Source organism: Rattus norvegicus, chromosome 1 (genome assembly GCF_021556685.1).
Source record: "Rattus norvegicus strain SHRSP/BbbUtx chromosome 1, alternate assembly SHRSP_T2T, whole genome shotgun sequence".
NCBI classification, from domain to species: domain Eukaryota; kingdom Metazoa; phylum Chordata; class Mammalia; order Rodentia; family Muridae; genus Rattus; species Rattus norvegicus.
The window spans coordinates 34108566-34180654 of NC_141534.1; the positions used below are offsets into that span (position 1 = coordinate 34108566).

At 43.7% G+C, this 72089-nt stretch overlaps 1 long non-coding RNA gene across 1 annotated transcript; it reads left to right on the top strand.

Moving 5' to 3' along the window:
• Positions 1-22872: 22872 nt before the first annotated feature.
• LOC147996676 (uncharacterized) lies at positions 22873-45783 on the top strand. The gene is made up of 2 exons (XR_015654408.1): positions 22873-23185; positions 45415-45783. It is a non-coding gene; the product is annotated as an uncharacterized LOC147996676 (long non-coding RNA).
• Positions 45784-72089: the final 26306 nt, after the last annotated feature.

Consider the following 72089-nt stretch of genomic DNA (forward strand, 5'->3'; position numbering starts at 1 on the left):
GAAATCTCTTTTACTTTGTCTAATGATTTTCAGTGTTAATCTCTTCCCCCAAACACTTTTACATTAACAATTACAAGAGCGTTTGACTAAATATTTAGGCACCATGGCCCAGCCCCACTGACACACCCAGATCACACCCGTGGATCTTGCTCAGTGACAGCTCTATCCATCCTCATCCATATTTTCCACCTGACAGAGTGCCTGCATACGTGTGGCTTCCGTAGCTTCTCAGCTCTCTCGGACTCCTCATCCTCAGACATGGAACCTGACTCACCCACCATGCCACCCTAGAGTCTGTGTCACTCTTTAGTTTGTCCAAAGTTTCTAAGGACTCCATAAACATGGAGCCATCATTGCCTTCTTCCTGTCTCCAGCTTACATAATGGTCTGACCACCTTCTCTGCACACACAATGGTTCCCTTTGCTCTATGCTTTTATGTGAAGGTCTTGCTTGCTTGATATGGTCCCTTCTTTTCCTCTGGCTATTTCTTTAAGGATCTCTATGGTGGAGCTGAGGATTTTTGCTTTTTTTTTTTTTTTTTTTTAAGTTTTTCTTGCTCCATGGTGACCGTGGTATCCTGTATGTACTCAGCAGCCACCTCCAAGGACTCTGGCTTACCCATAACAACATCAGTCTGGTCTCTGTCCTACTTCAGCCTCCATACTGCTCAAGGCAAGGGTTGTGTGTGGTGGACTGAATAAAAACGGGCTCCCCCAAGACTCATAGAGGATAGCACTATTGGGGGTGTGGCCTTTTGGGAAGAAATGTGTCACAGTGAGTGAACTTTGAGGTTTCAGAAGCTCAAGCCAGGTCCAGGAACGGAGTGACTCTTCCTGCTGTCTGATGATCCAGATATAGAGCTCTCATTTCCCTAACCAGCCCCATGTCTGCTTGTATGCCACCATGCTACCTACCATGACAATGATGGACTAACCCTCTGAACCATAAGCCAGACCCAATTAAATGTTTTCCTTTATAAGAGCTGCCATGGTTTTCTCTTTACAGTAATGAAACCCTAAGACATTGTGTAAATGTTACAGTCCTACTGCAGACTCTGCCATAGTTCTTGTTCAGGTGTGCCATGTACAGTGTGTGAAACTAAAAACCCAAAATTATTGCAGGGTTTGGGGCAAGACTCCGTATTCTCAGTTTACAAACCTGGGCCATTGTTTCTCCTTCTCTTCTGTGAAAAGGAGTGTGTTCTAAAGATCCTCACATATAGGCAGACAGCCCTGGGGCATTAAATTCCTATATAGACACCACATCAAAAGATTTTGAATACATGGCCAACGTCCCTTATCCATTGGTAAAGAGCAGTTGACATAGTGGTCAAGTCTTGGCTACTATTGCTCTGCTCCTCAGACAGGGTGACTCTTTTGTGGTCCATTCCCTGCATCTGCGAATCTACTGTGATTGCTATTGAGAGGACTTACCTCTCAAGTCTGAGATGCGTGCAGCCAAAGGAGGAAGTGCTCAGAACAATGTGTGGAGTAGAGAAAGGTCTAAGAAAGTTTCTGCTGGTACTGTTTGCATTACTGTCACTACCTCCCCTTGATTGCTATGGGGACATACAGTGAACCCCCAAAACTGCTATTCTCTTTCTTCATGCCCTTCTTTGGACAAGGTTACCTCGGTCCCTCCTCCTCTGAGAGATGTGACTGACACCTCTATCTGGGTGACATTGTGCCTTCCTTATAGTGCCTGAAACGATGCCTGGGGATAGAATTCAGGTTGGACAGCCTCTCTCTGGGGCTGTTGGTCTTTCAAAGCTCCCAGAGTCTGAGTAGTCACTCCTCAGAGAAGATTCAGGAGGCAGAGTGGAAGCCGAGCATCAGCATAGACTTCAAGCAGTGCCGAGCAGACTCTTATGTCATCACTCACTATCCCAGTACAAATGGCCACACCCCCAAGCCCCCACCGTTCTCCTGACCTTCTGCAGGCAGGGCCATTGATATCATTGTCTTCTCATTACTGCTTCATTCTGTTATAAGCATCTGATATCTTATTACAGTCATTCTGCTGTAAGTCCAGTCAATGGGGCTTTGGGGCGCGGAAAGCGCAGAGGTCAGCAGTGTCTCGGACTTTTATGTGCACTTAATTACATCTCCATCCTTCATGGCTGTGGCTAATCTCATTTACAGATGAATGTTTCCCCCACTATTCTGTTTCTCTTCTCAGGATGTAGCTGACCAAAGCAGTTTGTTTTGACTTTGTTAGCTTTTATTTCTCCTCCCTGACCTTGACACTGTGTCTTTTTTCCTTGGCGATTAGTTCACACTAATCTTCATGCTTCTACCCATCAATCACAGATTAGGTATGTAGGTTTGGGTCAGCAAGTGGTGGTTTACATAATTGTTTCAACAGGAAGCAACGAAGCCTAAGAATTACAAAGATTCAGTAAACTGAAATGCATAGCAGAGCATCTTTCATTTCACTTGATTAGAACGAGAACCTGAGAACTAAAGGTCTCAAGAGTGGGATTCTGGTTCTGTAGACTGTGACTGCTTATTGGATAAATGGTTTGGACTAGTCATGTGACCTTTCCTGGGCTCTGACGCATCTGTAAATGACAAATGCTGTACTCTTATGCACCATAAGGGTGTGTGTGGTGTTTGCTCTTTGTGGCATAAGAATACTGCCACTAGCTAGCACTCCGCGTAGAGCTTATTGTTGGATAGACAAGAAATGCTTTATCTCGGTCTGACCCTTGGTTTGGAGAAACTGAATTAAGTGTGACACCTTTGCTAATGCCTAGGAAGGCCACATTGGTGGTTGCATCATGAAGAGACATTGGCAAATGGAGCCAGTCACATAGGGCTCCCTTCAGAGGACAGGACGGTCCCAGCCTTGAGTTCTTGAGTTGTGGGGAGCTTCCCTGGCTCCTGCCAGCCAGCTGACTTGTTGCTCTGTCTCAAGCCACATACCCACAGCTGTTTGTTTACATCCCACTTCAAGGATGCATCCCACTTCAAGGATGAAATGCCTCTTCTGAAGAGTCTGGGTGTCAACTCCAGGCTCCCCTAATCATGGTTTCAAGTGGCTCTCCTGTAGGAACAAGTCTTGCTGCATAAGGGGCGGGTAAGGCCTGGATTGCTGAATATGAATAGAAGAGCAGCCAGGTCCTTAGAAAGTAGCATTTCATAACATGCATATCTACTTTGTTTAGAATAAATTTTGATGTGGATATGTCATTTTACAAAAATGTAACGAAGCAGATTGCCACCTTGTCATCTCTAGTGCTGCTTCGGGGTTCCTCGAATGTTTCTCAATCATGTATTCAGCCACTCACACCATGTCCTGTACACTACCACATGTGTGATATGTACAAATCATTGTACAAATCCCAAAACATAAAAGTGAATAAGGAGGGAACATGCCCGTCATGTTCTGAAAGTCTGGGCAGAGAGTAATATACAACCCTAGAGCCTCAAGGTCTGTGTGAAGAGAGGCTATGCTAGGATTGGACTCGGGTCTATTTGCTGTGACAGCTAAAGAGGAGTAAGAATTAGACTCGTTCATCATTGTAAATAATATTCTAACACAATTGCATACATGCACAAACAGATGTAGACACAGAGTCAAACATGCACATCACTATATACGTACAGAAACATATGCATTTACATGTCCCCACACAATGTGTATGCTATGATTCAGATACGGCTTGTCCCCTTTGAATTCAGTGTGATCAGCATTTCGAAAGTGCTTCTCTCTGAGTTGAGTAAATCATTAAGGTGGGTTTACTGTCTTTACCCTGGGTTAAGTCAGCATGTTATCTGGATGGAGTGAGTTCATCCTGGTTGCATAATGTCATCATGAAGCAAGGTCCCTTCCCTGGCCTCTCCTTTCACACCACTTTCTTGAGCCTTTCCATTTTGTGCCATGAAATGAGGTGCCATAGTCTTTTATAGACAGATAATATTGCATACATATGTATATAATGATAATATAATATAAATATGGGAGCTAGTAAAATTTCCAATTTCTAGTCCCATGAGCTACAATATTTTTCAATGGATTTTATTTATTTTTAAGATGTCTAGATTTTATTTAATTTTTCTCATATAATATAGTTCTCCCCTCCCACAACTCCTTTCAGATTCTTAACTCCATATTCACCCCAAAACAAAAACAAACAAAACAACAAAATATGAAAATTAAAATAAACTGAAATGAGACAAATAACAAGCACAAAGTAAACTATCACACAGACACACACACACACAGGCACCTGCGTGCACATTTGTACAGGCAAGCATACACCCAGGAGCACACACACATACGCACACATACAGGAACGCATACACACATATACAAACACACATACACATATGGATATATACATTCAAATGCATGTAAATGCACACAAACACACTTGCATGCACACACGTACATGCACATACACACCCACACACTCATGGAGTTCATTTTGTGTTTGCCAACCACTCTTGGGCATGGTGTCTGTTCTGTGGTCATATAGTAGGTCAACACCTACTGACAATCTGTTAGAGAAAAGGAATGTTCCATTTCTCCATAGCAATCAATTGCAAATAGTATTGTACTGGCTGGTTTTGTGTGTCAACTTGACACCAGCTGGAGTTACCATAGAAAAAGGAGCCTCAGTTGTGGAAATGCCTTCATGAGATTCAGCTGTAAGACATTTTCTCAACTAGTGATCAAGAGGGGAGGACCCAGCCCATTGTGGGTGGTGCTGTTCCTGGGCTGGTAGTATTGAGTTCTATAAGAGAGCAAATTGAGCAAGTCAGGGAAAGCAAGTCAGTAAGTCACATCTCTCCATGGCATCAGCTCCTGCTTCCTGACCTGCTTGAGTTCCAGTTCTGACTTCCTTTGGTGATGAACAGCAATGTATAAGCTGAATAAACCCTTTCCTCCCCAACTTGCTTCTTGGTCATGACATTTGTGTAGGAATAAACCCTGACTAAGACAAGTATCTTTGTTAGGGGTGAGATTTTTATATCCACTTCCCCTGCTTTATGCTGCAATTTTGTCTGGTTTGAATATGGCAGGTCTTGCGCCTGCTGTTACCAGCTCTGTGAGTTCGTGTGTGCATCAGTCCTATTGTGTCTGGAAGACACCGTTTCTTTGGAGTTATCAACCACCTCTGGCTCCTATAGTCTCTCTACTTCATCATACACACATATCCCTGGGCTTCAAGTTTAATAAATACATGCCACTTCATGCTGCATGCTCCAAAGTCTTTCTGTCTGCACAATGTCCAGTTACACACATGTAAAAAGAATTTTATCTTCTAGCTAGTCTGTACAAAAGACAAGCAATCCTGGTGTTTTATTTACAAGCCGTAACCCTAGATTGGGCAGGTTTTGAGCTATTCTAACTTACATCCCAGCCATATGTCCCTTGTTACTTGCCGTTCCTCCTGGCCATGTGCTCACGGTCTATCTCCTCTCCTGGCAGCCTCCTCTTCCTCTCTGGTCTCTTCTCAGACCCCTCACTCAATCTTCAAGTCCTGCCTTTCTCTTCCTACTGCCCAACCACAGGCTCTACCTTTTATTAACCAATTAACTTTAAATTAGGGAGCAGAGTTTACACAGCATCATTTGGTGTATATGAGGATCTCCTCATTGGGGCGGCAGGGGGGTAGCATGAAATATTAAAAAACAAACCCACACACTGGCTGGCAGTCTCTGTCTGTTCTCAGCCCGGCACATAGGTCGAGACCGAGACTGCATTTTTTCCCTTTTGCCAAGGCTGGCTCTGCCTCTCTAGAGCTCTGAAATCGCTCTCTCCACCCTGCTGCTACCAAATCTGCTCAGCACTCCCAAATTCCCTAGACTACCTGGGGTGCACTTCTTGCAAATCCACACCCTGCCTCAGTTACCTTTCTCTTGGTGCTGGAACAGATCTGCTCTGGATCTCAGTTGAACTGCTGCTAGAAAGAAAACATACAATCTTAGTTTAACATCAGCAGATAACACAGTCGCTGGGCACAGAATCTGGCATCCCAATTTCCCCAACTATTCTAAGTTACAAATCTTCCAGTGGCAGATCCTAGTGGAATCCACTTGAACTAACAGCCTCCGGCTTCCTACATTGTGTCTGTCTTGCTCCAGCAGTCCAAAAGGCAAGTTCATTTCTTGTGTTCCCTCTTCCTCTTCGGCCCAGAAGTCCCGCCTCCTCTCGCCAGTGGTTGGTTTCTTGTTGTTTATTACCCAATCAATTAAGGAAAAATTCCACTACAGGGGGCAACCAGATCTTGGGGGCTAACATTTAGCATTTGAATACATATCTGCACCAGACCAAACCCCAACATAGATCTCTTTGTTAATTCCCCATCTCTGGGGAGGGTTGAGCAATGTTCTGGTCTGTGAACATAGAAATGTGTCATTAAGAGTCATTTTATTACCATGTTCCCTTTTTTTTTTATACATTAACTGACCTAAGGCAGTTTACTGTACCCCTTAGACTGAATCTGTAAAACGATGCCCCAAAGGCCAATATGTTGAAGGCTTGTTCCCCAGGTCTTGGTGATATTGATCGATGCAGGAGAATGGATGTAGAGGGAGTCTTAAGCCATTGGAAATGTGCTTTACAGGGAATAGTGGTGTTCCAGCCACTTCCTCTCTCTCTTTGTCAGCCCGACCATGAGAGATACTTCTGGTATATGCTGCACACCAGTGAGGTCATCGTAGACCCAACTGACCAAGGCCTAAGGCCTCCAAATTGTGAAGTAATGTTGCGGACCGGGACGTCTAAACTAAGCAAAGCTAGAGCCCTGCCCTGAGCAGATTCCTGAGAAGAGCTTGACCTTTTCAAAGAACTTGTCCCAGAAGACTGTTGCCTCATTGTCTAAGGAGAAGATCTTGCAGTTTAATGATTCACCTTATGTCCTTGGGCACTTCCCAGTACTCCCCCCGCCCTAAGCTTCAGTTCCTGCTTCAATTCCTGCTTCAGAGCTTTAAATGCTGTACATTCCTCTCAATAAACAGACATTGACAAGGACACTGCTTGGTCTTGCTCCTCTTTCTTGCCCATTCCTCCTCAGGTTTGGATTCCCCTTGGTTCGGGGCTCGAGGTACGGACCCTCACCGGACAGAAAAAGAAGTTGAAGAGGTTTCTGTCTAATTGAGAATGGGCAAAAAATGTCTCTTTCAGGGAAAGGGGAGTAAGAGTTAAGAAAAAGGATCTCATTAATTGTAAGAAAAAGGATCCGAGGTGGTTCTGATTCAGGAAATAATGTCTGTGTCTTTGTGTCTTTGTGTTTTGTGCCGGCTAACTGCTTGGTCTCGCTCCTCTTTCTCGCCCGTTCTCTCACAGGTATGGGTCCCCCTCGACCCCCACAAATAACTGGGTCCCCACTGGTGGGGGCAAAGTAAGATAAACCATCTTTTTCCTATAAGTTGATAATTTCATATTGTTGTTTCCAGCAACAGAAAACTGACTGACACATCATAGCCAGGTGGAGCAGACCAGCACAGGGAATGTAGACTATAGGGAAGAGCAGGTCTGCTGCTCAGTAAGTACTGAATGGGTTGTCTGACTGTGGAATGCAGAAAGGGAAGGTGGGTAGCTGGAGCTATGCTGTAGGGAATGCTGGGAAACTGAATCAGGAAGGATGGAGCATTGAGCCTGATGCCGGTGAGAGGGCTCAGGAGAGGATCTGGGACTCTCAGAGATGACCTTCAAGGTTGTGAGTAGGCTGTTGACAGAACTGTGGACAGGGACGGCCATTGAGACGAGGTGTTGGGTGAGAAGCAGAAAGTGTTTGCAGGAACTAAGGGCTATGCAATAGCAAGGCTACATTGTGCCTGTTCCCTGAGACTTCAGGAATGCAAAGTTCAACATCAATGTTGTAGGACGAAAGTTTCCAAAGCAGCGGTTCCCAACCTTCCTAATGCTACACCCCTTTAATACAGTTCCATAAAATCATTATCACTGCTACTTCATATTTGTAATTGGTAATAGTCTTAAGACCATCAAAAATGTTTGGTTTCCGAAGGCTGAAGCCCACAGGTTGAGAATCCTTCTTCTAGATAATCAAACCATCAAGCTGCTGTATGACTACTTTCAGCTGCTTATAGTCAAGTAAGAGGGTGAAGAAATTGAAGTCCTACGTTATAACTGAGGGGGAGGCATAATGCTTGCTTAAGGATTACATTTGTAAGCAAATGTCCAGATACTTGTAAATACACACACACACACACACACACACACACACACACACACACACACACACACACACAGAGTACAGGGGCATGTGATTTACATGCTGGAATCACTCATGCCATCACTGAACATTTTACTTAAACACAGGCCATTTTCTTCTCAGCATTCACACTCATTTACCCTCTATTTCTTTTTTAATTGACTTCTGCTCACTGCAACTGAGAAGCCCCAGTGTGCCCCCACCCCCTTTTTAAGTAGAATTTACTTACACATACCAGTTCTAAGCTAAGAGTCAGTGACAGTTGGGACAATTACAGTGTTGGAAGCTACATTTCTCTCTGATTCCAAAGCAGTGTTTCCAATAGGCAAGCCTCCAGCTTTTTAATTAATTCATCTCTGCCCTCTTGACCACACAGCTTGTAGCCATCCTGTCTGCGGCAGGCTCTGCTGCTGGCTTACCTGGGCTCAGTATTTCATGTAAGTGGAATCCCACCAACCACTGTTTTGTGTCTAACTTGCTTCCTTTAGCTCAGTCACCCACTGCAGAATGTTTCAGCACTTCCTGACTTTCTGAGGTGAAGTCATCCTATTCTGTGAGCATTAGTTTCTTAAAGCTCGAGTAACAAAGAACCATCATGGACCATTTTACCTGACAGAATTATGTTGTCACTTGCTCCTGGGTTCCCAGATTTCAGCATTGACATGCTGTGGGGTTAGCTTTTGAGAGCTGCAATGCAAGTTTATTTTCTGGCTTCTGAGGGGCTGGAGAGAGCTCTGGAATGACTTGACTTGCTGTGGCATAACTGCTGTGTTCACACAGTGTTTTCCCTGTGTGGGGCTCCATGTTTCCTTGCTTGTAGGACACCAGCCATACTGTATTGGCCATTCACCCTGCTCCAGCATGGCTTCTTCTGGGCTCATGGTAGGGAGCAGGGAAAATGGAGGAAATGGAAGAGAAAAGCAAGGTCTCATTGGTGGCCAATCCACTTTACAGAGAAATGTAATGTTTTGGGGACCCCCAAGAAATGAAAGAACAGAAACAGAGCCTGGAGAAGGCCACACACATCCTCTCTGTTTCAGCCAGCTTTTTTTGTCTGCATTTTAATTGATTGCTCCAGGATGGACAGTGGTTTCTTCGGTTCAGCTTTTAACTTGCTCCTCTCACTGATGGCCTGAGGTACGCACCTCACCTGAGAGGCTGACTGTACACTCCCTTCCTGTGAAGTAAACAATACTAAGACTGCTTTTTTTTTTAAACAGTCAATCCTCTTCCTTCCTTCCTTCCTTTCTTCCTTTCTTCCTTCCTTCCTTTCTTTCTTTCTTTCTTTCTTTCTTTCTTTCTTTCTTTCTAAGATTTATTTATTTATTTTATGTATATAAGTACACTGTAGCTGTCTTCAGACACACCAGAAGAAAGCATCAGATTCCATTACGGATGGTTGTGAGCCACCATGTGGTTGCTGGGAATTGAACTCAGGACCTCTGGAAGAGCAGTCAGTGCTCTTAACTGCCGAGCCATCTCTCCAGCCCGTAAGACTGCTTTAACCTTAGGCAGTGGTTGGGCTCTGCGAGTGCTGGTGTAAATCCTGTTTCACAAGGCCTACCATTCTTTTGTCCCACCGGTGGGATGGGCAGTACTACAAAAAGATCCTTACTCCACTCTGCAGTGTGCTTACCCTGCATACTAACTAGGGTGGCCCTAAACGGGAGACAGGCATCACTGTTGCTTCCTCAGATACCCTGTGGCTTTTATTCGGAAGTTTCCAAAATATGAGAGAAGAAGCTAGCCAGGCGCAGGAGATTCCCATACTCGTGGCCAGATAACAGAGAAGGCAGTGGATACCAAAGTGTGTCCAAGGACAAGTCAATCCCTTTGACAAGACTCCAGTGAGCTTCAGAAACACCAAGGGAGCTGAGGCTCTGGGCCTCCTTCTGCAGCAAAGTGGCTAATCTTACAGAGGGTAGTCCAGCTAGTAAGGGCTACATTCTGTCCTAATCATCCTAGAGTGTTACTCACTGTGAATTCAATTTCGCTATTACATTTTGTAATTGACTACTAGTAGCAAAAAAAAAAAAAAAAAAAAAAAAAAGGAAATGCAATTGATTTTTGTATGTTTTGTATGTTTGTGGCATCTTCCTGCCATGCTCGGAAGGGAAAAGAACCTTTGGGCCTTAAGGATTTATATCTTCCTGATCTCATAATGCTGTAAATAGGACACTGATCAGCTGGCACTGACGTTTTAAGTCACAGATCTTTCTAACAAGAAACAGTTGTTCTTAATTGCCCCTTGGGTTTTGTCTTACCCAACAAACCACACAGTCAGACATGTGGGGTAATGTTTCCAGGTTACTGTTCAGTTTTGGTACCCAGGGAGCCAAGGGTCTTTTTCGAGTATCGTCCTCGAGCAAGGAAGTCCCTTCTAGGCCTAGAGACAAACATGCCTGTAGAGGCTTCTGTAATTCCACTGGAAACCACCTCATGTGGAGGGAGTGAGGCAGAAGCAGCCTAGGAGGGTCTCATGCATGGCAGCTGCTCCTAGGAACCAGGGTCAGGCATGACTGGAATGGACACAGGCTGGGTTGGGAGAGTATGCACAGGTCGAAGGGGACACATGTTCTGGGGACTCCATCCCTGGGCAGGTGTATCAGAGCTTGGGTACAGGGGTACAAGACTGCAGAGACCAGTCCACACTTGGTGTTGACTCTCTAGCACCCATTCACAGAGCTCTTGTATCTCAAAAACAGAGGACTAATGACACTAACTTTTCTTAGCAGGCACCGTGTTATGAGAGCCTTTCAAATCAGTAACATGCAAACATATCGGTTGTACTAATCATCCTTACCATAGTTCCTATAATACTTGTTTATTTTCTAGGTCTACTGAAATCTTACAAACAGGTCATTAAAAAGGTGGACTGCTGTGCATCATTATTTGATGAGTTGACTTTTAGGATAGCATACAGAGTAGTCGGTCTTTGCATAGCCATCCCATTAGACTTTGTTCTTGTTTGTGCTGTGAATTATCTGTACGGGAAAGGCAGCTGGGTTTCTCATTGTGTTGAGAAAATCAGTTTGGATTTATGCTTTAACTGGTAAAGGTTAAGAAAAACATTTGTGATTTCTTTTTTAAACATTGAAACTTCCCTCAATCCCTACAATAAATAAAATGAAGACACACTAATTACATGTCTAAACTTTAGGCTCTGTTTTCTATTTTATATATATATATATATATTTATTTATTTATTTAATCTAATGACCTAGTTATTTCAATTGTTTATCTTAATACTTCTAAGACTCTCTAAATTTTTTTTAATTTAATCTTTGAAAACTTCATGCGTATATGTTAACGAGTCTTGGCCATATCCATCCCTGTGTGATTCAGGCTGCTCTCGAGCAACACTGTAAACACATAGAGAACCTATCTGGTGTATCTCTGCATGTCTATGTTGATGTCCATCTACGACTGGGCATTTTCATCACTATGAACAGCATTACTGTTCACTACCATCACTGCATTAAGAAGGCTCTCTGACACAGGTTGGGAGTCGCACACATCAGCATTCCACTTAAAGCACTTTGCCCTGAGCCTTCACATGTTTGGTATTTCATTTTTCCACACACTGTAGACTCTTTGGCTCTGGGTGTTGACCAGTGGATACCTGAGAAATAACTGGGTCCAGTGACATGACACAGGTTTGTGGTGTTCGTCACTATGTAAACTAAAGCAGGGGATCATAATTTCAGTGTCTGCTTTGACTATAGAGAGAGTTGAGAGTTTAAGGCCCTCATGGGCAATCCAGCTCTCAAAATAAAGAAGACTGGGATGAAGTGTAGTGGGGATTTTGCTTATTGTGTGTGGGACCTTAGGTTCATTCATCTCCAGTGTATGTGTGTGTGTGTGTGTGTGTGTGTGTGTGAGAGAGAGAGAGAGAGAGAGAGAGAGAGAGAGAGAGAGAGCATACAGAAGAAAAGAAAGAGGAGAAAGCTGTGGACTATAGCCCCCCCACATTCCAGTGAATTCAGATGAGGTAAAGAGGGGTCTATAAAATCATGTTTGCCTAGTGTCTCTCTGTGAAGATGTTTGACCATGCCCTCACTCATTTGTTCTACTGTAACTCTGCCCTTTCTCGCCATTCGGTTTTGCTAAGTTATTTTTTCTAGAATTTCTTCATTCTCCTAGGAAATCATTCACAAGGGCTTGCTGCCACTGCTTGGTCTGTATTTTTTTTTTTGTTCCTTCTCAGTGTTGATTATTGTTGGTATGTTCTCCTGACTGGTTTTGTAACCTCTGTCTGTCTTTAAGTACCCACCTCCTGCTCTGTCTCCAGAGTCCCTGTTAAGCTGACTCTGCTCTCATAGCCTAGCCAGAGATTCTTCCTCTACCAGTAAAATTGGAACTACCATTGCCACTCAGAATCAACAAGATCACCTAAGACTTTCTTGACTTGTTACTCTATTTGCAGCTCAGAAATTTAATGACGAATTTTAGTTATCATTTCTAAATTCCCATTAAATCTCTTCGTTGACATTTGAGTGATCTAAAAGTAGGTCTTCTACTGTTCAAGCAAAGTGAAGTCTGTTCTATTTTCCCTCAATCCCTACTAATGTAGGTACTTCACAATCAGGCTAGACTACATGGAGTTATTTGAAGTGTATTCTCAGTCTTCTGTGACTGTCTTCAAAGGACTTAAGATGAGTAATTTTTTAGAGAGGGAAAGTTTATTTTTGTTCCCAGGTTTGGAGGACTCTCTCTGCAGTCATTGGTCAGAGTCATTGTGAGAGCATGTGACTGGGGACTCTCAAGCTGTCAAGTAAAGGTGGGGGTCACTGTCCTTACAAGTCAACCCTCCTAAATTTCTCCCATAGAACACCCCTCCTAAAGGGTATATGACCTCACAACAGCACTAACAGCAGGACCAAGTCTTCAATATTTAGCTCATTGAAGGACATTTTAAAACTTCTAAAAATCAATTACTTTTGGGTGTGTTTGAGTGTGCGTGCATGCATGCATGCATGCATGTATGTGTACCTTCTCCCATATTGGTTCTGAGATCAAATTCAGGTCAACAGTCTTGACAGAAAAATCATTGTTCCCTGCTGAGTTATCTCACCAGCATTGGGGAACATCTTATATCTATTTATTAGCATTCTGTACGGCTGATGTTTGTAGCTGTTTGAGATCAATAATCTTTACACTACTGGACAAGAGTGATTTACCTATCTGTCCTTTGTGCTGGCTGTGTTGTTCAAACCATCTATGTCTTCAATAGTTTTCCCATTTGATTGTGGTGTTGCCAATTTCATCCCCAATAGAGCTACTCTTAGCCAAATATTCAACAGCAGTTTAATCACTTCACAGAGGTTTACAATCATTGAAATCTCATTTAAAACTAATTTTAAGAGCTTGTCTTGGAGGGACGTTGTACTGAGATGCTCTGTGCCTTGAGGTATAATTTGCTGATAACCACACAGTGTCCTTGCCTTTCCTTTAACTGGAACCTACCCTGCCCATTTTCATGCATTTCTATCTGTTCTTGTGTGTATTTTCAATGCATATATTTGCACTGAAATGAAGACATTTGCTTCCTGCAGCATGCAACTTGATTTAAAATGTCAGACTCGATAGTTACTAATTTTCACTTTTAGTTTAGTATTTTTATTTATTTATTCCTTCACACTTCTTTCCTGTATTTGACAAGGGGATTTTGCACCTTCATTTTGTGTTAATCCCAGAGAATATTTCTAAATGGCTTATTTTCAATTTTTATTTTTTGTATGTGTATATCTTCCTAAGTGTATGCCATGCCTATGTGGGTGCCTATAGAGGCCAGAAGAGGGCACCAAAGGCCTTGTAGCTGGAGGTGCAGGTAGTTGTGAGCTGTCTGAAAAGGTGCTGGGAACTGAGTTGGATCTTCTGATCCAACAGCAGGGGCTCTAACTACAGAGTCAACTCTCTAGTCTCCTAAGTCTTGAGTGCCCTGTGGCTGCCCCTGCAGGAAGGAGGTCAGCTGCAGAGACTACCTCCTATTCCTGAAGGAGGATTGACTGTGTGCAGCTACTGCTCCTGATCTGACTCCACTTTTGTGCTGTACATCCTCTCAGACTTGAATGTATTAACATCTACTATGGACATATATTGTATACACTGAAAAGCTAACCTTCACAATTATACTATATATCAGATAACAATGGCCTTCAATCTATAGACAAGGAACTAGTACATCAAAGTTTCATGAGGGTCAGGATGAGGCACCATCAATGGCAGGCCTCAAGGCCAAGTGTCTGCCATCAACAACACCATCCCAGCCTTGCTTCCTGCAGCTTGCTCTCTGCCTGGGTTTAGCTTCAACCTCCTAGTGAGCTCCATCTTCTTCTTCTTCCAAAGTCCCTTCCTCTACTTTGGTTTAAAGTCTGATAACACTGGATGCCCACAGCACTAGCCCTGTGCACAGCAGGAAGACTATCCCCTTTTGCCATAAAACCTTTTTGATATAAGTTGGGCAATGCAGGGCTTTAGGACCAGCCGAAGAATCATAAGCTTAAGGCATTCCTGGATGAATAGAGAAGGTTCAAAGCCACCCTGAGAAACTTAGTAATATTCTGTCTTATATACCAATAGGGGACTTGTTATACCATTTGGTGTAGAGGAACTATCACAAAGTCCTAGGTTCAATTCCCAATACTGAAAACAATTTTATATGGAATAAGTCCAAATCCAGCCTGGGGAATATATAGAGAGAAAGATTCAATCTCAAAAAAACCAAAAAATGTATAAATAGGACTTGAACAACTTATGAGAAAGCACTTGCCAAAGGTTGTTTTAATCCACTCTCTGCCACTATCTAGGACTCATTTCCCTATGGTATCCAGCAGGAATCACTACAAGCTCACCTTGTTAGTGGCATTGGGCTTCAGTAGTCATTTAGTACCATCACTCACATTTCCTGAGCTTGGGGTCAGAGGATCATGAGAAAAAGAAGATGCAGGAGAAGCTGCCATGGGTTAGGTGAGTTATAAAAACATGGCTGTGAGGAATGGCCAATTGGAGTTAACAATAGCTCAGGTGAAACATAGTAAGTAATAATTTGGGGTTATCAATAGGAAAGTAGATTCTAATGGTTTAGAGGATAGTTATCTGCCCAGCTCTAGTGCTGACTAAGGCTTATTATAAATATAAAGGTTATGTGTGTTTTATTTGAGTATTTAATGGTCTAAGGCAGAGTAAAAACCCTGAATCAGATAAAAATTACTATAACAGGCATGAGATTAGCACATGGATAAGAATGTGTCATATCTTTCATTGTATACATGTTCCTGTGAGCTGACAGGTCATGCATGGGCATTTCATCAAGAAATGAACTTGCCTACTTACTCAGTGTATTGAGTGAGGTCCTAGCTGAGATACCCAGTATGCTGTGCTCTGCCTCTGTTTGAGTGGACACTTTCTGAGTCTGTTTGCATGGAGACTTAATTTACTTGAGCACCGAGCAATCTGACGTTTGAACCCTTTAACTTACTTGGGAAGTAGAACTCACTTCCTGATACACGCTGGTCTACTCTCTGTTGTTCTGTAACACTCCTCCTGTTTCCCACTGTGAATTTTTCCATTTGTTTGTTTGTTGTTTTTAACAGTGTTGCATTTGTACCTTCCAGAGATGGTGAATAATAATCCCTACTGATCCACCAGCCAGGACTGGTTAGATAACTTGATAATGTTCAAGGCTGTGCTGCTTTTAAATCTCCTTTTCTCATTTGCATCTCTTAACTATTTTTGATGGCTGTCTACACCCGTGCATATCTTTCCACCTGGAAAGTGAGACCAAGTTCATGCAACATTTGCCAAAGGGAACATTTGTTCTCTCCATGAATATGCAATATGCTTTTAAGCAGAAATTATACATACCTTTAAAATATATCATTATTTTAGCAGTATAATGGTTGACTTAGGTAGCTTTCTTGCAAATATTTATAATCCCATTGCTTTCTGTAGCACACGTTTTCTATTTCATTCATTTGGGGGCTCTGTAATTCCATTTTATAAATGGATATTTTTATTTGAAGAACTGAGAGTTCACCAAGGCCAAAATATCACTTGTTTAGGCAGATAAATTTTTCTTTTGTTTTAAACTTTAAATTTATTTATTGATATATGTGGCTGTATCTGTGCGGCCTGCACATGATATGGCATGTGTCTGGAGCTCAGAGAAAACTTTTAAATCTAAAGATACAGATTCACATTACCTACATTTAACAAGCACAAAAGGTCACTTGGAGCCCAAATATAAACTGAGTGGCTCAGTATCATTTCACTAGACCACACACGTACCAATTATGAATGAGAGAAATAAAATTCTATTCAATAGAAGTGTATTACATGTTTCTGTTACTCTGATAAACCTTCATGAACAAGGCACCTTAAGGGAGAAAAGGTTTATTTTGACTTACAGTTCCAGGAGCAGAAGTCCCTCGTGCAGGGAAGCATGGCAGCTGAGCAGGAACCTGAGAGCATGCGTTCTCCACAGCAAGCGGGAAGCAGGAGACACAGTAGAAGAGGTGTAAGGCTTTTAATCTCAAAGCCCATTCCCAGTGATGTACTTCCTCCAGCAAGGCTGAAGCACCCAAGCCTTCCCTCAAAGCATCATCAACTGGAGAACAAACATTCAAATGCTCAATAGGATGGGGAAATTAGCATTCAAACCACCACAGTGAGGGGTAATTAAACCTGATAGAATTGCCAGCAAAAGGCAGAGAACATTACAAAGGCAAGGACTTATAGAAAACGGCAGTGGGCATAGTGCAGGGTGCCTGGCATGCCTGACACAGAGCTCTGACTTGCAAGGGAGGAGATGTGGGATCAGGAAGGAGGGATGATGCCTGCTCCTCCCAAAGGAAGAAGCTGAGGTTCTCCTTCCCTAAACTGCCCTGCACGTGGTTAGCGGGTGATGAAAGAGAATTCAAAATACTAGTGACCAGCAGTGAAGACAACATTCATTCTGACCCTGTGATAGGGAGAAAGGCAGGCGTCAGTAAAGCCAAGCTCAACTTCAAGTAATGTAAAAGCATTTATGAATTTTTATGGTCACAGTGAGAGATAGTGGATGAGAAATCATCACAAGGAGACTCATAGATGAGGGGAATTCTTACTAAGGGCACCTAGCCCTTACTAGGGTACCCAGGATGAGTATGGTGGCTTGAATAACAGTGACCCTCATAGGCTTATACACTGGTTGATGAACTGTTCAGGAGGGATTAGGAGGTGTGGCTTTATTGGCGGAGGTGTGTCACTGGGGTGTGCTTTGAGGTTTCAAAAGCCCATGACATTCCCAGTCAATGCTCTTTCTTCTGCCTTGTGCTTGTAGGTTGGATGTGAGTGTGCTCTCAGCTATGCTCCAGATCCATCCCTGTTGCTTTGCTCCTTGCCAATAGGGTCCTTGACTCATTCCCTGAAATTCTTAACCCCGATTAAATGCTTTCTTCTACAAGTTGCCTTCCTCATAGTGTCTCTTCGTAGAAGCAGAAGGGCAACCGGGTGGTGATAAGGAACTTCATCTCTAAGAGTGGAAGATTCTTTCAAACCGACTTAACATCACCGATGTTCAAATTAGATGAGGAAGCTTAAGTTGAGAAGACACCTCAGAGGAATCTGACTTCCAACTGGTCAAGGATGGAGACCTTTGATTTGTTGCTATGGTGACAGGCTGAACAGGATCTGGGAGGGAGGTAGGGCCTGGCTTGATGCCTCTTTCTTAGAACCGTTGATGATATGACTAAAATTGTCTCTTTTTCTTACCAGTAATCCCAGAACTATGCATTTATTGCATGTTCTATCAGCTGTGCCAAATACCCCTTCCAAAGAGACTGATGCTCAGAGTTGATCTGTTTGTAGCACACTGTCCCCAGTGCTGTTGAGACAGAGGTCGAACTGTTGATAATGTTTTAAATTGAGATCAAAGAAATCTTTCCTGCTTTGTTCACGGGTGGCTCAGAGGGATCCTGGCAGGGCGAGTCTGTACTGGCTTCTCCCTCCACTACAACTCCATGCTTTTTCCTCTTTTCAATGGAGCCTCCCTGTCCTGAGTTCTTTCTTGTTGGGAAGGAGTGGTGAGTGGCTCCCACTGTGCTTCATTAAGGTCCACATGGTCCTGGGCTGTGCCTGTTCCTCTACTCCTTCTCTATTCTCTCTGGTTTCTTTCTCACGTCTAATTGATCCCACTGCAGAGCCTGTGGCTCTGTGTGTGTGTGTGTGTGTGTGTGTGTGTGTGTGTGTGTGTGTGTGTGTGTGTGTGTGTGTGTGTGTGGAGAGGCAGGAGGGGCACATGCCTGTTGTTTGCTTTCCATGGTAGGCAGAGGAATCCAAACACGAAGCTATGGGAACAAATTGGGCATATCAGAATGTTAAATCTTTTCTAATTGCCAAGTCCTGGCACCCAGGAACCAAACTCATGCCCTGCCCAGTGCAGAGGCAATGTCTGTCTGGCCCAGATGCAGTGCATTGCATAGATGGAGTTCACGTGAGAGGGGTTTGATGTATGCTGAGTCAGCTAAAAGCCACATTTACACTGTTGGAAGCTACTAGGTTGTGCCAGTTTATGACCCTAACAATGTGAAAACAGTTCAGAATAAAATTCCTCATTTTGTGTCATCTCTGATCTCAAATGGACTCCTTCTCTTGGAGTGTAACTACAGCACTGAAAGTTCATTTTTGTTCAGTTAATGTGGTATGAATATCTGCAGCTCAGACTTCAGTTCCTATTTGAGTAAACATTCCCAAGCTCCGTATACTCCTCCTGTATCTGAGTGGCCCTCACTGCAGCTGAGTAGCTTGCTGGTTTGGTTTGGATGATGTCTGAATAGCCTCTAGCTAGGGTAGGGGAGTGGCCCCCAGTGTAGTGGGCTGTCGGGGTGGATTTGGACCTTAGGTTGCTGGGATGAAATTGTTTGTGCAGACCCTTGTCTGGTGGACTGTAGGGGTGAGTAGAAACCCTGGACTGGTGAACTGTAGAGGTGGGTTTAGACCCCAGCTGTAAGGCTAGGTTTGGGCCACAGGCTGGTGGACTGCAGGGTTCTGCGTCGACTCTTGGCTTGTGAGCAGCAAGAAACGCAGCCGTGTAGATGAAGTGGAACAATCTCAAGAGTCAGTGGCTTGCTCGGTGTTTGTCAAGAAGGATGCAGAGGCAGCCACCCTGTCATGTTATCACTGGTGCTGGGAAACACTCAGAGATGCCATTTTTAATGGTGACTCTTCTCTAAGAAGATCCCATGAGTGCTATTGCTGAGGTTGGCTCAAGGAACATGACACCCTGCATAACGTACATCCACCTGAGTTCAGAGTTAAAGCAACAAAGCCTAGGGAGGGGGTTGTCATGAGATACTAGGGCTAACTACTTGTTTTCAGGAGATTTGAAGGCTCTCTGGTCTATGTATGCAACAAGTAGGGTTTTCCAGGATTGGCCCATGGAGTTTGGTGACCCTACCTGTGCATGGAGATAACCTTCTCCATATTAGTCTCGATGTAGATGAGCACAGCATCACATATACTTTCTAGGGCAGTTTTGCTCCAACAGTAGATACAGAAGAACCACTGTGCTGTGACCCCACAGCAGCTGGAAATGCTGTGGGAAAGGGAAATGAATGGGTGGCTGGTTGGGAGAGTTTTGGGTCTTCATAGGAACCAGAACAGAAATAGGAAGAAGGGCTTCAGTTAGGCAGGTTTGTGGGCAACGAAAAGCTCTACTTCTACCTCAGTCTAAAGGAAATATGTCTGATAAAATAAATTCCAAAGAACAGAAGGAAAAATAGCAATACTAAAGAGGGGAAATCTTCCTCATACCTATTCAGGGAACAAAGACGGCCAACAGTGCTACAAAGACATCAGCTACTCTCAGGGCAGCATGATGACAAGGGCAATTTCCCCTGGCTAAGCCCTTTCTTGGAGCTCACCAAACACTTCAGGGTAAACACTAGGTCACTCCACAATGCACATAGCCTATACCCACATGATTTCCAGATCATAAGAAGCAAGGAAAGGCAAAGAAAATCTGTGAGGCAAGAGGAGGTTTAGGTATTGGGTTAATCCATTGTACACAGAATTTAACGGTAATGGAAAAACTGATCATGCACATACAATATGAAGTTTAATCAACAATAATGTATGACAGTTTAGACAGATGTGCCTTGGTGATGTATGAAGCCAATAGTTTGGACAGCTGGTTATGGGACACAACCAACTCTGTACTCTGTAGATTTTCAATAGCCTAAAATTATTCCAAAGTAAAAGGCATGATTTTTAAGATGCATGAAATGTTTAAAGCACTCACCCTCATGCCTACACGGTCTTAGTTTAAAGCACTTAGCATTGTGCCCATATAATAAATCTTGGTTTAAAGCACTTAACATCACATCTACACAATGAATCTTAGTTGTTGTCATAAGAGAAATGGAAGGTTAAATATAAGAAGCCTACTTTGTCTCGGTGACTGCTCTCTGGCTTTGAGTCGGAGTCATGTTGGTACCTTGTCATGGAGGAATTCCCAGCCATGCCCGGCTGTGGAGAAAAGAACGCATGTTCTCAAAGTTTCAGAAAGGGTATGAGATAGTTCCCCCTTTGAACAACAGGTCCCAGGTCTGTTTGTAAATGGGGCAGAGGTTGGGACACTCAAGTGTCCTGCTCAAGGACTCTGCAGTACTTAAAGCAACATGTTCTGAGTGAATGGTCATTTGTTACATCAGTGATCACTGCACTACCAGGATGCAACAGGGAAATTGTCAAGGGGTGGGAGGTAGATGGAGGAAGACTCGAAAGCCAGCTACATGCAGGAGAGAGAGGTAACAGATTGCAGATAAAGATGTACCTGATGCAATGGAATAGACTGAATCAGCACTCTGAGGAAGAGAAGGATGATACGAATGTGGGCCACAGGAGGATTTTTGTGGCAATTGGATGGGAACGCTCTTAGGGGAGGTGCTGAGCCTGTAAGGGTGGTGGTTCCTTGTTACAGCTTGACAGAGAGTTTAATTCCAAGAGTCAGAGAGAAAGACACTTGAGCGAAAGTAAAGAAGGGGCTTGTTGGTGGAAGTGAGAACTACAGTGAACTATTTTGGAAAGGGAAGCCAATGTCACTCACGAAGCAGGATCCAGGCAGAGAAAGACGGTAAGGAGGAAGTGCCTCATCCTGAGTCATGCTGCTTGCTGGTGAAGGAGCTCCTCCACTGTCAGGCAAGGACAATTTCATCTGCACTCAGTCCCCAGGAGAGTCTGGGTCGCTGAGCTAGAAGGACACAGCTGTCCAAGGTGTTGTTTATTCTGGCTTACCTGACACCAGAGGTGGAAAATTCACTTGTTCTTCCCAAGACAATATTTCTTCAGGTCCTCTAATGTCCTGGAGTTAAATAATATCTTTCAGGCTTAACCAATGTCATAATCTTACTAATGCTTACATGGGCAGTGAGGAAAGAAGCAGAATGGCAGGGACAAGGCTGGACTGTCTTGACTGTCCTTCCTGTCAGTGGCAGGGGAGTGGGTGGTAGACATGGAGGTGACAGAAATATTGGTTTCAGGCAATCCTATCTATAATAAGACCTGGAGAAAGGGGCTGGCAGTCAAGTGATATGGCATCTACAGTTGGATGGGGCTCCACAAGGACAGAAGAAGAGGACCACTGGCCATAAAGCTTCAAGATATAGAACCCAAGAGACTGCTGGGCCAGGAGAGTGATGAGAGATAGGGTGGCTTGTGTGCAGTTCCTGAGACAAATTTCTGCAGAGGACAATCCACCTGAAACCTCACATGGCCTGTTGATGCAGAGGCTGAGCCTGCTGATGTGTCATCTCATACCTAGGAGTCACTGGGCAGTGGGAGAGGAGAAACCATGGTTGTGGTTAAGACCCAACAGTCAGGAGCTAAGGGAGAGAGATCAGTGGGAGCAACAGTAGGGTTTCCAAGGCAATGTGGAAGATAGTGATAACTGCTTCTATTTCTCTATTGGTTGTTGCTTCTGCTGCTGATGTTGCAGTGGATCAATGGCAGGCTGTGTGCTCGAAAGCCATCTAGGTCAAGTGTGGAGATTTGGGCTCCAGCTCTCCCCAAGTGTTCAAGGTCAGCTTGTATTTGCCTGAGTGACACAGAGTTCCTCAGAAGTCAATGGCAGCCAATGGAGCATGCACACCCAAGGGCAGCCTTTGGCCTATTTTCTTCCATTTGATTGTGGCTGTGCTTCTGTTACACTGAGTAAATAAGGAGCTCGGGAGTTCCCCACGTCTGAATTGTGGAATGCATCTCTGTTCCTTATCTTTGCGGGCATAAGGTTGCTCTCCGTTGCTCTTTGGATTTTGTCTGAAATTATCTCCCGTTGTCATCTCAGAGCTTATACAATGGCCAAAGAGTCTACAGACCCAGGGATGGATTTCTATGGCTCTTTTCAAGTGTAAATTTAGAAAATCCTGATTCAGGACTATAGCTGTTGCATAAGTATCCAGTCTAATTCACCTCCAGGTAAAGCAGTTAAATGAGCTCCACCAGGGCAGAATGATCTCAAATGAAAAGCAAGCCCCACATTTCTTTCTGAGTGCTCAACATAAAACTAAATACACAGCTTGAAGGCACTGGCTAATAGGCTTGCTTTCTTCTGCTGAATTGCACGGTGCATCCTGCATTTGCATCTGGTGAAGCTGCAGGAACAAGGCGCAGAAATGCATGTGTCAGTGTCAGCATCTACGCAGCGGTCACTGTTGTGAGGTGAAGCTGTTAATGTGCCATGAGCCTGATAACCTCTGTCTGGAGACCATCATATCTGAGTCCAGTCAGAGAAAATGCAGAAGCTCTGCTGTGTCTCTTCCTTTGATGGAAAAAATGCAGAAAGGATGCTACCTGCTATCAAGGCACTCGATGAAGCATTGACACCATATTACTGTCAGGCAGTTTAACCCTGCTGATAACTATTGATGCTGTGCTGGAGGCTAGGGTACTTGCCTGGAGTTCCTGCAGAATCCTACCAGCCCCCAAACTGATCTTCAAACCTTACTTCCTACACCTCGGAGGTAAGCACAGGATGAATGCATCTTACAGCTCTGGGGTCCTTTTGGATTATCCCTTTTTGTTCTGCCACGGACACCCCCATCAGTATCTGCCCTCCCCGTTACCCCTGCTGAGGCTCAGCTGCAGATATCAGTGGATGAGCAGATAGTGTGCTGTGTGCTCGAAAGCCATCTAGGTCAAGTGTGGGAAAGGACTGTGCTGTGGTTTCTGATTATGCATGATAAAATGCCACGATTCCTGCCCACTCTGATGTTTATATGGGCTCATTTGCAGCTCGTGTCCATCTGAGAGAGCACCAGAGGATACTGGTGAAGGCTCTTAGATTTGAGGAATTCAAGGAAAGAAACCTACTCAGGATGGGGCTAAGAAGCTCCAGGAGGAAGCCAGGTGGTAAGAGAAGCCATTGTGCAAGCCTGTACCGAGACCCTGCTGGGCGGGTATTCCTACAAGGTCTCCATTCCATCAAGGACATCTTCATGCAGACAAGGAACACAGGCAAGACTGGAGTGGATGCCTGTGTGAGATCCTCCCTTTGTCCATTCTACTACAATCTCGTAATTACAGCTACGTGCATCTTTCCAGGGAGTCTGAGACTGGCTTCTCCCTGTGGCAGGTGTATTGTTAGAGGTATCCTAAGAAGCCTCTATAAGGTAGGGTTAGGACAAAGGGGTCAAGTTTCGAAGGAATAGTCAGACTTGGTTAGTGCCTTTAACAGTGGCTCTGATGCTGTTTTATGTGTATGCACCGAGTCCCGGAACAATCAATTTCCACCTTGGCCTGGTCCTGGTCCGAGAGCAGTCACAGAATAATGAAGTCAGTGCAGCAGCTGCCTTCACACCCTAGTTAGCAGACACCTTTAACAACAGCCATGCAAACATAACATGAGCTTTTTTAGTACTTTATAAGGCTTTTGGAGAAAAGCAACAGGGAAAACTACAGGTGAAAATTCTTTTGATTTTAATATCTTTTAGGCTGACAAACAACTGAAAATGATAGATTATTTCACCGTGCCATCCTGATTTCCATTAAATAAGGAAGCAATCTCAATTAAGAGTAACTCAACTCTTTTCCTGGTCTATAAAGTGAATTTCTAATTTTCCTTGAATGTGCCTATGTATCACCAAATATGGGCAAAAGATGGACATGTGTTGATGTCTGATCATGGAGATTCCACTTTGTTAAAGTATCTGCACCAGAAATTGGAAACAATTTTAAAAGACTTAAAAAAATGTATGTTTTGACCAGGAAATTGTTAACTCTTAAACATAAAATAAATGTAAGAATTTAATCTAGATAGCAATCATATATATTCCAGATTATATACACATGCATTTTAGGTACAGCACTCTTTTTTATTATTGTTAAATTATTTTATTTACATTCCAAATGTTGCCCCCCCTTTCAGAATCCCCTAAGTTCTTCACCTGATACCCCTTCCCTTTGCTTCTGAGCAGGTGCTCTCACCTCACCCACACCAATATCCCTCTTCCCCGGTGCATTAAGTTTTTACTAATAGATTTACTAAGAGGATTAAGTGTATCCTCTCCCACCAAGGCCAGACAAAGCAGTCCTCCATTATATATGGTTGATGGCTTAGTCTCTGGGAGCTCTGAGGGGTCTGGGTTAGTTGATACTGTTGTTCCTTCCCATGGGGTCACCATCTCCTTCAGCTCCTTCAATCCTTCCCCTAACTCTTCCATAGGGGTCCCTCACCTTAGTCCAAGGGTTGGTTGGCTGTGAGTATCTGCATCTGTCTCAGTCAGGTTTTGGTAGAGCCTCTCAGAGGACAGCCATGCTAGGCTTCTGTCTGTAAGCAAAACATGGCATCAGTAATAATGCCAGGGTTTGGTGCCTACTCATGGGATGGATCCCAAGTCAGAGTGGTCACTGGACTGCCTTTCCTTCAACCTCTGCTCCAACTTTGTCCCTGCATTTTCTTTAGTCAGGAAAAATTCTGGGTCAAAAATTTTGAAGGTGGGTGGTTGGTCCTATGCCTCAACTGGGGGCTGTTGTGTTTGCCCTGGTGTTATCTGTATTTTGATGCTAATTCCACTGCCCCAAGGACAGCTGCCTAGTCACTTACTCAGGACTCAGGTGACTTCATCAGAACCTTCTCCCCATTTAATTTGTAAAATACAAGTGAGGGCAGGTACGGGATAGAAGGTGGCCTGCCATTGGATGAGAAGGAAGGATGGGTGGGAGAAAAGTTCGAAGGAAGAGGAGGAGACTGGAATAGAAAGGGGAGAGACAGAAGGGACAGAGAGTAGTCATGGTGGAGAGAAAATGGAAGCTGAGATTAAAATTCCACTCTGTGTATTTACAGGTTATTATTAATGTTCTTAAGGGATGGATGTGTACTGGGCTTTGTATGTTCAGGTGGGCAATTCTATCTTATCAATTGGGTGAAAGGTTATTGTGTTGTGTGTTCTTTTATGTGATGGTTTGAGTGTAGGAAAGTGTGCAGCGGCTGGAGACACTGGGCTGCCATGGGAGTTGTGATGTGTGTTTCTGGCATGGAAACTTGCCTTGGGAACTAAATAGGTAGAGAGATCGCTGCCAGGCTCAAAGAGAGGCCTTTGGCAGTGTGATATGGGATGGAGCAAAGTGGGTGAGAGGCTTCACTGACTGAGATTAATATATCTTGGGGGTACTTCGGTGCAGACCTAGTGGGGATAAAAAGACAGTATTTTATTTTTTATATTTTTACAAAAACAGGGGGCCATGTCTATCTACAGAAGGTGGTCTCTTCAGGTTCTATCTCCCCACTATTAGGCATTTCGGCTAATGTCATCCCCATTGAATCCTAGGAGCCTCTCACATCCCAGGTCTCTGGGACTTTCTAGAGATTGCCCCCAACCCTCACCCCACTAAAAAATGAAATAAGAAATAATGTCTCAACCTAAGAGTATGGCAAAGTAAAGAGCGATGCATTGTGGTCTTCATTGTTGCAGAAGACAAAATAGCTCAAGGCTCAGCTTTGCTCACTTCCTGAAAGGATGGGTGTTGTAACTTCTAGTCTGGAACCTTTGAGAAAAATGGGTATTTAATCAAAAGAAAGATAACATTGCTTATAGGTTAAAAAAAAAAAGAAAAAGAAAAATACAACCAATTATTTGTAACACTTACTGATTTTTCTTTCTTGTACTTCCTTAACTTCCCCAAGTCTATATATGTCTGCATTGTACCTCAGCAATCCATATGCCAAGCTTTATGCATAGTATTTACAAAGTATTTGCTGATGTTTAGCAGCTTTCTAGGTGATCCTTGGTGTTTAATTATAGCAGAAATGTAGAGGGTACAACTGTTACTCTGCTTCAATACAGGCATACCCCTTAAAACCATTGCCACATTAAGACAGCAGCACAGCTGTCTGCACAGAAAGTGTCATCCTGTCCCTAGGTACCCCACCCCCACCCCGCTCTGCCACACCTCAGTATCTAAGCAACCACTGATCTCTTCACCACTCTCTCACTGCAACTGAATGACCAGGATCTATCATGTAGCCCAAGGGAGTCTCAGCTTATTCTATATTCTGGAACATCCCAATAGGCCATTGGTTTTCATTACTCACAAATCCATTGTATAGGTGAGGGAATTTGCCTCTCCTCCTGTGGATGGGTATTTGGAGAGCTTCTAGGTTGTGTTTATTTTAACTAAGCCAGTAACAGCATATGACTTTTTGCATACTCCCAACTCTTCCAGAAAATGTCTAAGAGCAGAATGATGGAGTCCTTTATCCTTTGCAGAACTTTCCACCTTCAGCTCTAAAAGTCCCAGACTGTGTTGTGCTACCAACAAAACTCAGGCTGTTGCACCCTGGACAGTACTTAGAATGTCCAGGCTTTAATTTTTTAAACCATTGTAATGTGTCATGATACTTGCCCCCTCCCTATCACCAGTGCACCCAGGGCTTTAAAAACATACCCCAGACCTTTCACACTGATTGTAAGTTGAATTTGGCTAATGATTAGATCAAGTGGACAATTGATCTACTGTCCATATATCCTTATGAAGCACGTGCTAGACAGGAAGGGAAATGTTTCTACTCTCACTGTGAGGTCAGAAGACTCTAGACAGAAGTTACAGGAAAGCATTACTATAGAGAAGTACCACTCTGGAGTACTGATGAAAACATTCTACACAGCAGGGATCATCTATAACGCATGGATTTCATGCATCTTGAGGTAGGCATGGTGGCTCATGTCTGTAAGCCAAGCATTAGAGGGCTGAGGTACAGGAAATGCTGAGTTGGAGGTCAGTCTCCACTACACAGTGAGTCCCAGGTCACTCTGGGATGCACTGAAGGCCCAGTCTTAAGAAACATAAAATCACACATTATCAGGAACAGCTAAGGTTCATTTTAGAAAATTGTTTTTTAAAATGTGTTTTTAATTGAGCTACAATTACATCACTCTCCCTTCTCCCTTTACTCCATTCAGACTCAGCTACCCTTCCCTCAAACCCCTTCTGTGTCACCCCCACACACTCTCAAGTTGATAGCTTCTTTTAAAATTATGGCCACATACATAAATATGCAAGGATCTGCACAAGTATATAAGAATGCCGTCTGATGTGTCTGTTTTGGTTGTATGGTTTCAGGGATGAACATCCTGCACTGGAAAACCAGTAAGGGGGCTCACACCTAGGAGAGGCTAATTCTATTCTCCTTCTCCCCACTGTCTGAGTGGCCCATAGTTTGTTGTTTAGGGGTGAGACACCTTGAAAATTTCCCCTTCTGTGTTAACATACTCATTACTAATATTGTTATTGTTCTGGTCTTATTTATGTACCCACTTCTAGGACAGACTGTTTCCACAGACAACCTCCTGGAATTCTGGCTTTTGCAATCTTTCTGCATGTTCCCAGAACTAGGAAATTCAAGATTTATTTAAAACCCGCCCCTGTTATGCAACTGAGGAGTAAAGACTATGTTACAGAAAAGATCATTAGAAAGAGGCCACCATTCATTCCTCACAACAGTCCTCAGGAAGCTAGGAGTGAAGTAAAGTTGACAAAGCTGCACCTAGGAAACCACCTCCTGAGAGCATCCTGCCCCAGGAAGGTTCTTGGGCTTTCCCTCAGCAGAAGGAGAGAAGCTGGTGTACTGGGGTACCACTCAGCATTGCTCTGAAGACTTTAGAGCTTTCCACAAAGGAAGAATAGGAGATACACTGTGATTATGGAGGACCCACCATCCTCAGCATCAGTGAGTGTCCTGCATTTCCAGGAAAGAAAACTCCTGAGCTGCACCGGGAAACTGAGCAATGAACCAATAAGCCAATGAAAACATGTACATAAAAGCCACATTGTAGCTCTGGAGTAAACAAAAGCAGCCACGATTTAACATAGAAACACCATTTTATAAATAACGTCTCCCTTGAAAGACAGTAGAGCAATACAAAAGGCATAAACTCCTGCAAGATGGAAACTATAAACTACTGGTGAAGTTTTGAAAATCCAGATAAATGATAGATATCTGGACCACATTTTTAGACCCAAACTCTAGAGATGTGAACTCTCCCTGTGCTGCTGTGTAGATTTTTACTCACTGTCAGAGATTTCTATCACCACGTGGATCGCCCAAAGATCCAGAAGTATAGAACACACCTTTTCTTTACAAAAACAAAGCAAGCTGGGTGTGGTCATGCATGCCTTTAATCTCAGCACCCAGGAGCCAGAAGCAGGAAGATCTCAGAGAGTTACAGGTCAGCCAGGGCTATGTAGTGAGACCCTGGCTCAAAACCCAAAAGAACAGCATGGCCAGAGTAAAACTAGACTACCTTAAGATACGCTGCAAGGCTACAACAGTCAAGACAGAACCATACTGGTGTAAAGTTGTGTTTACAAATCAGGGGAACAGAATGAAGTCCAGAACTAGGCTATGTGTGTGGATGCTCTAATGCCAACCCAGAGGTGCCTCAGCAGAGATTGGGTTGTGTGGTCTCAAACACTGGGAGACAGTATTGTGTGAAAAAGAAAATAAGTTATGTCATGGTTCGCATCACACCAAAGCCTGACGTGGAGTGAATCTTAAGTTTATTAGTAATTCATGCCAGTCCCTGGTCCCCCATCACTCATCTTGTCCCACTTTCTGCCTGCTGTCCAAGCCAATACTAACAATCTTGGCTATACTACACCTTAAATGGAGGGGAATTTTTCTTAGCTATGACATCAGCAGATTAACTCACAAGGACTGGACTTCATAAAAATCAATCCATCTTGTCTTGAAATGCACCCAGAAAAAGAAAGTCATGACACAGACTGGGAGAATCTATTCCTCAGTCTCACATCAAGTACAGTCCTCATGCCTTAAAAGTAACAGACCTTACAAGTTCGACAACAAAATCATCCAAATATTAACAAGAAAATCACTTATATTTTAAATCAAGAATTCAACAAGTATAAAGGACTATTTTCTCGCTTTCTTCACCTGCTGTTATAGTTGGTATCAGAAGTCAGAGACTGTACTCTTAATGCTTGAGAAGTTGGAGATCCATTTGCTAAAAATTCTCTCTTAAATCTTGTAAAAATGTCAGAAAGCAAAGCAGACAGTGCGTGCCTCTGCCCTGCGACGCACTGATACTTTTCCGTATTTAAGAACGGAAGACATGATCCAAACAAAATACAACTGAATTCCTGAGGGCAACATTTGAGTACTGTATACTCAGTCTCCTCTGCAAACTTGATATGAGTGTACAGTACTCAAATGTTGCCCTCAGGAATTCAGTTGTAGTTTGCAGAGGAGACTGAGGCCATGAAGTGGAGGGACAGGAGTGACCTGCTCATCAGCTGATAAAGGTCATAGAAACCCTGGGGGACTTGCAAGGGTTCTGAGGTTAATGAGGGAGGAAGAGATAGGCTGAGGGGTCTTCTGCTGGACTACAGAGACGTCTCCATGAGCAAGATAACATTGATTTTGACTGACTGGTGTAACAGCTTGATGAAGGCCAAATGGGGAAGTGGGCATGCAGGGCACTGTCAGAGCAGCAGGCATGCAGGACACTGTGAGAGAGTAGTGGGCATGTAAGGCACTGTGAGAGAGCAACGGGCATGCAGAGCACTTTGAGAGAGCAGTGGGCACACAGGACACCATGAGAAAGCAGTGAGCATGCAGGGCACCATGAGAGAGCAGTGGGCATGCAGAGCCCCGTGAGACAGGCAAGGAGATGGCAGATGCCACAGGGATACATCAGCAAAGCAGCACAGCTCTAATCTCTTTCCTCCCTTGTTATGCTCATGTGTAGCTGTGATGGTTTGCATATGCTTGTCTAGGGAGTGGCACTATTAGAAGGAGTGGCCTTGTTGGAGGAAGTGTGTCACTGTAGGGGTGGGCTTGGAGACCCTCCTCCGAGATGCCTGAGGATTCTCAGTCTGTTCCTGGCTTCTTTCGGGTGAAGATGTAGAACTCAGCTTTTCCTGCACCTGAATGCTGCCATGCTCCTGCCTTGATGATAATGGAATGAACCTCTGAACCTGTAAGCCAGCCTCAATTAAATGTTGTCCTTAATAAAACTTGCATTGATCATGGTGTCTGTTCACAACAATAAGACAGAAGTTGGTACAAGGGAGTGGGCATTGCTATGATAGGCCTAATCATGCTTTTGTTTGGAAGACCGTGGATTTTGGGACTTTGGATTTGGAAAGCATTGGAATGCTTTAAATGGTGCTTTGTGGGCTATCTTAGTAGGAATTTGGAAGTCTTTGCTATTGAGAGTGATTTGAATTGTGCAGGACTGACTCTGAAAAGCTCTCAGGGAGAACTTTCCCTCAGGATGGAGACCCTCCAACTCTAATGACCAGACCCAGACACCACAGGATGCAATCAGCAAGAGGATTTGGTTTATTGTCGGGATACACAGGCACAGGCACCTGCGGGCGCTTCAGTCACTCGGGGGACTGGCGCGCCCCACGGAACCAAGGATGGGCTTTTATAGGATTTTGGGGAGCAGAAGCAAGCATACAGAAGCAGATGCATGGTTACAGGGATATAATTGGTGGATTTTAATATGGCAAGGGTTTAGCCCGGGGGCAAGTTTCCTAGCTATCTTCCTGAAACATAACGGCTGACTCGGCCCCCCAAGGGTTCAGCCCGGGGGCAAGTTTCTTAGCTACCTTCTTGAAACATAACCGCTGACTCGGCCCCCCAAGGGTTCAGCCCGGGGGCAAGTTTCTTAGCTACCTTTTTGGAACATAACGACTGACTCGGCCCCCCACCAGGGTGTGGGACCTCTCCCGGGGCTTTTTTTTCATTGTCAGGTGCTCAACTGAAGTCGTCCTGTTGCCAGGCCTTCAACCAAACACATCCTGCTTGGCAGCCGCTGTGTACTCAGTGTTCTAACCTTTCCCTGAACCAGTCATCTTAAGTACAGCCTTTTTTTTTTTTTTTGGTTCTTTTTTTCGGAGCTGGGAACTGAACCCAGGGCCTTGTGCTTCCTAGGTAAGCGCTCTACCACTGAGTGCCTTGCAAAATGGCGTTACTGCTGCTAAGCTGGGGTCTTTCATTCCCCCATTTTTTTTTTGCTAACTTTGAGTGAAATCTTTCACTCGACTTGGTCAAGAAATTTCTGTCTGGTGGGGGCTTATTCCCCCACTGACTCTAGGCCACAAAAGGGCTAGGAGGAGCCACGTAGGAGTTTTAACTTTAAGGGGTTTGGAGTACGCTGAACTCTCCATGTCTGGGGTGTAGTGTTGTGATTAGTCAATTCCTCAGACCGGACTGCCTTGACGTATGGTGCGTGGATCTAAGCCGAGACTCCGTCTACCTTTAGGGCAGTCGGGGTAGTCAGGAGGACGGTGTAGGGTCCTTTTCACCGTGGCTCGAGATTCTTGGTCTGGTGTCTGTGCACCCACACGGTGTCTCCAATCTGGAACGGTTGTGGCACCACCGGATGCTCAAGCTTGTCCTGGTAAGCAGCGGCCAAAGGTCTCCAGACGTCTCTCTGCACAATCTGTAGGGCCTATAAATGGGCCCTCAGAGAAGGGCTGTCAGCAAAATCAGCAATGTTTGAATCAAAGAAATGGACAAATGGGGGTGGTGTTCTATATATTATTTTAAAAGGAGTTAGACCAAGGGGGCCCGGGGTATTCCGGGCCCGATATAGAACTAGGGGAAGGAGAGCCACCCAATCCTTTGAGCCAGTTGCAAGCGTAAGTTTGGATAAAGTCTCCTTAATTGTTCTATTCATGTGTTCTACCTGACCTGAACTCTGGGGTCTATAGGCACAATGTAATTTTTAATCAATCCCCAGCAATTTGGCCACCAACTGACTTACTTGGGAGACGAAAGCGGGCCCGTTGTCCGACCCCAACGCTTGAGGCATGCCATACCTGGGAAAGATTTCCTCGAGGAGCTTCTTGGTGACCATTTTTGTAGTCTCGTGCTTCGTGGGGAAGGCTTCGACCCATCCTGAGAAGGTGTCTACAAACACTAGGAGATACTTGTATCCATATATACCTAGTTTAATTTCAGTAAAATCAATTTCCCAATGGATGTCGGGACGGTGTCCCCTAGGACGAACTCCTTGTCCAATCATGGTCCTTCCCGGGTTAACCTGAGCGCACGCTTTGCAACTCTCAGTCACCTTTTGTATCGCTTTGTCCCGATTTAAAAAACACAGATTTATCTCTTCCCGATCTAGTAAGGTTTTTATCTTCTTAAACCCCAAATGGGTTAATTTATGTAAAAAGGAGATCAATTCAAAAGTCCTTTGTAGACCCACTGTTTTAGTTGAGGGTGGTAGATGGCCCCCATTTTTTAGGAGCTCTATGTCCTCATGGGCATAAACCCAACTGGTTTGTCCCACTGGTGGGGGCGTGGGTTGGTCTGGGCTATTTAAGGGCAAGATTTGTTTGCTCATGGCCGCTTCTCGCGCCATGGCATCGGCCAGCCGGTTTCTTCGTGCCTCTGGGTTGTGCCCTTTCTGGTGTCCTGGACAATGTATAATACTCAGTCTTTTGGGCAAGAATAGGGCTTCTAAGAGGGCCAGAATTTTAGCCTTATTTTTAATATCTTTACCCTCAGATGTGAGCAGCCCCCGCCTCCGGTAGATCTCCCCGTGGATGTGTGCCGTGGCAAAGGCATAACAGCTGTCTGTATATATATTTAGCCTCTTACCTTTTGTCATCTTGAGCGCCTGAGTCAAGGCGATGAGTTCAGCCCATTGTGCGGAGGTACCAGCAGGCAGGGCTTTCGCCCAAATCACTTTGTCCTCCATAGTGACCGCAGCTCCAGCCTTTCGCTCTCTCTCTGCCAAGAAGCTGTTGTCATCCGTGTACCATGTGTGTTCAGCATTCTGAAGAGGCTGGTCCGATAGGTCCGGCCTGGTTCCATGTACTTCTGCGAGGATTTGTAGGCAGTCATGCTGTTCTGCCTCCTCTGGTAGAGGAAGCAAGGTGGTAGGATTGAGGGCGACTACGGGCCCAAACTGAACCCGTTCTGCATCCAGTAACAAGGCTTGGTGCGAGAATTAGAGAGCCAGCGGTCTGGGGGCTGCTTTACCAAGGCCTCCACTGCGTGGGGTGCTAGGATGGTGAGTGGCTGTCCCAAAGTCAATTTTTCAGCGTCCTTGATCAGGACAGCAATAGCAGCCACCATCTTTAGGCACGGTGGCCAGCCGGAGGCCACAGGGTCCAATTTCTTAGACAGGTAGGCCACAGGGCGTTTTCAGGGTCCCAACCTTTGTGTTAGGACCCCTTTAGCATACCCCTGTTTCTCATCGATGAACAGTTCAAAAGGTTTGCAGGAGTATGAGGGTGGGATGCTGAACCCTAAAGTCAGGAGCAAATTGTAAGGGTTTGGAACAGTCGGATGAATATCTTCTACCCTCTTGTTGACCTCTCTCAAGTCTTGTACTGGCCTATAATCTCCAGTGCCGGGTTTCTTAACAGGCAGAAGAGGCGTATTCCAAGGCGACCGGCAGGGGACTAGGATGCCTTGATCCAGAAGCCTCGTAATGTGAGGCCTTATATCTTGATAAGCTTCATGTGACAGGGGTATTGTTTTATGGAGACTGGAGTTGTAGTGGCCTTTAACTGTATAATTAAGGGGGGCTGTTGGAGCGCCAACCCCATCCCACCAGTCTCTGCCCAAGCCAGTGGAAAATTCGTGACCCAAGTGTCTATTTCTAGGGATTGTGGCTTGTCCTGTCCCGGTTCATATAGTCTATATTCATCCTCTAATTGTAGGGTTAGAACTTGAAGGGGAGTTCCGTGGGGGCCAGTTATTCGGGCCCCTCCTTCCTCAAAATGAATTTGTGCTTTTAGTTTGGTGAGCAGGTCACGGCCCAGCAGAGGGTACGGGCAGTCCGGAACATGTAAGAAGGAATGGGTCACCTTACCGGTAGCCAGCTGAACCCGGCGGTCCGTAGTCCATCGGTATTGTTTTTCACCAGTAGCTCTTTGTACCCAGGCCGTCCTGTAGCTGAGTTGTCCTAAAGCTTGGGTGAGGACTGAATGCTGGGCTCCTGTGTCTACCAGGAAAGTAACCGGCTGCCCCCCAACTTTAAGCGTTACCCTGGGCTCAGGGGGGGAGGGGCTCCTGGCCCTGACCTCCCTAATCTTTATCTAGAGCCAAGAGGGAGGTTCGTGGTCGAGGCTTTCGGGGTCCTCCAGGCTTCTTGGGGCACTCTCTGGCCCAGTGTCCTTTCTCTTTGTAATAGGCACATTGATCTTTATCCAGCTTCAGCCCCTTTCGAGCTCCCCCCCTATCTCCCTTCCTTTTTTGGCCCTGAACTATGGCGGCCAAGATTCGACTCAATTCTTTGTTTCTTTTTTATCTCTCTCTTATTAAAAATCTTTTCAGCTTCTTTAAGTAAATCCTGTAATGTATAGCCCTGTAAATTTTCTAACCTCTGTAACTTAGTCCTGATATCTGGAGCAGCCTGCCAGATGAAGGACATAGAGACACTCGTCATTTGTCCTGGGTCATCTGGGTCATAGGGAGTGTACATACGGTAGGCCTCCTTAAGTCTCTCTAGAAAGGCGGAGGGAGTTTCTCCTGCTTCCTGTAATACCTGTTTTACCTGAGCCTAATTAGTAGGGCGTCGTATAGCCCCTCGGAGACCCGCTAGAAGCAACTGGCGATAAAGGCGTAGGTATCCCTTACCTTCAGCTGTATTAAAATCCCAGTTTGGTCCTCAGGCAGCTGGGTGGGACACCCATCATCTCCCAGAACATGCTTTCTGGCCTCTAGGAACACTCTTTGTTTTTTTTTTTTTTTTTTTTTTTTTTTTTTTTTTTTTTTTGAGGTTAAGAGGGCCTGTAAGAGCTGTTGGCAGTCATCCCAAGTAGGCTGGTGGGTAAGTAAAACAGATTCTATTAGGTCAGTGAGTGCCACCGGATCTTTGGAGAAAGAAGGGTTGTTTTGTTTCCAATTGTAAATGTCAGCTGCTGAAAACGGCCAGTACTGGGTCTGGCCACCGGTTCCCTGTCTAAGTGGGAAAGCCTGGGAGGTTGTATCTGGCATCACCTCGCGCTTATTGCGCAATCTCCCTGCGACAGGGGAGAAACCCTTATCAGACTGTGGCCCGGCAACTGATCTGGCCGGCGGCTCTGCCTCCTCCGTTTTAGCCGGGCCTGTCAGAGAGAAGATCTATGAGAGGGGAGTTTGGGTCTGCCGGGAGGACAGGTTTCTTAGAAGGCTCTGATTTCACAAAGGTAGAGACTCTCCCATGTTAGTTCTAAGGAAGATTAGGACACAGAGAAAACAAACAACACCAACAGTCAAACAAACAACAGACAGGCGTGCTGCACGGCTTTGGTACCAAACTGAAAGCAAAAAGTCAGATGGAGGTGGCAAAGGTCCGGGGCCCTCTGAAAGCCAAAAATACAGACAGAGGTGCCGTTAGTCTGGATCTTTCTCCTCTAACCAGAGTCCCAGATTGGGCCCCGAAAAGTCGGGCCCTTAACACCCTTGGAACGTCTTCCAGGGCTGCGGGGCGAGAAGTCCGAGCTCGTCAGCTCCTTCTTCGTCCCGCCCAAATTCCAAACAACCTGGCTGAGCGCTCACAGAACAGACCTGGCTGAGCGCCCACAGAACAGACCTGGCTGAGCGCTCACAGAACAGACAGAATAGGGCAGAACGAGACAGAATCAGACAGACGCCGGCCGGCTTACCTCCCAGTGGGTGGTCGGTGGTCCCTGGGTGGAGGATCTCCTTTCCCGGCCAATGCACCAAATGAAAAGCTCTCAGGGAGAACTTTCCCTCAGGATGGAGACCCTCCAACTCTAATGACCAGACCCAGACACCACAGGATGCAATCAGCAAGAGGATTTGGTTTATTGTCGGGATACACAGGCACAGGCACCTGCGGGCGCTTCAGTCACTCGGGGGACTGGCGCGCCCCACGGAACCAAGGATGGGCTTTTATAGGATTTTGGGGAGCAGAAGCAAGCATACAGAAGCAGATGCATGGTTACAGGGATATAATTGGTGGATTTTAATATGGCAAGGGTTTAGCCCGGGGGCAAGTTTCCTAGCTATCTTCCTGAAACATAACGGCTGACTTGGCCCCCCAAGGGTTCAGCCCGGGGGCAAGTTTCTTAGCTACCTTTTTGGAACATAACGACTGACTCGGCCCCCCACCAGGGTGTGGGACCTCTCCCGGGGCTTTTTTTCATTGTCAGGTGCTCAACCGAAGTCGTCCTGTTGCCAGGCCTTCAACCAAACACATCCTGCTTGGCAGCCGCTGTGTACTCAGTGTTCTAACCTTTCCCTGAACCAGTCATCTTAAGTACAGCCTTGCAAGATGGCGTTACTGCTGCTAAGCTGGGGTCTTTCAACTCAAGAGGTTTCAGAGGAAAAGAATTTCAGTATGTGCTATAAAGACTGCTTTTATGGTATTTTGGTGAAGAATGTGGCTGCTCTTTGCCCTTGTCTGAAGAGTCTGACTGAGGCTAAGGTGAAAAGACTCAGATTAATTGCATGGACAAAGGAAGTCTCAGAAGTGCCCATCATAGACTTTGTTCTCTAGGTAAGTCTCAAGAAGAGCATTTTAATGAAAAAGGGAAGTTGAGAAAGGAAAAATACAAAATATATGGTTCGAGTACTAAGGGGACACCCAGAAGTGAAATGGAGCTGAATCCTGTGTTCAAGAATATTAAATTGCATTAAGTAATGACCTTGGGGCAAGATCCCACCCAGCTAAGTTAGCTCCAGGCAACTTCGTACAAACCTTTAATCCCAGGAGACAGGCATGCAGATCTCTAAATTCAAGGTCAATCTACAGAGCAAGATCCAGGACAGCCAAGCTTAGGCAGTGAAGGAGTTAGAAATGTAATAGAACAAGGGGTTCATGTTCCAGCTCCTATAAGCAGCAGAATTCAGCAGCTTTGCCCATGTGTCTCTGGTATTAGATTTAAGAGAAGAAGGAGACTATTGGGACAATTGATACTGGTTAGCTAAGCGAAGAAAGAGATCAGCATCATTGACATGAAATCTTCTGGAAAGTGGTTTTTGAGAGATGCCAAGGTTGTACCTCGTGCTGTGGCTGGAGTTGGTAGTGTGTAAAAGTCACCCAGGTGGTACTGGTTTTAAAGATATAAAGGGGTCATGAGGGACAGCTGAGCCTGGGCACTGTGAGAGGCCATGGAAGGCCATTGATGAAGGTACACCCTCAGTTGCAACTGATGGCCAAGGACTGAAGGGGTCATGCAAAGGAGTTTAGGCACCATGAAGAGAGCCTGAGAGGCTATTGATGAAGCCTAGTTGCAATAGAAGACCCCAGTGTAGTACCATAGGATGATCACCAAGAACAGCTGAGACAGTGGAGTGGATCAACCTGAATGTTGCAGTCGGCAGAACTAGAGTAATGAAGCCAGGCCTTTGGAGGATCATGTGTGGATCCAAGACATTGAAACAAGTTGTCTTGGAGACCCAAAGATGTTAAAGATGCCAGAGCCATGGGCTATCTGCTGAGGAAAGCTGCTAGCAGGGAGTGGAACCAGCTCAGGAGAAAGAAGTTTGTTACAGTCAACAAAGATGAAAATCTGAAGACTGCTTTGACATCAGACATGAAGATGGCAGAGTTTTAATTTTGCCCAGCTGGTTGCCTGTCTTAATTCAGGGATTACCATTAAGTGATTGGATGGATCTCAGAAGAGACTTTGAACTTTGGACCTTTTTTTTTTTCATTGTTTTAAATGGTATATTTTTTATTTTTTATTAGATATATATTCTTTACTTAAATTTCAAATGTTATTCTCCTTCCCAGTTTTCTTTCTATAAGGACCTATCCCCTCTCTTCCCCATCCCCCCCCTATAGGTATTCCCCCCATATATTCCCTTTATTGACCGCCCCATATGCCCCTGCACTGGGGGCAGGGTCCAACCTTGGCAGGACCCAGGGCTTTCCCTCTACTGGTGCCCCAACAAGGCTATTTATTCTCTACTTCATATGCAGTTGGAGCCCTGGGTCAGTCCATGTATAGTCTTTCTGTAGTGGTTTAGTCCCTGGAAGCTCTGGTTGGTTGGCATTGCTGCTTTTATGAGGTAGCAAGCTCCTTCATCTCTTTCAATACTTCCTCTAATTCCCTTCAAGGGGTCCTGTTCTCAGTTCAGTGGTATGCCACTAGCATTGACCTCTGTATTGGACAAGCTCTGGATGTGTCTCTCAGGAGAGATCTATATCTGGTCCCTTTCAGCATGCATTTTATTTATTTATTTATTTATTTATTTATTTATTTATTTATTTATTTTTTATTAACTTGAGTATTTCTTATATACATTTCGAGTGTTATTCCCTTTCCCGGTATCCGGGCAAACATCCCCCTCCCCCCTCCCCTTCCTTATGGGTGTTCCCCTCCCAACCCTCCCCCCATTGCCGCCCTACCCCCACCAGTCTAGTTCACTGGGGGTTCAGTCTTAGCAGGACCCAGGGCTTCCCCTTCCACTGGTGCTCTTCCTAGGATATTCATTGCTACCTATGAGGTCAGAGTCCAGGGTCAGTCCATGTATAGTCTTTAGTTAGTGGCTTAGTCCCTGGAAGCTCTGGTTGCTTGGCATTGTTGTACATATGGGGTCTCGAGCCCCTTCAAGCTCTTCCAGTTCTTTCTCTGATTCCTTCAACGGGGGTTCTATTCTCAGTTCAGTGGTATGCTGCTGGTATTCGCCTCTGTATTTGCTGTATTCTGGCTGTGTCTCTCAGGAGCGATTTACATCCGGCTCCTGTCGGTCTGCACTTCTTTGCTTCATCCATCTTGTCTAATTGGGTGACTGTATATGTATGGGCCACATGTGGGGCAGGCTCTGAATGGGTGTTCCTTCACTCTCTGTTTTAATCTTTGCCTCTCTCTTCCCTGCCAAGGGTATTCTTGTTCCCCTTTTAAAGAAGGAGTGAAGCATTCACGTTTTGATCATCCGTCTTGAGTTTCATTTGCTCTAGGCATCTAGGGTAATTCAAGCATTTGGGCTAATAGCCACTTATCAATGAGTGCATACCATGTATGTCTTTCTGTGTTTGGGTTAGCTCACTCAGGATGATGTTTTCCAGTTCCAACCATTTGCCTACGAATTTCATAAAGCCATTGTTTTTGATAGCTGAGTAATATTCCATTGTGTAGATGTACCACATTTTCTGTATCCATTCCTCTGCTGAAGGGCATCTGGGTTCTTTCCAGCTTCTGGCTATTATAAATAAGGCTGCAATGAACATAGTGGAGCACGTGTCTTTTTTATATGTTGGGGCATCTTTTGGGTATATGCCCAAGAGAGGTATAGATGGATCCTCAGGCAGTTCAATGTCCAATTTTCTGAGGATCCTCCAGACTGATTTCCAGAATGGTTGTACCAGTTTGCAACCCCACCAACAATGGAGGAGTGTTCCTCTTTCTCCGCATCCTCGCCAGCATCTGCTGTCCCCTGACTTTTTGATCTTAGCCATTCTCACTGGTGTGAGGTGAAATCTCAGGGTTGTTTTGATTTGCATTTCCCTTATGACTAAAGATGTTGAACATTTCTTTAGGTGTTTCTCAGCCATTCGGCATTCCTCAGCTGTGAATTCTTTGTTTAGCCCTGAGCCCCATTTTTTAATAGGGTTATTTGTTTCCCTGCGGTCTAACTTCTTGAGTTCTTTGTATATTTTGGATATAAGGCCTCTATCTGTTGTAGGATTGGTAAAGATCTTTTCCCACTCTGTTGGTTGCCGTTTTGTCCTAACCACAGTGTCCTTTGCCTTACAGAAGCTTTGCAGTTTTACGAGATCCCATTTGTCGATTCTTGATCTTAGAGCGTAAGCCATTGGTGTTTTGTTCAGGAAATTTTTTCCAGTGCCCATGTGTTCCAGATGCTTCCCTAGTTTTTCTTCTATTAGTTTGAGTGTGTCTGGTTTGATGTGGAGGTCCTTGATCCACTTGGACTTAAGCTTTGTACAGGGTGATAAGCATGGATCGATCTGCATTCTTCTACATGTTGACCTCCAGTTGAACCAGCACCATTTGCTGAAAATGCTATCTTTTTTCCATTGGATGGTTTTGGCTCCTTTGTCAAAAATCAAGTGACCATAGGTGTGTGGGTTCATTTCTGGGTCTTCAATTCTATTCCATTGGTCTATCTGTCTGTCTCTGTACCAATACCATGCAGTTTTTATCACTATTGCTCTGTAATACTGCTTGAGTTCAGGGATAGTGATTCCCCCTGAAGTCCTTTTATTGTTGAGGATAGCTTTAGCTATCCTGGGTTTTTTGTTATTCCAGATGAATTTGCAAATTGTTCTGTCTAACTCTTTGAAGAATTGGATTGGTATTTTGATGGGGATTGCATTGAATCTGTAGATTGCTTTTGGTAAAATGGCCATTTTTACTATATTAATCCTGCCAATCCATGAGCATGGGAGATCTTTCCATCTTCTGAGGTCTTCTTCAATTTCCTTCTTCAGTGTCTTGTAGTTCTTATTGTACAGATCTTTTACTTGCTTGGTTAAAGTCACACCGAGGTACTTTATATTATTTGGGTCTATTATGAAGGGTGTCGTTTCCCTAATTTCTTTCTCGGCTTGTTTCTCTTTTGTATAGAGGAAGGCAACTGATTTATTTGAGTTAATTTTATACCCAGCCACTTTGCTGAAGTTGTTTATCAGCTTTAGTAGTTCTCTGGTGGAACTTTTGGGATCACTTAAATATACTATCATATCATCTGCAAATAGTGATGTTTTGACTTCTTCTTTTCCGATCTGTATCCCCTTGACCTCCTTTTTTTGTCTGATTGCTCTGGCTAGAACTTCAAGAACTATATTGACTAAGTAGGGAGAGAGTGGGCAGCCTTGTCTAGTCCCTGATTTTAGTGCGATTGCTTCAAGTTTCTCTCCATGTAGTTTAATGTTAGCAACTGGTGTGCTGTATATGGCTTTTACTATGTTCAGGTATGGGCCTTGAATTCCTATTCTCTCCAGGACTTTTATCATGAAGGGGTGTTGAATTTTGTCAAATGCTTTCTCAGCGTCTAATGAAATGATCATGTGGTTTTGTTCTTTCAGTTTGTTTATATAATGGATCACGTTGATGGTTTTCCGTATATTAAACCATCCCTGCATGCCTGGGATGAAGCCTACCTGGTCATGGTGGATGATTGTTTTGATGTGCTCTTGGATTCGGTTTGCCAGAATTTTGTTGAGTATTTTTGCGTCGATATTCATAAGGGAAATTGGTCTGAAGTTCTCTTTCTTTGTTGTGTCTTTGTGTGGTTTAGGTATAAGAGTAATTGTGGCTTCGTAGAAGGTATTCGGTAGTGATCCATCTGTTTCAATTTTGTGGAATAGTTTGGATAATATTGGTATGAGGTCTTCTATGAAGGTTTGATAGAATTCTGCACTAAACCCGTCTGGACCTGGGCTCTTTTTGGTTGGGAGACCTTTAATGACTGCTTCTATTTCCTTAGGAGTTATGGGGTTGTTTAACTGGTTTATCTGTTCCTGATTTAACTTCGGTACCTGGTATCTGTCTAGGAAATTGTCCATTTCCTGAAGATTTTCAAGTTTTGTTGAATATAGGTTTTTATAGTAAGATCTGATGATTTTTTGAATTTCCTCTGAATCTGTTGTTATGTCTCCCTTTTCATTTCTGATTTTGTTAATTTGGACGCACTCTCTGTGTCCTCTCGTTAGTCTGGCTAAGGGTTTATCTATCTTGTTGATTTTCTCAAAGAACCAACTTTTGGTTCTGTTGATTCTTTCTATGGTCCTTTTTGTTTCTACTTGGTTGATTTCAGCTCTGAGTTTGATTATTTCCTGCCTTCTACTCCTCCTGGGTGTATTTGCTTCTTTTTGTTCTAGAGCTTTTAGGTGTGTTGTCAAGCTGCTGACATATGCTCTTTCTTGTTTCTTTCTGCAGGCACTCAGCGCTATGAGTTTTCCTCTTAGCACAGCTTTCATTGTGTCCCATAAGTTTGGGTATGTTGTACCTTCATTTTCATTAAATTCTAAAAAGTTTTTAATTTCTTTCTTTATTTCTTCCTTGACCAGGTTATCATTGAGTAGAGCATTGTTCAATTTCCAAGTATATGTGGGCATTCTTCCTTGATTGTTATTGAAGACCAGTTTTAGGCCGTGGTGGTCTGATAGCAGGCATGGGATTATTTCTATCTTTCTGTACCTGTTAAGGCCCGTTTTTTGACCAATTATATGGTCAATTTTGGAGAAAGTACCATGAGGAGCTGAGAAGAAGGTATATCCTTTTGCTTTAGGATAGAATGTTCTATAAATATCCGTTAAGTCCATTTGGCTCATGACTTCTCTTAGTCTGTCTACATCTCTGTTTAATTTCTGTTTCCATGATCTGTCCATTGATGAGAGTGGGGTGTTGAAATCTCCCACTATTATTGTGTGAGGTGCAATGTGTGTTTTGAGCTTTAGTAAGGTTTCTTTTACATATGTAGGTGCCCTTGTATTTGGGGCATAGATATTTAGGATTGAGAGTTCATCTTGGTGGATTTTTCCTTTGATGAATATGAAGTGTCCTTCCTTATCTTTTTTGATGACTTTTAGTTGAAAATTGATTTTATTTGATATTAGAATGGCTACTCCAGCTTGCTTCTTCTGACCATTTGCTTGGAAAATTGTTTTCCAGCCTTTCACTCTGAGGTAATGTCTGTCTTTGTCTCTGAGGTGTGTTTCCTGTAGGCAGCAGAATGCAGGGTCCTCGTTGCATATCCAGTTTGTTAATCTATGTCTTTTTATTGGGGAGTTGAGGCCATTGATGTTGAGAGATATTAAGGAATAGTGATTATTGCTTCCTGTTATATTCATATTTGGATGTATGGTTATGTTTGTGTGCTTTCATTCTCTTTCTTTTGTTGCCAAGACGATTAATTTCTTGCTTCTTCTAGGGTATAGCTTGCCTCCTTATGTTGGGCTTTACCATTTATTATCCTTTGTAGTGCTGGATTTGTAGAAAGATATTGTGTAAATTTGGTTTTGTCATGGAATATCTTGGTTTCTCCATCTATGTTAATTGAGAGTTTTGCAGGATACAGTAACCTGGGCTGGCATTTGTGTTCTCTTAGGGTCTGTATGACATCAGTCCAGGATCTTCTGGCCTTCATAGTTTCTGGCGAAAAGTCTGGTGTGATTCTGATAGGTCTGCCTTTATATGTTACTTGACCTTTTTCCCTTACTGCTTTTAATATTCTTTCTTTATTTTGTGCGTTTGGTGTTTTGACTATTATCTGACGGGAGGTGTTTCTTTTCTGGTCCAATCTATTTGGAGTTCTGTAGGCTTCTTGTATGCCTATGGGTATCTCTTTTTTTAGGTTAGGGAAGTTTTCTTCTATGATTTTGTTGAAGATATTTACTGGTCCTTTGAGCTGGGAGTCTTCACTCTCTTCTATACCTATTATTCTTAGGTTTGATCTTCTCATTGAGTCCTGGATTTCCTGTATGTTTTGGACCAGTAGCTTTTTCCGCTTTACATTATCTTTGACAGTTGAGTCAATGATTTCTATGGAATCTTCTGCTCCTGAGATTCTCTCTTCCATCTCTTGTATTCTGTTCGTGAGGCTTGTATCTACAGCTCCTTGTCTCTTCTTTTGGTTTTGTATATCCAGGGTTGTTTCCATGTGTTCTTTCTTGATTGCTTCTATTTCCATTTTTAATTCCTTCAACTGTTTGATTGTGTTTTCCTGGAATTCTTTCAGGGATTTTTGCGATTCTTTCAGGGATTTTTGCGATTCCTCTCTGTAGGCTTCTACTTGTTTATTAATGTTTTCCTGTGTTTCCCTAAGGGAGTTCTTCATGTCTTTCTTGAAGTCCTCCAGCATCATGATCAAATATGATTTTGAAACTAGATCTTGCTTTTCTGGTGTGTTTGGATATTCCATGTTTGTTTTGGTGGGAGTATTGGGCTCCGATGATGCCATGTAGTCTTGGTTTCTGTTGCTTGGGTTCCTGCGCTTGCCTCTCGCCATCAGATTATCTCTAGTGTTACTTTGTTCTGCTATTTCTGACAGTGGCTAGACTGTCCTATAAGCCTGTGTGTCAGGTGTGCTGTAGACCTGTTTTCCTCTCTTTCAGTCAGTTATGGGGACAGAGTGTTCTGCTTTCGGGCGTGTAGTTTTCCTCTCTACAGGTCTTCAGCTGTTCCTGTGTGCCTGTGTCTTGAGTTCACCAGGCAGCTTTCTTGCAGCAGAAAGGTTGGTCTTACCTGTGGTCCCGAGGCTCAAGTTCGCTCGCGGGGTGCTGCCCACGGGCTCTCTGCAGCGGCAGCAACCAGGAACACCTGCGCCGCCCCCTCTGGGAGCCCCAGCGCACCAGGGTTCCAGATGGCCCTTGTTGTTTTCCTCTGGCGTCCGAGATGTGTATGCAGAGTGCAGTCTCCTCTGGTTTCCCAGGCGTGTCCGCCTCTCTGAGGGTTTAGCTCTCCCTCCCACGGGATTTGGGGGCAGATTACTGTCTATCTGGTCCGTTTCCCTCAGGTTCCGGCGGTGTCCCAGGCAGGTGTCCTGCCGCTCCTGGACCCTCCCCCACGGGAGCCCAGAGGCCCTACACAGTCTCCTCTTGGGCCAGGGATGTGGGCAGGGGCGGGCAGCGCCGGTGGTCTCCTCCGCTCTGCAGCCTTAGGAGCGCCCACCTGACCAGGCGGTGAGGTCTCTTTCCCACAGGGCCTGGGAGCAGAGAGCCGCTGCGGGCCGGGATCCGCGGCTGTGGGACCCCCCGAACTTTGGACCTTTAACATTGTTGATACTGCTATAGACTATGGGAACTTGGGAAGTTGGACTAAATGTACTTTTTTATTATGCTTTGTTTAGGTATGGCCTCCATAGACTCATGTGTTGGAATAAGCCTATGGAAACGAGGGAGTGGACTGTGATGGTTTGCATATGCTTGGCCCAGGGAGTGGCACTATTAGAAAGTGTGCCCTTGTTGGAGGAAATGTGTCACTTTGGAGACCCTTCTCCTTGCTGCTTGAGGATGCTCAGTCTGTTCCTGGCTTCCTTCAGGTGAAGATGTAGAACTCAGCACCTCCTACACCATGCCTGCCTATATACTGCCATGCTCCCGCCTTGATGATAATGGAATGAACCTCTGAACCTGTAAGCCAGCCCCAATTAAATGTCATTTATAAAACTTGCATTGATCATGATGTCTGTTCACAGCAATAAAACCCTAAGACAATAGCCATATTCAGTGTACATGTTTACATGGGATGATTGTGCATTTGCATACATTACAGATGCATATATAAATCTTAGTCTATAATGAAACATATAATCATTATAATCTATAATTGTGAATATGTAATATATATTTGTTTGTGTCTATAAAGTCTAAATACGATATATATATATAAATACATCTATATATATAAATACATCTGTACACACATATGTATGTATATATTAATGTATAAATATGCACCTGTACAAATTGTGATGCTGGTATTTCACCTATGAAATGCAAAACAGCATGCCGTGCTGAATGGCCCATCACAGCATATTATGGTGGCCTGCTGCACTCCATCCTCACTGTTTACCATCATGCCTTGGGATCCTTGACCCGTCCAGCGGGTCCAGTTATTCAGGGTTCTGAAGGGACATTACCCTTGAGCCAATGTGGGGCGAGAGAAGGAGACCAAGCAAGATTCTATTGTCAAGGTCTCGTTTGTTGGGATGAACGTTACAGCTTTTAAGGCTTTCAGGTAGGGGGAGTGACCTTTGTGAAACACGAAGGAGGGGGAGATGAGGGTATAGGCAGTGATAGCTGGAGGCAAAGAGGTCAGGTGATGAGGTCAGGTGGTAGATGATGAGGTCAGGCAGTGGAGACACCGGGTGTTGACTCAGAAGATAACTGATTTTTGCTTAGGCTGAAGCATCCCGTGAATGTTATCTTCCTATGCCGTAAATTCATGGGAGAGGCTTTCATCCCACAGTCTCAAGGCTTTATGGCAGTCATCTTAGAGGAGTATGTGTAGCCAAGAGTCACGTAGCCACTTTGAGCTATACAGTCACAAAACGGCCAGGCCCAAATCCAATACGGCTCCCTCCAGATCCTTATGAGGACGTGTTAAGTCTCCTGAAGGCATGCTTCTGAGAGTTAAGAAGGGGCTAACATTCATTTAAACTCGTGTCCCCAGTTCACTCCACATCTCCTTTTGTTCCCTCTTCATGATGTGGAGGAATGGAGTATGAAGGTTACTTATGGTTGGATGCATTGATGGATACTTGTGGATGTGTCAAGAGTCTGGGCTTCATTGTACAGTATGTGTTAGTTCATCAAGGCAGTGCATCCAGTGGAATAAAGTCAAACCCAGCTGTGTTCAGGTAAAGCCACTGCTGTTAGAAGATTCGTTCATGTAAACAGACATTGAGAGAGCATCGACTACATTCCAGGCATTTCCTTAGGTGCCGGAAAAAGTACAACAGACAGAAGTATTTGCTGAAGAGCAGAGAGACAGGGATAAATGAGGCCCATCACATGTGAAGCATGTCTGTCTCGTGAGGGGGAAGGACCTTAACAGAAGAAACAAGGGATGTTCTGACTTTAAATAAGGAGCCAGGTTGTCCCCCAAGATGGCATGAAGAACAGGCCATGTGATTCAATGAAGGCAGAGTTTTCTAAGCAGAGGGCCCAGCAGGACAAAGGCCATGAAACAGGACTGAGCACTTCAGCCTCAGCACAGCACACTGACTGCAAGGATTCTCTCAGAGCAAATATGACAGGGTGACCCTCCTTGTAAAAACTGTATACAAAGTTTTTGTTCCCAGATGTACAAGTACAGACATTTCAAAGACGTTCAGGGTTGGAATGTTCAAGCCACATTGTTTCTTGAGCCTAAGTGTGTGTCTCCTTTTCTTCCATGTGCTGCCATGCGCCCTGTATCCGTGGAAAATATTCTCACACTATTTTATACATGTGAGTTAGTTTTTCACATACATGACACAATGGACAACAGTTAGTCCTAGATCCTGGTCTAAATCAGTTTAATACACCAGGCCTGACCAGCAGAGCTCTTTGATCCTCAGTTGTCCTATTTGTGACACAGAATGATACCTCTCCTGTTTACTAGTTTTTCTGAACACTGTTCCACTGAGTGTGTGAGCCTTCTGCTCTATTCTAAGAAGTGTCATAGAAAGCAATCAAGGTATAGTTCTGGGGCCTCCAGGGAAGATGGGAGATGTGGCAATCAGCTTGCAGTGGACAGCTGTAGGCTGATGTGATTATGTAGGTGAAGGCAGGTACAGATAGAATGAGGCCTGTCATTGGACGAGAAGGAAGAATGGGTGGGGGAAAAGTTATAGAGAGGAGAGGAGACCAGAGAGCAAGGGAAGGGCAGCCAAGGGAACATGGAGGTGGATGTTCTCTCTGCACATTTACAGGTTCTTATGACTATTCTTAAGGGATGGATGTGTACAGAATTTTGTGTGTTTAGATGAGCAAACTACATCTTATCTAGGTGGGTGGTTTATATCCATATCAATTTGTTGTAAATTAATTGTGTGGCTGTATTGTACATTGAGTATATAACATATAAATCTGGTTGTTGGGTTCCAGTTAGTTGAGTCATGACTTCACTGGGTTGTTGGGAGTATGAGCAGAGTCCATGACAGGAAGCCATGTTAGGCTATAGAATGCTGGTCTACAGCGATGTGTGTGTCAGGCATGGTAACAACCCTCCAAGAGGACAGTGTGTGAAAGCAGCTGACAGAGAAACAGCTAGAGTGTGTGGATCCACATAGAGTGGGAACTTGCGTGAACTGGTTGTGTGCTTTTTTAAATTATCTGGCAACACACGGCCTGGGGGAAAGTCGCTGTCTGATACGTGTTCAGGTTCTGCCTGCTGTGGTGTGAAGTGAGCTTGTTTGGTCAAGGAAAGGCAAGCAGCTCGTGTCTTCAGAGCAGATTTAGTTTTCCTGGATGGATTGGTGTAGGGCGGGAGAGGAGAGAACTCTGGTCAGATACAGAGTGAACAAAGAGTAAGGACACAGCATGGAGAACCAGGACATTGCAGGTTGAGCTCTTCTTCGGCGGACTTAAATGGCATGTGCACATCCATGTCTGTGCATGCGTACGGGGGCATGTGTATGTGTATCTGCATGTGTATTTGTGCATGTATGCACTCACATGTGTGCATATGTATGTGACTGTGTGTGTGTTTGTATGTATATGTTTATGATACAAAAACTTGTAAAACCTGAAGCATTTGATACATTTTTTCCAACTTACTCAAAAAGATACATACAGGGAGTTTGTGCTAAATGATACATTGTCCACTGGAAGGCTCAGCATGGGAAAAGAGCGAGAGGATACACAGGCCAGAGCATGGTTTCTACTTCAGTGCAGAAAACAATACATAACTTCTATTAGTAATTATGTTTACAAGACTATATAACCATGAACTCAAATGGCACCTAACTCTGTGTGTGTGTGTGTGTGTGTGTGTGTGTGTGTGTGTGTGTGCCCACTGATTCTGGTAGCACATCAGTGTTTGTGTGTGTCCACTGACTCTGGCAGCACATTAAATTGTACCAATGACTTCTTACTGCCCATGGTGCCAGGTCCTTCCTCCATTGCTGCTACAAAAAAAAAAAAAAAAAAAAAAAAAAAAAAAAAAAAAAAAGGAAAGAAAAAGATATGACATCTTTACTCAGGGCCAGATGAAGAGAATTTCCAAATAGATCCCTTCCAACACTGACTTCAACCAGCTAGTGTACACTCAAGCTTACATTTACAAATGCTAAAGAACTCATTGAACTATAGATAGTAGAATAGAGTGGACATCACTGTTGAGAGAGTCAGCAGCATTGTTTCCCTGGTGGAATCATTTGGTCTCTAGTAAACTGTCAAGATATCTAAAAGTCAATAATATTGATGGCCAGCATGTGTCAGCATAGTATTGGTCTTGGAAATGCTTAATTCCTCATGGTTTATTCTGGTTTACCTGCCCCTCCCCTTTACAGAACAATGAAGAATCACTTCTGCTGTACTGTAGATAGTGCTGTGAGTGTCCAGAGGAGAATTTATACAGGAAAAACAGATATCAGCTAGAAAGCAGGTCAAGCCATTATAGTCTGGTTCGTGTATTATATACTCCTTCAAATTCTGAATGGAAGCTGCACCAAATATAGGTAATATAAGTTTGAGTCATGGCTATTAAGCAATTCCTGTGAAATTCCAGGCTGTGCGATTCTCCTCTACTTTATGTGTTTCTGTGTCAATATCATCAGCTATGAAGAAAAGTCTGAATGATGAGGGTATCATTTATATCCTTCAGGTTAGAGCTTTACTATCTAAACCAAGATGGTATTTTAGCAATAATTTCTAGTCGGGAGACAGAAACCATGAGTCACATGTGTTGATACTTGATATCTGAGAACAACCAATATTACAGGGTCAGAGTCCCTGCAGAAAGTCCTTCAGTAAGTCATGTTTGTAACTTCAGGTCAGAGCCTAAGCAGAGCTGTCATGAAGGCAGCAGAATGTTGAAGGACATCCACTGAAGGAAGCTGCAGCCCAGAATAGAGGTGGCCTAGCCCAAGAGAGAAGCCACATAGATTCATGTGGCAGGGGCATGGGAAGGTTTGCCCAAGGCCCTTGCAGCCAGATCATATAACTAGAACCCAGATGCCACATGTGGAGCTATAGGGAGAGCATGTATGATCTGATGCTGTGCTCTCTTGGAATTCCCTCTGTCAAATAAAGTAACACATTACTTTTGAAGTCAGCCTTCATAAAATTTCAGGACATTGAAATCTCAGAACATGTCAGGATACAGGTACAGTCTTTCTCTGAATATAACATGATTGACCTGTAATCTGCTTCCACCCACAACCATGAACATCACCGATACTCTCCATTTCCATAGACATTCCATTCTATCAGATCACAATTCTCTCTGGCATTTCTACCCCATGTCCCTCCACCAAAGATGTTACAAAGCCTTGAGAGCTATGTGTTCAAGTTTAGCCACAGTAACAATTCCATTTCTCTGCTACCAGTTTCCTATTAGTAATAGAAGTCTTGCTATGACCAAAGTATCTAAATCAAGCAAACTAGGGGTGGTGGTGGTGGTGGTGGTGGTTATACTGGCTCATGGATTTAAAGGCATCTCAGTCATCATGCAGAGAAAGGACAATGGAGCGGTCATATCCAAGGAGCAAGATCCTGCTATTTTGAGTATTTACATCTTTATGGGTCAGGTAACAGTGAGCAGAACAGGGACAAAGAAAGACCCATCTGCCAGTTTAATCCTATTTCCTAAATGTGTCACAAACTTGAAGAAATGTAAGCCAGAAACAAATATCTTTGAGCCTATGGAGATATTGTATATTCAAATCCTAATAGAGAGAGAGGTCAGGGAGTCACAAGATACTGCTGTGTGGGTGTGGGGCACAATAGTGGAGAGAGAGAGCTATGGGCTGGAGGTCCACCTAGATGGCTATGACAGAGACTTACATCAATGATCAAAGAAGGAAAAACTCCATCTACTCACACCATGTTTTTCTTTGTTTGTTTGTTTGTTTGTTTATTTGTTTGTTTGTTTGTTTGTTTTATAAGATAGGCAACATGATGCAGTTCTATGAAGGGGAGACTCTCTGATCTGGCTTTTTAGTTCTAGATGTTTCCTTACATCAGGGTTGTCAGTATCTGTAGAGGAGTACAGCAATGCCCTGTCTTGTACTTGAGTGTTGGGTGATGTTTTCTCTTGAAGGAAAGTCTTTATAGGTTGACCAGATGATTTATTTAGAATGGGGGATGAATCAGTAGAACTTTGTAACAGATTTGCAGAAACCAGCTTTCCCTCTGATTACGTTTTTGTCATCAACTATGGAGAACTGTCCTATGTCGACCCAGGTATTTGAGCACCTGGTCTTCAGTTGGTTTAGAGAAGTTACAGGAAGGAAGTGTGTCACTGTCACTGGAGAAGGAGTTCTAGAGTTAAAGTCTTGTGTGGTAGTTTGAATGAGAATGGCCCCCACAGATTCATATAGATCAATACTTGGTCCCAATTGGTGGAACTATTTGGTAAGGTCTGGCAAGTATGGCCCTGTTAAAAGAGACATATCACTTGGGGTGGGCTTTGAAGTTTCAAAATCACATGCTATTCTAGTTGGCTGTCTATGTCTCTCTTGATTACTCTCTCTCCTCTTTCTCTCTCATTTCCCCCTCTCCCATATCTCTAACCAATGGATATGATGTAAGCTCCCAGCTACTGCTCCAGTGCCAGGTCTGCCCTCCTATTTCTGAATTCTTCATCATGATGGTCATGAACTTACCCTCTGGAAGTATAAGCAAGGCCCTTTCCTTTTTTTTTTTTTTTTTTTTTTTGTCTTAACATCATTTTATTTATTTTGTCAAGTCCAGCATTATGTCATTTATGTATACTTTTCAGTATTTTTTTTTGTTTATTTCTATATATTTTTTTTATTAACTTGAGTATTTCTTATATGCATTTCAAGTGTTATTCCCTTTCCCGGTATCCGGGCAAACATCCCCCTCCCCCCTCCCCTTCCTTATGGGTGTTCCCCTCCCAACCCTCCCCCCATTGCCGCCCTCCCCCCAACAGTCTAGTTCACTGGGGGTTCAGTCTTAGCAGGACCCAGGGCTTCCCCTTCCACTGGTGCTCTTACTAGGATATGCATTGCTACCTATGAGGTCAGAGTCCAGGGTCAGTCCATGTATAGTCTTTAGGTAGTGGCTTAGTCCCTGGAAACTCTGGTTGGTTGGCATTGTTGTTCATATGGGGTCTCGAGCCCCTTCAAGCTCTTCCAGTTCTTTCTCTGATTCCTTCAACGGGGGTCCTATTCTCAGTTCAGTGGTTTGCTGCTGGCATTCGCCTCTGTATTTGCTGTATTCTGGCTGTGTCTCTTAGGAGCGATCTACATCCGGCTCCTGTCGGTCTGCACTTCTTTGCTTCATCCATCTTGTCTAATTGGGTGGCTATATATGTATGGGCCACATGTGGGGCAGACTCTGAATGGGTGTTCCTTCAGTCTCTGTTTTAATCTTTGCCTCTCTCTTCCCTGCCAAGGGTATTCTTGTTCCCCTTTTAAAGAAGGAGTGAAGCATTCACATTTTGATCATCCGTCTTGAGTTTCATTTGCTCTAGGCATCTAGGGTAATTCAAGCATTTGGGCTAATAGCCACTTATCAATGAGTGCATACCATGTATGTCTTTCTGTGATTGGGTTAGCTCACTCAGGATGATGTTTTCCAGTTCCAACCATTTGCCTACGAATTTCATAAAGTCGTTGTTTTTGATAGCTGAGTAATATTCCTTGTGTAGATGTACCACATTTTCTGTATCCATTCCTCTGTTGAAGGGCATCTGGGTTCTTTCCAGCTTCTGGCTATTATAAATAAGGCTGCAATGAACATAGTGGAGCACGTGTCTTTTTTATATGTTGGGGCATCTTTTGGGTATATGCCCAAGAGAGGTATAGCTGGATCCTCAGGCAGTTCAATGTCCAATTTTCTGAGGATTCTCCAGACTGATTTCCAGAATGGTTGTACCAGTTTGCAATCCCACCAACAATGGAGGAGTGTTCCTCTTCCTCCACATCCTCGCCAGCATCTGTTGTCCCCTGAGTTTTTGATCTTAGCCATTCTCACTGGTGTGAGGTGAAATCTCAGGGTTGTTTTGATTTGCATTTCCCTTATGACTAAAGATGTTGAACATTTCTTTAGGTGTTTCTCAGCCATTCGGCATTCCTCAGCTGTGAATTCTTTGTTTAGCTCTGAACCCCATTTTTTAATAGGGTTATTTGTTTCCCTGCGGTCTTACTTCTTGAGTTCTTTGTATATTTTGGATATAAGGCCTCTATCTGTTGTAGGATTGGTAAAGATCTTTTCCCAATCTGTTGGTTGCCGTTTTGTCCTAACCACCGTGTCCTTTGCCTTACAGAAGCTTTGTAGTTTTATGAGATCCCATTTGTCGATTCTTGATCTTAGAGCATAAGCCATTGGTGTTTTGTTTAGGAAATTTTTTCCAGTGCCCATGTGTTCCAGATGCTTCCCTAGTTTTTCTTCTATTAGTTTGAGTGTGTCTGGTTTGATGTGGAGGTCCTTGATCCACTTGGACTTAAGCTTTGTACAGGGTGATAAGCATGGATCGATCTGCATTCTCCTACATGTTGACCTCCAGTTGAACCAGCACCATTTGCTGAAAATGCTATCTTTTTTCCATTGGATGGTTTTGGCTCCTTTGTCAAAAATCAAGTGACCATAGGTGTGTGGGTTCATTTCTGGGTCTTCAATTCTATTCCATTGGTCTATCTGTCTGTCTCTGTACCAATACCATGCAGTTTTTATCACTATTGCTCTGTAATACTGCTTGAGTTCAGGGATAGTGATTCCCCCTGAAGTCCTTTTATTGTTGAGGATAGCTTTAGCTATCCTGGGTTTTTTGTTATTCCAGATGAATTTGCAAATTGTTCTGTCTAACTCTTTGAAGAATTGGATTGGTATTTTGATGGGGATTGCATTGAATCTGTAGATTGCTTTTGGTAAAATGGCCATTTTTACTATATTAATCCTGCCAATCCATGAGCATGGGAGATCTTTCCATCTTCTGAGGTCTTCTTCAATTTCCTTCTTCAGTGTCTTGTAGTTCTTATTGTACAGATCTTTTACTTGCTTGGTTAAAGTCACACCGAGGTACTTTATATTATTTGGGTCTATTATGAAGGGTGTCGTTTCCCTAATTTCTTTCTCGGCTTGTTTCTCTTTTGTATAGAGGAAGGCAACTGATTTATTTGAGTTAATTTTATACCCAGCCACTTTGCTGAAGTTGTTTATCAGCTTTAGTAGTTCTCTGGTGGAACTTTTGGGATCACTTAAATACACTATCATATCATCTGCAAACAGTGATATTTTGACTTCTTCTTTTCCGATCTGTATCCCCTTGACCTCCTTTTGTTGTCTGATTGCTCTGGCTAGAACTTCAAGAACTATATTGAATAAGTAGGGAGAGAGTGGGCAGCCTTGTCTAGTCCCTGATTTTAGTGGGATTGCTTCGAGTTTCTCTCCATTTAGTTTAATGTTAGCAACTGGTTTGCTGTATATGGCTTTTACTATGTTCAGGTATGGGCCTTGAATTCCTATTCTCTCCAGGACTTTTATCATGAAGGGGTGTTGAATTTTGTCAAATGCTTTCTCAGCGTCTAATGAAATGATCATGTGGTTTTGTTCTTTCAGTTTGTTTATATAATGGATCACGTTGATGGTTTTCCGTATATTAAACCATCCCTGCATGCCTGGGATGAAGCCTACCTGGTCATGGTGGATGATTGTTTTGATGTGCTCTTGGATTCGGTTTGCCAGAATTTTGTTGAGTATTTTTGCGTCGATATTCATAAGGGAAATTGGTCTGAAGTTCTCTTTCTTTGTTGTGTCTTTGTGTGGTTTAGGTATAAGAGTAATTGTGGCTTCGTAGAAGGTATTCGGTAGTGATCCATCTGTTTCAATTTTGTGGAATAGTTTGGATAATATTGGTATGAGGTCTTCTATGAAGGTTTGATAGAATTCTGCACTAAACCCGTCTGGACCTGGGCTCTTTTTGGTTGGGAGACCTTTAATGACTGCTTCTATTTCCTTAGGAGTTATGGGGTTGTTTAACTGGTTTATCTGTTCCTGATTTAACTTTGGTACCTGGTATCTGTCTAGGAAATTGTCCATTTCCTGAAGATTTTCAAGTTTTGTTGAATATAGGTTTTTATAGTAAGATCTGATGATTTTTTGAATTTCCTCTGAATCTGTTGTTATGTCTCCCTTTTCATTTCTGATTTTGTTAATTTGGACGCACTCTCTGTGTCCTCTCGTTAATCTGGCTAAGGGTTTATCTATCTTATTGATTTTCTCAAAGAACCAACTATTGGTTCTGTTGATTCTTTCTATGGTCCTTTTTGTTTCTACTTGGTTGATTTCAGCTCTGAGTTTGATTATTTCCTGCCTTCTACTCCTCCTGGGTGTATGTGCTTCTTTTTGTTCTAGAGCTTTTAGGTGTGCTGTCAAGCTGCTGACATATGTTCTTTCCTGTTTCTTTCTGCAGGCACTCAGCGCTATGAGTTTTCCTCTTAGCACAGCTTTCATTGTGTCCCATAAGTTTGAGTATGTTGTACCTTCATTTTCATTAAATTCTAAAAAGTTTTTAATTTCTTTCTTTATTTCTTCCTTGACCAGGTTATCATTGAGTAGAGCATTGTTCAATTTCCAAGTATATGTGGGCATTCTTCCTTGATTGTTATTGAAGACCAGTTTTAGGCCGTGGTGGTCCGATAGCAGGCATGGGATTATTTCTATCTTTCTGTACCTGTTAAGGCCCGTTTTTTGACCAATTATATGGTCAATTTTGGAGAAAGTACCATGAGGAGCTGAGAAGAAGGTATATCCTTTTGCTTTAGGATAGAATGTTCTATAAATATCCGTTAAGTCCATTTGGCTCATGACTTCTCTTAGTCTGTCTACATCTCTGTTTAATTTCTGTTTCCATGATCTGTCCATTGATGAGAGTGGGGTGTTGAAATCTCCCACTATTATTGTGTGAGGTGCAATGTGTGTTTTGAGCTTTAGTAAGGTTTCTTTTACATATGTAGGTGCCCTTGTATTTGGGGCATAGATATTTAGGATTGAGAGTTCATCTTGGTGGATTTTTCCTTTGATGCATATGAAGTGTCCTTCCTTATCTTTTTTGATGACTTTTAGTTGAAAATTGATTTTATTTGATATTAGAATGGCTACTCCAGCTTGCTTCTTCTGACCATTTGCTTGGAAAATTGTTTTCCAGCCTTTCACTCTGAGGTAATGTCTGTCTTTGTCTCTGAGGTGTGTTTCCTGTAGGCAGCAGAATGCAGGGTCCTCGTTGCATATCCAGTTTGTTAATCTATGTCTTTTTATTGGGGAGTTGAGGCCATTGATGTTGAGAGATATTAAGGAATAGTGATTATTGCTTCCTGTTATATTCATATTTGGATGTATGGTTATGTTTGTGTGCTTTCATTCTCTTTCTTTTGTTGCCAAGACGATTAGTTTCTTGCTTCTTCTAGGGTATAGCTTGCCTCCTTATGTTGGGCTTTACCATTTATTATCCTTTGTAGTGCTGGATTTGTAGAAAGATATTGTGTAAATTTGGTTTTGTCATGGAATATCTTGGTTTCTCCATCTATGTTAATTGAGAGTTTTGCAGGATACAGTAACCTGGGCTGGCATTTGTGTTCTCTTAGGGTCTGTATGACATCAGTCCAGGATCTTCTGGCCTTCATAGTTTCTGGCGAAAAGTCTGGTGTGATTCTGATAGGTCTGCCTTTATATGTTACTTGACCTTTTTCCCTTACTGCTTTTAATATTCTTTCTTTATTTTGTGCGTTTGGTGTTTTGACTATTATCTGACGGGAGGTGTTTCTTTTCTGGTCCAATCTATTTGGAGTTCTGTAGGCTTCTTGTATGCCTATGGGTATCTCTTTTTTTAGGTTAGGGAAGTTTTCTTCTATGATTTTGTTGAAGATATTTACTGGTCCTTTGAGCTGGGAGTCTTCACTCTCTTCTATACCTATTATCCTTAGGTTTGATCTTCTCATTGAGTCCTGGATTTCCTGTATGTTTTGGACCAGTAGCTTTTTCCGCTTTACATTATCTTTGACAGTTGAGTCAATGATTTCTGTGGAATCTTCTGCTCCTGATATTCTCTCTTCCATCTCTTGTATTCTGTTGGTGAAGCTTGTATCTATAGCTCCTTGTCTCTTCTTTTGGTTTTCTATATCCAGGGTTGTTTCCATGTGTTCTTTCTTGATTGCTTCTATTTCCATTTTTAATTCCTTCAACTGTTTGATTGTGTTTTCCTGGAATTCTTTCAGGGATTTTTGCGATTCCTCTGTAGGCTTCTACTTGTTTATTAATGTTTTCCTGTGTTTCCCTAAGGGAGTTCTTCACGTCTTTCTTGAAGTCCTCCAGCATCATGATCAAATATGATTTTGAAACTAGATCTTGCTTTTTTGGTGTGTTTGAATATTCCGTGTTTGCTTTGGTGGGAGAATTGGGCTCCGATGATGCCATGTAGTCTTAGTTTCTGCTGCTTGGGTTCCTGCGCTTGCCTTTCTCCATCAGATTATCTCTAGTGTTACTTTGTTCTGATATTTCTGACAGTGGCTAGACTGTCCTATAAGCCTGTGTGTCAGGAGTGCTGTAGACCTGTTTTCCTGTTTTCTTTCAGCCAGTTATGGGAACAGAGTGTTCTGCTTTCGGGCGTGTAGTTTTTCCTCTCTACAGGTCTTCAGCTGTTCCTGTGGGATTGTGTCTTGAGTTCACCAGGCAGCTTTCTTGCAGCAGAAAAGTTGGTCTTACCTGCGGTCCCGAGGCTCAAGTTCGCTCGTGGGGTGCTGCCCACGGGCTCTCTGCAGCGGCAGCAACCAGAAAGACCTGTGCCGCCCCTTCCGGGAGCTTCAGTGCACCAGGGTTCCAGATGGTCTTTGGCTTTTTCCTCTGGCGTCCGAGATGTGTGTGCAGAGAGCAGTCTCTTCTGGTTTCCCAGGCTTGTCTGCCTCTCTAAAGGTTTAGCTCTCCCTCCCACGGGATTTGGGTGCAGAGAACTGTTTATCCGGTCTGTTTCCTTCAGGTTCCGGCGGTGTCTCTGGCAGGGGTCCTGCCGCTCCTGGGCTCTCCCCCACGGGAGCCCAGAGGCCTTATACAGTTTCCTCTTGGGCCAGGGATGTGGGCAGGGGTGAGCAGTGTTGGTGGTCTCTTCTGCTCTGCAGCCTCAGGAGTGCCCACCTGACCAGGCGGTTGGGTCTCTCTCTCACAGGGTCTGGGAGCAGAGAGGCCCTTTCTTTTTTGATTAAATCCTTTGGAGTTGCTTTGGTCATGGTTCTTTGTCACAGCTGTAGAAAATAAGTATAACACCTATGTCACTTAAATTTCACTCTCCTTGCTTCATGTTTGTGTAAAAGATGTGATTTCTCAGCTTCCTGCTCCTACTGCCATGCCTGCCTCTTGTTGCCATTTCTGCCCTGCAACGATGGACTTTTATCCCCTGCCCAATCCAAATTAAACTCCCATTCTTCCTTAAGTGCATTTGGTAATGGTACTTGATCACAATAAAAGAAAGGTAATGAACACACTCTTGACCCTGCCATTTATCGTGCAAGAAGCTCCTGTTTCTTCTCCATCCTGACTTGAGTTTGTTTAACATCCAAGAAGCCACTAGAGCCACCTTTTTAGTTTTGCTTTTCTTTATCACCTGATTGAGATCCTGTAAACCTTTGTTTGGATCGATTAAATTGCACAGCGATGCATTCCTATGTAGTCCACCCCCGTGCTGGTGGAATGTTGTTGTATGTGATGGCTAATCTTGATTGTCAATTTGATTGACTTGACAGCTACAAAGAGACAAGTAAATGCCTCTTGGTGCTTTCATAAGTGTGTTTTCAGAGAAGATTGACATGGAGACAAAACATGATAGGGAAAAACCAATCCAGTGTGTGAGTGGCAATATTAAGTAGGTGGGGTATCCATGGTTAAAGGAGGAAAGTCAGGATATGTGAACATTCTCTCCATATCTTCAGTGCCAGGATGTTAGCTGCTTGTTCTTGCTTACTCTACCCAACACCACACATGAAAACCTTTGCAACAGTGAACTCAAATCTTCTCTTTCTTAATTTTCTCAAACTTTATACCACAGTGATGAAGGTTTTGTTAATACACTGCATGACTGAGCACAACTAGTGTCTTGTGATCAAGGCTGAGAACAGAGGAGTCTTGCTTAGTGAGTACCCATGGGGACTTGTCCCTTAAGCTGTCCTTGGAATTCAGCTGCTGTGCTGGAGGAAACCTGACCATCAATGTGGAAGAGGACCACTGTTCCACTCTGATAAACAGAGACCCTCTAACATCAAGTGAGTGATGCAGCTTGAGTGTTGATCTCTGTGATGGGTACAGCAGATACCTGCAATGCAACTGACATTCCATGGGACAGAAGACCTTCCAAGTTCATCAAGCACACAGTATGTGAATGGCTATGTCTTAAGTCAATAATTCTGGTGTACTTTCTGATATGATGCTGATAATGAAGACATCTGACCTGCTTTCTCTATAATCCTCCTGTTTACCAAGTTTCCCAGTATTAACAATCCTCACTCAGGTGTCTTCTCCACTCCTGCTGCTGTGCTCTCTGCTTCCCTCTCACTGAGATCATCACTGTCCTTCATGCTCTCCCACATTACAACCTGATTTGCTAGCATGCAGGGGCTTCTTCATGAATCGCTAGATATACCAAGGCTTGTATATCCTCCAAATGTCTGCAGCTTTGCAACCCCAAATGCTAGGCATCTTGCTTTCCATGGTCCCCTTCACTGCTATATTTGTTAATCAAGCTTGGGTCTCCTTAACCTGCTTCTCTGATTTAGATCGACTACACCCAGAGTGCCTCTTCATGTCCCCCATAAAACCTTCCACATATTCTAGGCATGTGTTTTTGATTTGAGATCGTTCGGCTTGTAACACAGCATTCTCATAAAATACAAGTATCACACTGAGGACAAAAAGCAATGAGCCACAAAGAAAATTATGGGACTGAGCTAGACTTATAAAAGCAGAACACAGTGGGCAAAAGAGCAAGACAGAAAGGACCTCTCTGTATTGTAGAAATTTAAAACATGATTGGCACCCAGCTTATAGGATAATAAGCTGTGTTTCCCGTGGTAGCAATGTGCAAGTGTGTGTGACCTTGAGGATCCAGGTATGCGAAGCATAGCCAAAGGACAAGGGGAAATAATAGACAAACCGAGCTGACAGGAAGAGAAAGGATAAATTTAGATAGATGATAAAGAGGTAGATAACAATAGATATGCAGGTAGATAATGATAGACAAGTGGGTAGATGATGTATAAATATAGATAAATGATAGGTAGATGGTCTGCCCATGAAGATGTCGACCTCTCACTTCCTCCTGCACCATGCTACCCTGGATGCTGCCACATGCCCACCTGGATGATGTTAGACCAAATCTCTGAACCTGTAAGCCAGACCCAATTTAAATGTTGTCCTTATAGGATTTGCCTTGGTCATGGTACCTGCTCACACTAGTAAAACCACACACATATATATGTGTGTGTGCATGTGTGTGTGTGTGTGTGTGTGGGGTGTGTATACTGAATGCTATTTTAAAAAGTACATTTTATTGTTAAATGAAGATCAAATTAACACTTGAACATTAACACATTAGGCTGAGGACCAGGGAAGGTGGAAGTTGATTTTTCCATGGAGAACACAGAACACTAGACAGAAGAGATCCTTCCTACGTGGACCCTTAAGTGCCTGGCTTCTATACTGTGCTCCACTGAACCCTCTCTGTCTATGATGCAGGCTCAGCCAGTGCCTGACCTAAGTACTGCTCCTGGCTATAAGAACCATGGGGGTTGGGGTGATCTGAAACAGGTCCGTATAAAAGAATTTGTTTTGGGAGCTACTCCCTGCTCACTTTGTATATCTGGCATCCAGGTAGAACTGTAGGGAAATTGAAGTGGGAAGGTGGGGACCCAATAGGAAATCACACTATGGGCTATTTGTTCCTAGTACCCTCCTAGCTCTGTGTGCAGCAGGTGTGGTGCCATATTGGCAGCCTGTACCCGTGTCTCTTCTCACCCCTGCAGGACCTCACTTGATCCTTTCTTCGGCCTTTGCTCCTGAGTAGGGTTCTAGTTTTAGAAGGATATTCAGCTTAGGAAAATACCGCCAACTGCTCTTAGAACTAATTATTTCCATATGGATTTGGTACGATTTAACAATACTGCCTGACCCAGAAACATGGAGTGGCTTTGAGTTCTATTTGATATTATTAAATGAGTAGATCTTACCCTTATGATAATGGTAATTCCTTTGCACTATTTAACAAATAAAGCATACTTTAGCGAGTTAAGAAAAACCTGAGGGGTTGGGGATTTAGCTCAGTGGTAGAGCGCTTGCCTAGCAAGCACAAGGCCTTGGGTTCAGTCCCCAGCTCCGAAATACAAAGAAAAAAAAAAAAGAAAAATCTGAGTAGGTGGGGTAGATTTTTAATAGGACTTTGAAATCAAATGTTATCATAATCATCAGGAAAATGTTCGACAGAAATTATTAGACACGTGAACTTAATACACTCATGACAGTGGGGTTGTGGAGACTTTAGCAGATACAGCCTTGCTGGAGGAAGTGTGCTAACAGTGGTAGACTTTGAGAATTTAAATTCTGTGTTACCTGAGTGTGGTTGAAGACTTGATCTCTTAGCTTTTGCCTCTGTTCCCGTGCCTGCTCTTGGCTCCCATTCCTCCTTTCCATGGTAGACTCTTATCCTATGGAAACATAAGCCCAAATAAACTGCTCCACAAGTTGCTTTCAGACATATTACAGCACAGAAATGTAATAACTAATGCTGATCCTAACTAGGTTGTTCCTCCTCTCTTCCTTGTCTTGTCCATTAGTATATAGGAGTGCTTTCTACTTCTCTTAGTTAGCACATACCTTTGATATATGTTACAACTAGCAGACCTCAGTGACCTCAGCATCTGCTCACAAGGCCTTAGCAGTTTTAGAGCCTGGAGAGCACTTCACACTTCAGTTTGAATGAGCCTTGATGAAATTATAACTAAATGTCCCTGGGAGAGTCATTTACAACGCACTGAGTGTTCAGTGTACTCTTCGTGATGGCTGACATTATAAACATCTTCAGGCAGCGAAAATGACTTTTTCCAGTACTAGTTTTCTCCTACTTTGGAGGAGTCATTTTAAAATATGTGTTAGGGCAGGCAAGGTTCAGCTGGTTCAGTGCTTCCTCCCAAACCTAATGGTCTGAGTTTAGTCCTTCAATCTCTGGTACCCACATGGTGGAAGATAAAATAGAGTCACATGTGTTGTCTCCTGACCTCTACATGCAGTCCACAGGCACACATAGGAGAACACACACACACACACACACACACACACACAAATACACACACATACACTCAGACAAACACATAATGCACATACACGGATACATACATATAGATACATACAGATATACGCACATATGCACACACTAAATAAATAAATGTCATCTTTTAAAGTAACTAAAATGTATTTGGATTTTCTGATTATGATTCTTGAACTGCGTGACTGCATACAGCTTCTTTAATTTTTTAGCCTGACTTCTGAGTAGCTGGTTCAGAAAAGCCCATCTCAGATTTCCCTCTTGGGATGGATTCTAGGATTTGACAGTGTTTGCCCTTGGCCTTGAGCTCTGCAACACTGATATTAGAGTGGACATGATATTCCATTAGAGCCATCAGCTTTCATAGACTTGTGAGAGCTGTGGACCAACACCATCCCTTGTAGAAGATCCCACACTCTTATCAGTGCCTGATCTCTCTTGCATCCTCCCCTCTGCCTGGCAAGGTTTACTCCAAGACAAGTTTTCTGGACAGCCCATCATAGGTCCTTGTGACCCTAGCCAGACACTCCAGGCTCTGTCTGTACCCTGTCCAGGGTAGTCATTGTGCTCCTGAGACTAACAGCTTCTATGCCAGTCTCGGTGTGCCTCGATAGTGGATTGTAAGAGTCTCATCAAGAACTGTGTCTGCTTGGTTTCCTGATATGTTGTGACAACCAAAAAAGAGCCTTGTGAGCTCCAGTTGTGAGAGCTCGTTATATGTCAACTTGGCACAAGCTAGAGTTTACTGAGAAGAGGGGACCTCAGCTGAAAAAATGTCCCTACTACACTGGCCTGCAAGAAAGCCTTAGTTTTTTTGTTTTTTTGTTTTTTTTTTTAAAGTGACAATTGATTTGGAAGAGCCCAGCTCACTGTGGATCGGACCACCCCTGGGGAGATAGTCCTCGGTTGTATAAGAAAGCAGGTTGAGCCAGCCATACGTAGCAAGCCCTTAATCAATACCCTCCATGACCTCTGCATCAGCCCAGCCTCGAAGTTTCTGTGCTGACTTCCCTCAGTGATGGAGTTTAACCTTTAAATGGAAATAAACTCTTCTTCCCCCTAAGTTGCTTTTGGTCATTCGTTTTATCACAACATTAGGGACCTAACTTATTAGCAGTGTGCCTCTGCTCACACATGGCCATGGGGACCTTGAGGTCCTATGCTTTCATCAAGGTTGTCCATTGTCTATGGAATCAAAACATCTCTTACAAACTAGGTACATAATCTTGAATCCCTAGAAATGAGTATGTACAAACCCCGTGGTAGAGAGAGCTCATCGCCCAGACAGGTGGGCACTCCTGAGACTGCAGGGCAGGAGAGACTGCCAGTTCTACCCACCCTTACCCTCATCCCTGGCCCAAGAGAAAACTGTATAGGGCCTCTGGGAACAGGAAGATAGGGGCACTCAAGCTGCAGGTCCCCTGTGGTCCAGACACCACCCGGATCTGAAGGTACCCAGTCAAACAGCTCCCTGCACCCAAATCCAGTGGGAAGGAGAGCTAAACCTTCAGAGGGGCAGACAAGCCTGGGAAGGCAGACGAGACTACACTCTGCCCACATTTCTAACTCTAGAAGAAAATGCCTAGTGCCATCTGGACCCCCTGTGCACAGGGACCTGAAAAAGACTGGGCAGGCCCTTCTGGTTGCTGCCCCTACAGAGAGCTGAAACACAGACCTCGAGGAGCAACTTCAGGCCCGGGATCAGAGGTAAGACCAAGTTTTCTGCTCCAAGTGACCTGCCTGGTGGACTCAGGACACACGCCCACAGGATAAGGTAAAGACAAGTAGAGAGGAAAGACGACACACCTGAAAACAGAATACTCTGTCCCCATAACTGTCTGAAAGAAAACAGAAAACAGCATTCCTGACACACAGGCCTATAGGACGGTCTAGCCACTGCCAGAAATAGCTGAACAAAGTAACACCAGAGACAACATGATGGCAAGAGGCAAGCACAGGAACCCAAACAACAGAAGCCAAGACTACATGGCATCCTCGGAGCCCAATCCTCCCACCAAAGCAAACACTGAATATCCAAACACACCAGAAAAGCAAGATCTAGATTTAAAAATCACACTTGATCATGATGATGGAGGACTTCAAGAAAGACATAAAGAACTCCCTTAGAGAAACACAGGAAAACATAAATAAACAAGTAGAAGCCTATACAGAGGATTCACAAAAATCCCTGAAAGAATTCCAGGAAAACACAATCAAACAGGTGAAGGAATTAAAAATGGAAATCGAAGCAATAAAGAAAGCACAAGGGGAGACAACCCTGGATATAGAAAACCAAAGGAAGAGACAAGGAACTGTAGATACAAGCATCACTAACAGAATGCAAGAGATAGAAGAGAGAATCTCAGGAGCAGAAGATTCCATAGAAATCATCGACACAACTGTCAAAGATAATGTAAAACAGAAAAGGCTACTGGCCCAAAACCTACAGGAATTCCAGGACTCAATGAGAAGATCAAACCTAAGGATAATAGGTATAGAAGAGAGTGAAGACTCCCAGCTCAAAGGATCAGTAAATATCTTCAACAAAATCATGGAAGAAAACTTCCCTAACCTAAAGAAAGAGATGCCCATAAACATACAAGAAGCCTACAGAACTCTAAACAGATTGGACCAGAAAAGAAACTCCTGTCACATAATAGTGAAAACACCAAATGTACAAAACAAAGAAAGAATATTAAAAGCCATAAGGGAAAAAGGTCAAGTAACATATAAAGGCAGACCTATCAGAATCACACCAGACTTCTCACCAGAGACTATGAAAGCCAGAAGATCCTGGAGAGATGTCATACAGACCCTAAGAGAACACAAATGCCAGCCCAGGTTGCTGTATCCTGCAAAACTCTCAATTAACATAGATGGAGAAACCAAGATATTCCATGACAAAACCAAATTTACACAATATCTTTCTACAAATCCAGCACTACAAAGGATAATAAATGGTAAAGCCCAACATAAGGAGGCAAGCTATACCCTAGAAGAAGCAAGAAACTAATCATCTTGCAACAAAATAAAGAGAAGACAAGCACACAAACATAACCTCACATCCAAATATGAATATAACAGGAAGCAACAATCACTATTCCTTACTATCTCTCAACATCAATGGACTCAATTCCCCAATAAAAAAACACAGATTAACAAACACAATGAGGACCCAGCATTCTGCTGCCCCTAGGAAACACACCTCAGAGACAAAGACAGACACTACCTCAGAGTGAAAGGCTGGAAAACAACTTTCCAAGCAAATGGTCTGAAGAACTAAGCTGGAGTAAGTAGCCATTCTGTAGAGAATAAAATTGATTTTCAACCAAAAGTCACCAAAAAAGTTAAGGAAGGACACTTCATATTCATCAAAGGAAAAATCCACCAAGATGAACTCTCAATCCTAAACATCTATCCTCCAAATACAAGGGCACCTACATACATAAAAGAGCCAAAACCATCCAATGGAAAAAAGATAGCATTTTCAGCAAATGGTGCTGGTTCAACTGGAGGTCAGCATGTAGAAGAATGCAGATCGATCCATGCTACTCACACTATACAAAGCTTAAGTCCAAGTGGATCAAGGACCTCCACATCAAACCAGATACACTCAAACTAATAGAAGAAAAAGTGGGAAAGAGTCTCAAACACATGGGCACTGGAGAAAATTTCCTGAACAAAACACCAATGGCTTATGCTCTAAGATCAAGAATCAACAAATGGGATCTCATAAAACTACAAAGCTTCTGTAAGGCAAAGGACACTGTTATTAGGACAAAACGGCAACCAACAGATTGGGAAAAGATCTTTACCAATCCTACAACTGATAGAGGGCTAATATCCAAAATATGCAAAGAACTCACAAAGTTAGACTGCAGGAGACAAATAACCGTATTAAAAATGGGATTCAGATCTAAACAAAGAATTCATAGCTGAGGAATGCCGAATGGCTGAGAAACACCTAAAGAAATGTTCAACATCTTCAGTCATAAGGGAAATGCAAATCAAAACAACCCTGAGATTCCACCTCACACCAGTCAGAGCGGCTAAAATAAAAAACTCCAGTGACAGCAGATGCTGGCGAGGATGTGGAGAAAGAGGAAAACTCCTCCATTGTTGGTGGAATTGGAACTGGTCCAACCACTCTGCAAATCAGTCTGGAGGTTCCTCAGAAAATTGGACATTGCACTACCTGAGGACCCAGCTGTACCTCTCTTGGGCATATACCCAAAAGATGCCCCAACATATAAAAAAGACACATGCTCCACTATGTTCATAGCATCCTTATTTATAATAGCCAGAAGGTTGAAAGAACCCAGATGCCCTTCAACAGAGGAATGGATACAGAAAATGTGGTACATCTACACAGTGGAATACTACTCGGCTATCAAAAACAATGGCTTTATGAAATTCATAGGCAAATGGATGGAGCTGGAAAATATCATCCTGAGTGAGGTAACCCAATCACAGGAAAACACACATGGTATGCACTCATTGATAAGTGGATATTAGCCCAAATGCTCAAATTACCCCAGATGCACAGAACACATGAAACTTAAGAAGGATGACCAAAATGCGAATGTTTCACTCCTTCTTTAAAAGGGGAACAAGAATACCCTTGGGAGGGAATAGGGAACAGAGACTGAAGGAACACCCATTCAGAGCCTGCTCCACATGTGGCCCATACATATACAGCCACCAAACTAGATAAGATGGATGAAGCAAAGAAGTGCAGGTTGACAGGAACTGGATGTAGATCTCTTCTGAGAGACAAAGTCAGAATACAGCAAATACATAGGCGAATGGCAGAATCAAACCACTGAACTGAGAACAGGACCCCCGTTGAAGGAATCAGAGAAAGGACTGGAAGAGCTTGAAGGGGCTTGAGACCCCATGTGAATAACAATGCCAACCAACCAGAGGTTCCAGGGACTAAGTCTCTACCCAAAGACTATACATGGACTGACCCTGGGCTCCAACTGCATAGGTAGCAATGAATAGCCTAGTAAGGGCACCATTGGGAGGGGAAGCCATTGTTCCTGCCAAGACTGAACCCCCAGTGGACGGAATTGTTGGGGGGAGGGTGGTAACGGGAGGAGGTTGGGGAGGGGAACACCCACATAGAAGGGGAGGGGGAGGGATTAGGGGGATGTTTGTCTGGAAACCGGGAAAGGTAATAACAATTGAAATGTAAATAAGAAATACCCAATTTAATAAAGATGGAAAAAAGAAAAGAAAATTATCCCAAAACATAAAAAAGAAACAGAAAAAAAAAAGAAATGAGTTTGTACAATGTGGATTGCTTGTGTGTTTATTATGAAATGATACTATTAAGCATATTATCTTCAATAAAATATGTTGCTGTAAATAATTTCCCCTTGTTTTGCTTTAAGCTTTCAAAATGTGATTCCTAAAATGTCTAGAATTACACATGTAGTTGGCATTGTATTTATCTGTATACACTAATTTAGCAGATACCAAACACTCCAAAAATATCAGGAAATGACTAGCTTGCTATTTTCTGTTTGTTTTGTTTTAATTTTGTTTTCTGTTACTGGTTTTAGTTCTGATCCTGAAAATCCAATCAAAAGCCCAAGTTGAGGAAGTTTATAGGCCTGGGGAGCAATTTAATTCTGTTGTTTAGCTAACTTGACATAGTATGAAAATGTCTTCTAAATATTGATGTCTTTTCATAAAGATGGTGGCCACTGTCACACTCAGTAGAAAAGCTACTTTCCAGGAAAAGGGTGAATGTAGAGACTCGGGCAGCAAGGTTGAGAATGGGCAACAGATAAATCTTCAGCCTGAAACAGCATGGATATCCCACCTCCTCCAGGGAACATCACAGAAAGGGGATGGAAGGCATATAAGACACGGAAGACGAAAAAGAGCTGTGAAGTGCTGTGTTCTGGACAAGACACAATGACTGCAGTCAGGAGCTGTGAGCATCTGCCTATTCCAACACTGGGTCTGTACAAAGGGCCCGTTAGCAGCTAGGGATGGATCGAGGAGGAGCTCAGGGGGCTAAAATATTGCTTAAACATTTTCCACTGATATGTGCAGGGAAGAAGAGTCATTGCCTTCAGTTGTGCAACCACTAGTGATCGCACCAAGCCCTAAAGAGCAGTGGGCACACAGAGGGTCCTCATTAAGCTAAATGGGCCAAAAAAGGCAAAACCAATAGTCGTGAATCTGGGAAAAGACTAGTGGGAGAGATGAGATCAGAGAGGGAGTGTCCACACAGTAATCGCAATGTGTCATGCACATATACAGTTGCCATAGAGTTACTTAACACACACACACACACACACACACACACACACAGACACCACCAACACCACCGCCACCACCACCACCACCACCACCACCAGTTGGAAGAACTATATCTTAACCCTGACAATCCTCCTGTATAGACCCCCTTTCAACTCTAGCAGCACTCCCAATCAAACTCTAACATGCTTTGGGAAGGAGACCTCTACTAACAATGTTCATTGTATTCTTTTTTTATTGGATATCTTATATATTTACATTTCAAATATTATCCCCCTCCCCTCTTCCCCTGCTTCTATGAAGGTACTCCCGCTCCACCCACCCACATACTCATGGAAAGAAATACAGGGACAAAGAGTGGAGCAGAGACTGAAGGAAAGGCCATCTAGAGACTGCCCCACCTGAGGATCCATCCCATAAGCAGCCACTAAACCCAGTCACTATTGCTGATGCCAAGAAGTGCTTGCTGACAGGAGCCTGATATGGTTGTCTCCTGACTCTGCCAGAGCCCTACTGACACAGATGAGGATGCTTGCAGCTGACCGTGCTTGAGCACGGGGACCCCAATAGAGGAGTTAGGGAAGGACTGAAAGAGCTGAAGGCGTTTGCAACCCCACAGGAAAAACAACAATATCAACCAACCAAACACCGCAGAGATCCAGGACTAAACCACCAACAAAGAGTACACATTGTTTTCTTAAATACTTAGATTATGCCTAAAACAAATCAACATCCTCAGAGTATTCTCACCAGGGTTCCTGATGGGGAGGAAGAGGCAGTTTCTAATTGCCCTGGATCTCTCCCAAAATGAAAGGCTGCCCCCAAGGCACTTAAACTCCAGTTGCTTTACAGCACTGGTTGTGAACTTCTAGGCAGGCACTACAGGGAAATGTCTCCAGGCTGGGAAAGTTTCCCAGTTGATAAAGAGCCAGCTACATGCAAGAGACCCTGTCTCAAAGTTTGTGTGTGCTGGTTAGGTGTTTTGTCAACTTGACACAGGCTAGGATCATCGGGGAAGAGAAAACATCAATTAAGGAAATGCCTTCTCAGACTGGCCTATTGGCAAGTTTGTAGAGGTATTTTCTTGATTATTGATTGACATAGGAAGGCTGAGCTCACTGTGAGTGGTCCTATACTTGGACAAGTAGTCCTGGGTTGCTATTAAAAAAAAAAAAAAAAGAGCCAGCCATAAGGAGAAAGCCAGTAACTGGCACTTCTCCATGGTATATACTTCAGTTCTTGTCTGACTCCAGGTTTCTCCCTGACCTCTTGCCCTGACTTCCCTCAGTGTTAAGAGTGTAAGTAGGACATATAGCACATAAACCCCTTCCTTCTCAAGTTGCTTTTGGTCATGGGTTTTTGTCATGGTAATATAGAAACAAGCTAGAATGCCTCGCTAAGCCAAGTGTGGTGGTGTACTCCTGAATTTCACACTCCTTCTGGTGGCAAAGGCATAAGAGTTGATTCACTTTAAAAAAATTAGCATGGAGTTGAATGTAAATACATGACTTACTCACAATGAAACCTCTGCTGACCGTGTGGGGAGCAGGATGCTGTATTTCCATGAGATGATTGACATGCGGTTGATGCATGCAGATGGTGTGCTGTTCTGGCTGCTGTGAAGAGGCAGCAAGCTGCTTCCTCTGAGGGGCCCGTGAAAAATTTTTAACCTCTTTTTCACAACTGCTTCAGTGGCCCTCAGGATCTGGACTGGTGGGAGCTCTGCCCCATGACCTTCCCAACTGATTCAGACTCTGTAACCCACAAACTTGTAAGGTGGTGACATTTACCACACTCCACAGCTCAGTTTTCTTGGGGTTTTCCCAAGCACGTGTCAGTAGGTAACAGAAGAACATTTTACTACTTCCCAATATACAATGTGGTCTTGCGGGGCCCCTCCTGAAAGGGCCTATGTGCTTACAGCCTGCCACGCCATGGTAACGGAGTGGTGTGCATTGCCAGTCTCTCTCTCTGCTAGTACCACCCAGGACGTGGTTATTTCCACTCGTTGTTTGTCTTCCTGCTTTGCCAAGGTTCATTTTCCACTCATCTCATGCACATGGCTTACTCATGCCTTTCAATTGTTTCCTGGAATGCAGTAAGAACTTTAATTGCTTCGGTCAATGGGCTCGACTGACTGGAGCATGTGAAAGGACGCTTGGATGTGTCTTCTTAGCTGTACCCCAGACATCAGGCAGCTGCTTCCTTTAATCCCTGGTGTCACCAGGAGGACCCTCTGACAGTCCTTCTTTCCCCAACTATCTTCTAGTTTTGGGGTGGAAATCCTTTCTTGTTGCCAGGTTACAAGGGCCTCACATCTCTCGTGGTGTGTTTAACCCTGATCACATTTTTGCAAGGAGTCTTTGCACTTACAGCTCTTCAGTGCAGATGAGTCGTCTACTCTCCATCAAGGCGGAGTGAGCTCCTTATCCCCATAAGAAAGTAGTCGGAGCTCTGAGTGGCTGAAAATTGCCTCTCCATGCTCTCGTGCTTTCCCATCATGCATTTAAAATTTCTGCATGATACTCACAAAGTTATATATATAAAAGCGTCTGCACCCCACATCCCCTGGAACATAAGCCCCTTGAAGACAAGGACCTAACCAATCATTCTACTCTGACGTTCTCATTGCCTAGAGGCATACTCAAAATGTATCTGATATACCTGGGCCTCAAAAATTGGTTTTCACTGAGAGAAGTCATTTTTGGGCAGAGATAAAAGCTACTTTTTATGACTTCAACTTATAATTTCTCAAACCTGGAAGGTCTAACCAAGTGTACAGCGAAGTGTGCTAATAGACTACTTCAAGACACATAATTTGTAGTTTTTTAAGATCAGTTATCCAGCTTCAGATGTTTTACCATGGCATTGCATCAGGTGGACACTCTAAACAGGACACATTCTTCATTTGCACAACCTCCAAGTTGTAAAGTTGCCTTTGATAAGTCAAGCTCTCTGAGAAAACAAGCCTCACAGCTGCTCCGTCCCCACAGCTGTTCCATCCTCACAGCTGTTCCATCCTCACAGCTGCTCCGTCCCCACAGCTGTTCCATCCTCACAGCTGTTCCATCCTCACAGCTGTTCCAACCTCACAGCTGTTCCAACCTCACAGCTGTTCCATCCTCACAGCTGTTCCATCCTCACAGCTGTTCCATCCTCACAGCTATTCCATCCTCACAGCTGTTCCAACCTCACAGCTGTTCCATCCTCACAGCTGTTCCATCCTCACAGCTGTTCCATCCTCACAGCTGTTCCATCCTCACAGCTGTTCCAACCTCA